General features: G+C 38.7%; 1 protein-coding gene across 1 annotated transcript; it reads right to left on the reverse strand.

Moving 5' to 3' along the window:
• Positions 1-12,562: 12,562 nt before the first annotated feature.
• Positions 12,563-46,172, reverse strand: aadac (arylacetamide deacetylase). Its single transcript, XM_028792057.2, has 5 exons — positions 45,799-46,172; positions 35,787-36,012; positions 30,694-30,763; positions 15,245-15,416; positions 12,563-13,772 (listed from the first exon to the last, which is right to left on the reverse strand). The coding sequence occupies exons 1-5, from the start codon at positions 45,934-45,936 to the stop codon at positions 13,173-13,175; spliced, it is 1,206 nt and encodes a 401-aa protein (XP_028647890.1). The 5' UTR covers positions 45,937-46,172; the 3' UTR covers positions 12,563-13,172.
• Between the last annotated feature and the right edge of the window lie 25,917 nt (positions 46,173-72,089).

The following is a 72,089-nucleotide window of genomic DNA, read 5'->3' on the forward strand; positions in this document are numbered from 1 at the left end:
ACAGCCTGTTTAATTACATTTTATTTTCCCTTGTACTTTCTTTTCTTTTTTTAAACACTGGGTTAAAAGCTTCGCTTGTCAACCCCCCCCCACTTCGCTCGCATTGTGAAGAGGGGGGCTGAATGCACCCCAAGAAGACACGGTCACTCCACCAAAACCCCCTCTTAAACGGTGATACAATGGGAAAGAAATCATTTTTTTTTACCTCCTCTTTGTATGATCAGCTGCTGGCTTGCTGCTGCTGCCGTACCACGTGATCTGCATTTCGTGCAGCACACTTCTGTCATATCACCTATGTCCATATATTCAATCTCTTTTTGCTTTTACCTTTTCATCAATATCGCAATGAATTTTGGTTCCGTGTTTGGAATTACATCGTGACAACACAACGTATAACTGCCTGTGAGTGAATATCATTTCTTTCTCTCTACAAGAAATGTGTTTGACAATAGCATTCACATAAATGAGAAATGCTTACGGCCACACCAGTGTGAATGCGCCCGATTTCGTCTGATCGCGGAATCTAAATACACTTGGGTTGATCAGTATTTGAGGGTGGCACGGTGGCGCAGTGGGTAGCGCTGCTGCCTCGCAGTTGGGAGATCTGGGGACCTGGGTTCGATTCCTGGGTCCTCCCTGCGTGGAGTTTGCATGTTCTCCCCGTGTCTGCGTGGGTTTCCTCTGGGCGCTCCGGTTTCCTCCCACAGTCCAAAGACATGCAGGTTAGGTGGATTGGCGATTCTAAATTGGCCCTAGTGTGTGCTTGGTGTGTGGGTGTGTTTGTGTGTGTCCTGTGGTGGGTTGGCACCCTGCCCGGGATTGTTTCCTGCCTTGTGCCCTGTGTTGGCTGGGATTGGCTCCAGCGGACCCCCATGACCCTGTGTTCGGATTCAGTGGGTTGGAAAATGGATGGATGGATGGATAAATGAGAAATTATTTCTCTCGTGGGATTTCACTTTCACCAAACAACAAATCTTTTAATTCTCGCAGATACGCCTCTTCATTGGGAAGAAACACTACTTTTTTTTTCCCTGATGGCAACACGAATTATACGATCTACAAGACTCTGACTTAAAGTTTAAATCCGAACAATATATTTGATCTCTTTTTGCTGTTCTGTTATAATAATTTCCATTTGTTTGCACTAATGCGTTCTTTATTATCCTTTTTTTGAGACATTCGAATTTTCATACTTCCATTATCTGTAACCTGCTCTGCATGTGTACCGCGCCAACGTTTTTCAATTCTTTACAACATTCTACTTTGTCATCTACTCTGTTTTATTTCTGACCCCGGGTGTAGTTAAATCACATGGCACAAAGACTCGTCTCGTAGGATGTAAAAATGTCGCCCAACCTTCCAAGATTTTTTTTATAACAGAGAGATGTATTTACTTTTTTTCTTTTCCATTTCTTGCTTCAGGTTTCCTCTGTTTTTTTTTTCTTGTAAGGATTCAGGAACTGATCTTCTGTTTTTTTTTATTAAAGACTATGAAGATGGATATTTTGAAACATTCTTGTTCATCGTGGTGCCTTGAGAGTGGCAATGTGTTGATTGTTGGTCAGACATGCAAGTAATAATTTGACTGAACCCAGTATACTTAAAAGTACTACTACTAGTGCTGCAAATAGTACTACAGCTCATCCAAATATCAAAATATTATTTGCAACTCCATCCATTTTGTTATCTCAGTTATACCATTACAATGTGTCCTGGTCTGGGACCCATTATGACAATGGCTTGGCTGAAGGTAGGAAAATATTCTCAATAAGACACCAGTTTGTCATGGTGTCACATTCTTCTTAGGACAATTTAGAGGTGCCAATTAACCTAGCATGCATATCTTTAATGTGTGTAGTGCAGTCAATAATGTCACCACCAGGAAGACAAGTGACATCACTTTCTCTGAAGCACCAGGCAACAGAGCAGAAGTCACTGTTCATTAGTGAAACTGTAGCTTAGAGTGAAGGAGCTCCTTTTCAGAAGCCTTGACCCCAGTTGTTATCAGTCTTTTCCACATTTAATGATATAGACCATTCTTTACTTTGTTTTTTGGCATCCTTATTAAATGGCGTTCTGTTGTTGAGGTACCCAAACACCTTGTCTTGTCTTGTCCTTTTTATTACAGATCTATCTATCTATCTATCTATCTATCTATCTATCTATCTATCTATCTATCTATCTATCTATCTATCTATCTATCTATCTATCTATCTATCTATCTATCTATCTATCTATCTATCTATCTACACTACCCCAGGATTTATGGAGGGTATATTTGGTCCTGAACCTGTCCCTAACTGGGAGTTAAATGTTTCTTTTGGCCAGAACAGAGGTAAACTTGGAGTCAGGAGGTGAGACAAGCTAAGGGCTCAAATGCCAGGAGAATGTAGAGCCAAATAATTGAAGAACATTTTGGGATACAAGTTTGAAAGACAAGGGGGGGGGGGGTGTGGGGGGGGGGGTGTTTGTTTGGCACAGAGGTTGAAAATGAAATAGCAACTCCTTCTAACAGACCTATTTAGAAATAATAATACAGTTGTATACTTTGAACAAATGTGAACAAACTGAAATTGTAAAATATTATATGATTGAGAATTATTTTGTTTCCAGATTTCCACAGCTATGCCATAAACAATAGCATATACAATGTTTTTTTTGCACTCAGCTGGTGAAGTATTGCAAACATCAAGTGAATTAACAGAGTGAAGCAATCATGACACTTCTAGGAAGTTGATGCTTAGTTTTGCAATACATTACACGGGCAACAGTTTTATGTGTTGTATGTATGAGAAAATGTGAAAGACAATTTATTGTAGTCAAATTTTCTTGGAGTAAACACAGGAACTGTACAACTATCAGGTTGTTCAAAAATGAACAGAGCAGTGTTTATAGGTCTTCAAATGTGCCATATTTATTCAGTGAAGCAGAGAAAAATAAACATTTACTCACTATTGTCTTATTAACAGTGGAGCTTTTGCTCACAATTTACAAACAGCATTATTTGATTCACTGTTTGATACATGGCCAATTTTATTTTATTAGCACCATATGTCAGTTTTTCCATTCTGCTGTAAGGTGAGGATATGTGAATAATACAGCACAGCACTCTTTCCATGATCCTCCACTCAGAATTACAAGTCAATTGTGCCATTATATAAATTAAACTCAGTAGTGTGAAGGACAGCTGGCGGTTCAGTCCAGTCGGGATGTCCTAGAACGGGAAGAAGGGAGAAGAGCAGCCTTTTCAGGGCACTGCCTCCCCTAGGGACGATAGGTGGCAGCTCCACTGGACGGCAACGGTTCCCCGGATTCCCTCAGGGCATCCTGGGAAATGGAGTTTGTTTCCTCAACCCTGTTGGGTGCCGTGGGTGCCGCCATGGGGCTCACAAAGAACCTGGGGACTCCTACGGTTACTAAAACCCGGAAGTACTTCGGAGTCACAAGGATGGAAGCCCGCAGTACTTCCGGGCCACTTGAGGAAGGATGATGTGGCATTTGACCCGGAAGAAGAGAAGGAACACTTCCGGGTCATGGATTATTTAAAGGACTGGTGAAGACCCAGCAAACTGAGCCGGAGTTGGGTGGTAGTGTGATGGAGCTGCTGGGAGTGGAGGATTGATTTATTGTATTATTGATTATTGAGTATTGGAGAATTGTGGAGTGTGTGGTGCTTTGTGCACTGTATTAGAAGAAAAATATTAAAGAATTCTTCTTGGTGCTTTTATAAGTGTGTCCTGGACGTCTGTCTGGTGGGCTTCACGGGGCAACAGCGACCCCTAGCGTCCACAGTAGAGAGAAAGAGTAATTGCAATTGTGTTTTTTACATACATTTTTATTTCGGATCACACTATGACAATCTCTTCATTACTATCTGTTGTTGCATCCTGGACTGCATTTGAACTTTTTTTGGATACCTAGATAACTCATTTATATTTATAGAAAAAAAAATAACACAGAAAAAAACATTTTTTAAACTTTATTCCTTAAAGTAGAATCCTTCTGAATTTAAGAAACAGGGTGAGACAGATAAGCTGACACAATGCAGGAAGGCACATACTGTATGTAGATTGTGTATTCATGTATTGTTCTTAGCAAATCTTAATCTGAGATAAATAATATGGGACACAAAAAAAACAGAAATCAGCCCTTTGTCATCATTATATATCATTATCATTTACTATATGTACTATACTGTGTGCTTCAGTGAACAGCCTTGCTGCCTCAAAGCCAATATACACAGTTATTGTGGAGTTTACAAGTTCCCCCCAACATCTGCATAAGCTTATCTCCAGGTATTTGAGTTTTGTCTAAGATTTGATCATTAGATTCACTGGCAGCTTTAAATTGACCGGGTATGTATCGATAGTCACATATGAATGTGTCAGTGTCCTGTGATGGTTCCCACATTCTGTGTGGTGTGGCTCCATATAGGCATCAGCTCCCAGTCACCCTGAATAAGGTGATTAGGTTAGTAAATGGGTAGATGGACCATTCTTTATATAATGCTGTAAAGATTATTCAGAAAATGAACCAAACTGGACAATTAGGACATGCAACACTACAACTCGTTATATATGAACCGGAAGGAAATAACAAAACATTGTTAAACTTAATCACATTCCATAGTACTGGACATAAAACAGAAAACAGCCCCAGATGGGGTGCAAGTTCACTGCATTGCCCACTCACACTCAGCCATTCCTCACGTTCTAATATTAGAGTCATCAACACGCATGTGTTTGGTGATGGGGGAGAACCCCCCAGGCAAATCAATGTTGAGGCGGGTTGCAATAATCCAACCAAGGTAATGAATAAACATCTCTGTTTAGATGCACGTTGCAGTGATGCACAATAAAGTACTTTGTTATTTGAAATCAGATGATAAGTTCAAATACAATATTGATGTTAAAATTACAGTACATTTTAGCTGTTAATAATACACTCAACTTGGAAGCTATAGGGAACTAAATTCACTGCAACAGAAAACGTACTGAACGTAGCCGGAGAGAAAGAAACATATCTAGCAGGCATAATAAATACATTATAACACTTACAGTAAATCTGTAAAACTGGTTATTCTCTACACACCTTTTTTTAAAACTTACTAACGCACTGACCTTGTTTTGCAAGGGTTTATGATTATGCAAAATATACTTTGATGTAGTTGCCTTATTTTAAAATTACATTAAATTCTTGGAAATCACATGTTTTACAATGAAGGGTTTGGGTGTTTTATTCTTGCATAAATCATTAACCACTAATACTCTCAAACAGCAAACAGTGTGCTAAGGAATCACAATTTAGACTGAAACTGAATTGTCCACTGTGAATATTTAATCATTTTATCATCTCTCCTGCTGCCCAGGGAGAGGAACCACACAGCATTGTAGAAAATTATTTCCCTATAGCCAAACAAATGTTTCTTATATTCTCCATCTAAGTTTTTTCCAGCTTTATTATCACCTCTATAATAATAAAATTTTATTGATATTTTTAGCAACAATTTAAATTTTGCTTCCAGGTGATAGTAGCTGCCTACACGAGATATTTACATTTCCTTTCATTTCAAATGATAGTGTCATGGTGGCACAGTGTATAGTTCTGCTACCTCACAGCTGTAGAGTTCTGAATTCGAATTTTGTCTCATTTACTATGACTTTTCTGGTTACTTCTAAATGTCCTCCCAAATCACAAGATGAATATAGTTTAACTGGTGACTTTAAATTGTACCAGAGTAAGTTGAGTGTGAGTATATGTACATTAGATGTGCTCTATAATTAAGTAGTGTACTGTTTATGGATGCTCCTTCTCCTGCAACCAATGATCTCAGGGTACTCTAGCTCTCAGTGACCCTTTATTGGCATAAATGAATGAGAAAATGAATGAACTTTAAAAACATGTAACCCTAAAATCAAACTAGAAAACTAATGAATGGAAGAATATGTACACATTATCTGTTTTAATCTGTTGCTTATATGTTGATATGGATGCCCTACTGTATCCACCTTAATAAAAGGAAAAGTGTCAGTGTGTCTGTCTGTGTGTCCATCTGGTTGCTATGTCTCTGTAAGTCCAAAAGTTGGCACATCACATTTTTAGTAATAAAATGCATTGCATTTATCATTCCAGTACGTGGTGCATCACAAATTTATTACTACATGCACTACAAAATACTTTCCAATAAATGGTGAACTGCAAACTTTAACATTGAGGTCTACTTTGATTATTTAGATTTCATCCAATTTTAGATTGTTTGCTGTCACACACGTGCGCATGGGAGGCAGCAACAGGGTCTAGTTATTGCTGAAATGCCTAAGTCTGGGGCTAATCATGTGCAATAATACCGTCTCTCCTTCTTTGAAGGAACAACCAACATGTAACCTACTTTCTTCCGGCTACAGACCACACCCTCGGATGACATAATTTCCCCCCTCCTCCTCTGAGGATAAGCCTCTTCGTCCTCTTCAGCTTTAAGAAGCCACCAGCTCTTCCCTACGGCAGTCTTATATTGGACTCAATCTTATGAGGTTACTCCTCACTAACAATCACTCTTTCTTTTCAGCGAATCTACAATATATGGGGCAGATCCCCCCCAAATCTTTATCTCTTGTCCTTTGTGTTTTCTACACTGCATAGCTAGTGGGACAATAAAAAATTGGTTAGTTTGTACCAGTGATATTTTCATAACGAAAATGAGAACTACAACTAAAAATATTGTTTTTCGTTTTACAAGAACAAGAACTGAAATTAACAGAGAAACTAAATAAATATAAAAATTAATGATTTGTGAATGAACTAAATCGAGAACAAAAATTGAGTAAAAATGAAAAAACAGCAATAGCATTTTCGTTCAATCCAGTTCAGTCGTGCAGAGGGGTTGTAGGTCACCCTGTGTGTTCAGTTACATTGATCTTGTAACTTGGGCTTACTATAGTCACGTGGCGCAACTTCCGTAAAGGATCGTTGTTTGTTTGTTGAGCACTTTAAGCTCGTTGGGTCGAAGTAGTAAGAGCTTATGGTTGACGATAGCAAGTTTTGCACAGATGTTTGCGGGTAGAAATCGAGAAAGTAACGTGTGCAAATACTTTAAATACAGCACAGATGATAATAAAAGCAAATGTAGCGTGCGAGAAGAAGAAAAGAGTCTCGGAGGTTCAGTGCAGGGCTAGCAGGATCAGTGCTTAGTGGAAGTCCAGCACTTCTCTGGCACCATGACTGCACTTCATACAGGAACATGTGGTCGCACCTGTCATCATGAAAAGTAAAAAAAATAATTATAACATAAAATAAATTTGTCAACTGCTTTGTGTTATAAATTTGATTTTTCTGTGATTCCAATAATTTTTATAGTCAAAATCGCAGAATTTGCACATTTCCTGTTCAAATAGAGGGGAGAAACGTGAGGTGCGACGAGATGAGCCCCCACCTCAAACTGCGCTGTTCCTCACATACAGGGTTGATGCATGCAATTAGCACGTGCTGTTGCTGTCTCTCTGTATGTTGCCAATAAAATGTTTGCACACACGTTTATTATACACCCTGACTTTACACACTCTGGCTAATATCTTTAATAAATGTGTGTGACATATTTAGTCTTGCTGATCGGACTTATAAAACCGCAGTGAAAAGGTACAAGTTTGGGAACCCAACATGTGTTTGTTGCTGCTGTTCTTCTATGCAGAGGCTCAAGGCACCAATAAGTTAGCGATATCAGAAAGTCAGGTGCACTGCAGCGGACTGTTTATTTTTATTTTTTGTTCCGACTGACTGCCAAAAATGGAAGATTAAGAGTTTTTAAATTAAAGGAAAATAAAGAGGACTTTTACAATAAAGTGACGAAGATTTTCATGGAGAAGGATAGGCACATGGACATTCATTTACAAATAAAGGGAAGACCATAAACGATTTTCAATTTTATGAAAATGGGATCAGACTAAGAAAAAAAATCCAATATTTATAAACTAAATTTTGACCTTAAATAAAGTATCCTTTTGTTGAGTGGTCTGTATTAACATTGATTAAAGCATCAAAATTAAAAGCTTTTAAAAACAACTAAATATTTCAATTAAGGTAAAAATTGAAATCCATTTATTTTGTACACCACTCTATACTTTCATTTGTATTGAATGAGTATGATTTGTGAAATTGCAACGGCATATTTAGAACACATGGAGGGTGCAGAGCAAATGCGCTCTCTCCGCTCTCTCTTGCCGCTATAAATGTAACATTCTTTCTTAGCCAAATATGTACCTTACCCATCTGTGTGTAAAGAATGCTGATGACTTATGAAACATAACCAGTAGTCAATGTGCATGCTGCCAGTTGAATAGTGAATAAGCTACTCTTTTGGGTTCATATATTTGTAAATCTGACTCTGAAGGAGGCAGTGCCTCATAAGCTATAAACATCACCTCATGTCACAGCTACAGTACTGGCAGCAGAAATCGTCAATGTAGAGCGCCGAAGACCCTGTCTGTGCACCTGCATTACAGGCACTTGTCAAGCGAATATTTTCAATGTGTGGTTATCTGTGCATTGGACATCGTTGCAACATTAACAAATCTCTCGAAATGTGTGCTTGTTTAAAGCTTAACAGCAACGTGCTTGGACAGACTGGTTTCTTGGGTTGAAACATTTGATCTTGCTGACTGTACTCACTAGGCCACTTGATCTGTTTGATCATGGATAGTCAAGCTGTGTTTAATGGCATTATGAACTGTGAGCGTATTTTGTTGACTGAAACATAACTTGCATTGAAATATGTGTAGGCCAGCATTTGTGGTCTTGCAACAGAGAAAAACTAAAATTTTACTAATATTATGTAAAAATGCCAGAACTAAATAAAATAAAAACTCAAATTTTAAACACAGAACTAAATAAAAATAAAAACTGTTGACTCCACTGAAAACTAGAACAAAATAAAAATAAAAACTAATTTTATAAAATAAAATAAAAACAAAAACTACAATTAATAATAGAACTGAAATATCACTGGTTTGTACTTCTGACCTACCAGGATGACTCAAACATCTGTCAAAAGTGTCACTTCTACTCTAGAGAAACTTGTTTTCCGATGATGTAGATATTTGTGCAGTTACAAAAAGAAGAAACCCAATACATTATGTGCAGTGAGTAAATTGAAATCTACTGCCATAAAAGAATTATCAAACAAAGGAGCAATATTTGAACTTAGGAACTGTATATTAAAGTATATCAGTAAATTAAAACAACAGAGAGAAAACTATATACAGTTTATAACATAGCCAAGCATACTGAAACTTAGTTACAATGATATCAAAGTCAAACATATAAAAAAGTACAGAGCATTATCTGTCATGAGCATGAAGTGAGAGGTTATTTACAAGCCAAACACCTAACTAATATTAGTCACTTCTGTTCTTTGATATGTATCATCCTATTCAAGGTTCAGTAATGAAAACTGCATAAAATAGCATTAGGTTCCATTTGTTTGGGTAATGGAACTATCTATAATGAATTAATAATCAAGATTTCCATTCTGCAACCTTTGTTTCTGCGATAAGTCCCAGTTTTTCTGTGATTTTATTTAAATTGAATTTGATACCTATTGAACAAGTAAACAGTTGTTTATTTCAGTTGTTCAAGTTCAACAATTGTAACAAAGGGTAATTTAATGCCTAGCCATAAAAATGGAATGACAAGAATTATTTAAATAATTAAGATGCAGCACTTCCTAGACTATCATTTCCTAACTGATCAAACAGTTTCCATCTCTTTAAGGCAGAAGGCAAAATAAAGTTAGTAATGTTGTGGAAAAAAAACTTTCCCCTATCTTTAAAGAGGGCAGTCATGAAGCCCAAGTGAGAGTGCAGAAGATTTCTTTATTTGCATAAGGTATGTACAAAGTCTCAGTCCAGTGTAGTGAGCAATCAATTAAACAATTCATCGTCTTTTATACCTTTTTATCACCATTTCCTCATTGACTAAATCACATAATCAGACTCTTAATATGCAGAACTTTATCATCTCCTCCAATCAACTAATGCCACCAGTAATTTCTGATTCATGTTGAATCATCTATTATTCTGAACACCTCTTACTGAGGGAGGGGTGTTTGCGGATCATTCTATTGATTTTAGCACCGCTTCATAGGAGGGGTGTTTGGGCTTTCCCATTAGTTTATCCTCACTTTCTGGAGGGGTGCTTGTTACTCATTTACCTCATTCTAACCTTGGAAAATCAAGTTGGTGGTTTCTCTAAGATGAGGAAGTGCTCACAAGCTTAAATTTTAAGTACCTTTGGTTAACCCTTGAGTTACCTTCAGTCCTTTTCCTTATGTTTAATAATTATTTCTGTTATGGTTTTCTTATATATATACTTGTAATAAGTTCTGACAGATTATTAAATATTAACTAAAATCTATCTCTTCCATTCAACAAACTTACTGAAGTATTTTAAAGGTGAACATTACAACATATAAAATATTTCTAAGAACTTAGGAAGTGAAGCATGAGCACCATGACATACACTACACCTTGGGTTTTGCATGCATTTTTCTTTCTAATTTTCTGCCACATTTCTATTACCCTTTTGAGGACTATTGGTAAAAATGAAGTAAACTGATCAGGACACCAATAAATAAATCCAAAAATATTTGCATTATCTTTATAAACCTCATTTTGAGATTTGTCTTTCATTCTTTTTTGCTATAGCATGAATCTGTTACTCTAGGTAAATTTTGGGGTAGCAATCAGATACTTACTCTTTCATAACTCACTGTATTTTATTTATCCACTATTTGACCCAGCTTAATTTAACTCAGAGTGGGGGTGTGAGATAATGAAAACTAATGAAGCAATCCAAGTCAGTGTACCAGTCTATTACCGGGCATATTCAACCACACACCCACATACAATCCATTTAGAATTACCAAAGAACCTGCATGACACATCTTTGGCTAATATCACATGAGAACCCACACTGACATTGGGAGAAGGTGCAAATATTTTAAAGACTGATGGCTTTGTAGCTACTCTTATTTAACAGTAGTACTATCTGTGTCTCTGAAATGGAATAAATAGGTTTGGAAAACTAATGAATAATTCATGTTTTTATAGGGTGTTACACATGCATGCCTAAGGATCACCATCCAAGCTCTTCTCAGGTATATGATACCACCCCGGGTTGAGAGGGGTGCTGCCTCTAACTGCCTTATCATTTTTTACCTCTACAGTATTGAGAAACTGCCCAGTGAGGGCAATTGACTCTGCCCCTTCTGGTCCCTGGGCTTTAAAAAGGCGACCGCCGAGAAAGGACTAATCATTTGACAGAGAGATGACCTGATCAAAGGAACTTCACATTTATCAACCTTACGATAGAGCCTGATTAACAGTGGCCACACTGTTTTGTTTTCATTTTCACACCATCATGTGTCTGTTTTATCTATAGGAACTGAGGGTAAGTGCTGAGGGCCGAGTTTGAACCCCAACAGTCTCCCATTATTTGACCCATTTTTACCTTGGATGACTACAAGGGAAGTGCATTGAGATCTTTGTCTGATTTACAATGGAAGTCTAAGAACAACTTTTATTTTGATCACACATCTGAAGTCTTTCACAGTTACAGTGATCCAGTGCAAATGCCAATGAAGCACAGCAAGTATACCCTTGGGGTATAACATTATGCTGCCACAGATTCTAAATCTTGGCCTGCCAACATGCACAAGTTTAATTCAAATAAAAAGTCAAAACATTGCAAAAACTATATTCACTGACTTCAGTCCAATAATTTTTTAACTGAGCTTAATGGTGCTAATTATTGTAACATTGATGGTTGTAATTGATTCTAAATAATAAAAGCATTAAAGGGAAGTACTTTCCATTTAAATTCAATAGAAAAAAATGACATGTTCAGCTCATTGTGATCTTCTTATTGAGTGTAATTAAATGTAAATTTAATTATTAAAAATGTTCTAGAGTGCAGTGTCAACTTTTGTACAATGGGATTGTAGATGAGTATGAGTACATGGTATAGTGTTCTCACTGTCAAGGATGACCAGTGCAGTTTTCTGTACAAATCACAATAGCACACATGAAAAGAGAGACCAGTCATAAACCTAACAGAGATAATGAAGTGCTGTCAGATTAAAGGCAATAACATCTGTTCATTTAATATCACGATACTCAATGAGCAATAAAAAGAATGGATGATAAATCTTTTTTTCTGCAGTCTTGTATGAAATATTCTTTATGCCAGAAGAATGATTTGAAAATATTTGCTTAATTCTTTTAAAATACCGCCTATCATCATTTCATTTGCCAGATATCTGCTAGAGGATTCCCACAAAGATGAATCTCCATTTATGAAGCACAGGCTGAAGCAGTCTTAATAGTATAATTATAAGATCTCTTAAATAAAAGAAACATTTAACAGCAGCCTAAAACTAAAGAATGGCTTTCAGAAACTAGTAACATTGAGGAGATTTAGAACATGCAGTAAGTTTACTTAATGGTTCAAATCTAGAAAATGGTTTCACATCGAGAGCAAAACATAACTGAATATACTGTAAATGTAAAAAAAGAGCAGCAAAGTCTGGATTGTCATGTATTTGGCCTAATTTTATTTAAATCATGATTACCAAGCCAACCATCTGACTACACATACGAGCTGCCATACATAAACAGCATCCTTTACCTTTCACTAACAGGTAGGTGCCCTTTTCACCCAGTTAATGAAAGAGGAAGTACACTTTGAAGGGCACTGAACTAGCAAAACAGCTTGCTCTAAAAATTACCTCAATGCCACTTAAGTTGTGGGAAAATTGTTAATCCACTGGGAGAGCTGAATTCAAAAATATATTACATAATACATTACAGTAGTTGGTGGGAAAGCACTTGATAAAATTTAACTCAATGTTTTGATCACAGACAAAGCAGATGGAACAAGTCAACACCTTCTCCATTTTGTTCTAATAACATATCAGTTTTAGTCTAATACTTTCTGAATGCCTTGAGTAGACAATAAATGAAATGGTAGTACCATTTGAAATTTCACACTTAACTAATCAACCATCCCTTCAAAATAAACAAGATAAATAATTGCTCCGAAGATTACATTTCATTGCACCTACAGTAAATGGTTTCTCAGCCCTGCCTTACTGAATAACCTGCAAACTCAGGAATGGTCCAACTTTACAAGTTTTTATTCAGCCAATTAATATAGTTTTCTGTCATTTCATGTGCAATTTTAAAGCTGAATGGCAACATTGTGAACATCATAGCCCCATGAAACCCCTTACCATAATGATCATGGTGAACCTGCACTCCAGCCCTCCTCAGCCTTGTTACATACATGACTCCGTCATCTCGCAATACATCATATTCACATGTCACGATGTACGTTTTTGGTAAAACTCGAAGTTTATCATCATCGACCAGGAGGGGTGAGGCTCTGGGGTCTGAGATGCTTTCAGATAGGTCCTTACTGTCAAAGTAGGGATCTGAGTATGTGTATTTTTGGCGATAATTCTCTGGTAGATAAATGCTCCAATTTGCAAACTTCATGAGCTGAATGGATTTTAAACTGTTATGTCGATTTTCCAACATGGCATAGTAGAGAGTTTTGTCACTGGTGAAGTACTCACTCCAGAATCTAATCATCATCACCTTTGGTAGAATAGGCATGTATTCATTCTGCTGATATGAAGGTGTCTGCATGTCAAGTGCTTGAAGAACAGGGTAGAGAAGAGCTTGAGCCTTTAGATCCAGTTTGATGTCACGGTCTTCTTGAATCTATAAAATAGTTTTTTTTGTATTTTTAAAAATAGTACTTAAAAATTTTTCATGCACACATGAAGACACTCATTGAAATAGTTGGTATTATTACTTGAAAGGGAAATATGCAAGTAAATCAAAAAAGGAAAATTAGAGTAGCCTGTCTTAAGCAGCGGGTACTGGAATTCTGTGTGGGTCTCATTTTCAAGGACTATACCTGCAACAATAAAATCACACCCATACCACCCCATCACATTACTCAATTTTTACAGCAAGTTTTAGTAGCCGACTTCATCTACATAATCTTAGCAATTTGTGAGAAGTTGTGGTACACCCATATGACCAACTGCCCTGACTAAAGCAAGCAGGTGTGATTGTGTCTTAAGTGACAGAGGTGGGTTGAGGTGGAATGTGTGCACAGTAAAAGAGCTGATAACCAATGAGGACAATGAATATAATGCAGCTGCAAGGATTAATAAATGTGGGTGTCATAGACTTTGCAAGCAGAAGAGAGAATCATTTGTCTGATATCTCATGTTTTATGTACCACAACAGAATGGAAAAAAGTAAAAATGAGCCAAGATTGAGGCTGAAGTCAACATAGCTTGAAAGCGCCATCTCTGTCAGGCAGCACATTATTGCTGTCAGAAAACGGAGCAAGCTCATGATATTTTGGAAATATGATACTGTGCTGGAAAGTTGGCATGTAATTTGTTATGCCCTGCAATTTCTAGACATGTAATCTGACATCCTCTGGCAACAAGATCAGCAACTGTAGTTGTTAAGTTTTACATCTCCTCTAAGCAGAAGCTGTGTAATGAGATTCCCATCTTAAGATAGAGAGTGGCTGCCCACAACCCACAGTAGGAAAAGAGGCATGAAAAAATGAAACGGTGTCCAGTCACTAAACTGAGCCCACCTGCACATTTTGCAGTAATTTTACATTTTTCAGTTCTCTCAATCCACAGGTTTCTTATACTCATTTTGATTGATCTGAAGATCCTTTGAGTCAGTTCTACCACATCATGAGCAATGGGTTTGAATTTCAAGCCCCTTTGCTACCTGTGTAAATTTTGCACAATTACAATGCCTGTGTAGATTTTCCACCAAAGACAGGCCATTTAGCCTAATTGGTTATTTAAAATCGCTCCTTATGAAGGTTTGGCACAGTAGGCCCTACGATGGACTGAGACCCCTGACCAAAACTGGTTCTTGCCTTATTGCAGGGAGAGATTCCACCCATTCCCAGTGCAATCCTGATAAAAACAGATTTGACAATATTATGTTATATTATGTTATGTTACGAAGTTGTTGTTTGGAATAAAGAACAAAAAAATTAACAGACATTTAGCTTCACATAATAACACTGGCTTCAACAGTATATTATTTTCATTAATGAATCTGATTTAAAACATTTGCCTGTTCATACAGTTGCCAGAACCAAATTACCTAACTGATACACACACACACATTAATCTGAATGAACATACCTGCTGAGCAACTGCAGCTGCCATATTTCCTCCCGCACTATCTCCAGAAAGAGCAATTCGAGTGGCATCCACAGAATACTGGGCGAGGACCTGTTCTTGCAGAAAGTGTTTCACTGCATGGTAAGCATCATTAAATGGAGTGGGAAAATGGTGCTCTGGGGCCAATCTGTACCTGCAAGGCAAGAAGAAGAGATACATTTTCAGTAGTGTTTCTGGACCTGTGGTTTATTAAAATACCTGCTTCAAGTGTCCTACACTTATGCTGTGCAGTATTAGTTCAAGTACTGTAAGTTAATGTTTCTATGTGTTCAAAAGAATTCTGTACAGCTGCCTTGAACACTTCTGTCTGTTTATCTATCCTTCATTTGATCTCTTCATTCATTTATGACCCATTCATTTCAGCAAAGATTCACTGGGAGGCCACACCTATCTCACCATTATTAAATGTAAGGGAAAAACATGTGTGGATGAATTTTTTGTGCTATAGTTGCATGAAGAATTCATCCATAAGTTGATCGGTATTGTACTAATATTTGAGGATTACTAGCAATAAATGAATACATTTAATGAACAGGTAGGGTTAAGGGTGCTTGAATCCTTCACAAAATCCATCCTGCTTTTATATGACTGTAACACCTTTAGTAGAACAGGCCTCTCCTACTGGTCTGCACAACCTACATTTCATTAGAGTGACTAGTATTAAAAATGCTAACTGCATTGTGAATAAAAGAGCGCTTAAAGATGTTGCTTTTGAGTCTTGGGTATGTAAACCTGGAATCTGATGGCAAAGACCGAAAGAATGAAAGCAGAGGATGGTTGTTATGTGATAGAGTTAAGCTGGCCTTCTTTCAAGGCTTTTCCTTCTAAATGGCAGCTCTCAAACATTAATGAATGGTAGTCACACTCAAGTATAAATTTGCTTGCTTCAGTCATGGGCCTGTCCCCATCATGTTCTACCACCACAGTTTTAGACCAGGTTTCTTATGTGAATATAGAACTCATCCCATACTCATCCTTGAACACCATTGCCTTCAGCAATAAATTAACATGCCTATGGGTTTGAAAGCTGTAAAACAGGGGTCCTCAGGTTGTTCCTGGAGAATGATAGAAAGTACATCTTTGTGTTCCGAAACAAATTTATTTATTGGAAGTCAGTTACTGTTGCTTACATTTTGGTAACTCAAGTGTTACGATTCTAAATGCTTTTTTTTTTTGTCTTAAACAGCTGAATTCTGTTTTGAATTGGTTCTTGATTTCTTAGCCAGCTGTCAATTTACAATTAGATGCAAATAACAAAAGAGACAAAAGTTCTAATCTAACTTGGTCCAATTTACACCTTTGTCTGTTTGTCATGAAAATAACTGACAAACCATTTGGAGGAAATATTTGTTAAGGCAAAATCATATAAGAATGACCAGGGGCCTCATGTATAATGCTGTGCATAGAATTCACACTAAAACATGGCGTATGGACAAAAGTGGAAATGTGCGTATGCACAAAAAAATCCAGATGCATAAATCTGTGTGTACACCAAGTTCTACACACTTCTTTTTACAAATCCCAACGAACAAGAAATTTAATACATATACACGGGCCTACAGCCCCACCCCAAATCCTCCCAGAATTTTGCATATTTTAATATGCAAATCAACAAAAATATCACCATCAATTCAGTGTTTGGTTAAAAAACAATGGAAAAGGCACATGAAAAAAGAAGAATTTCAGAGAATACTAAGTGGAGGCAAGGACAAATGTACTATTTGTTGGCTTACGCAGTGGTATAAGCAACAAAAGCGTTGTGGAGACACTTGAAGGTTTAAGTTCAGAAAGTCGCACAGTACCCAAAAGAAAAAAGAAGTGGTCAGATGTCACAGTCAACATGAAAAGGCGAGTCATAGCCCACCGTCTGTTTATTCTGTTTCAGACAATATTACAAAAGCTGACCCCTGTGCAATGTTCAGGCGGTGATGGTGCTGCTATGCTGAGCATGTCTTCAGGCACTGGCTGCCCACACACCTCTGCCTTGGAAACTGCTGGGAAGTCATCTGGCTGTGTGGTGACGGATGCTGTTCTAGAGTCACAAAAATGTAATAGTGGATGTTGTCAGATATGTGGCCAATGAACTAAGGAATATAAGGGCTGTACTATGTTATACCACAAGTTAAATGAACTGGTTAAAAAATAAATGCTGCATCTGATTACCTGTTTTTACATTCAGATAATCACATTCAAACAAATGTTGTAATGCTGTCTGACCTAGTTGATCATTTGGTGGGTCAGCGTCAGGTTCATCATAATGCATCTCTTCAGGTACATACTTGCACATTGCAACACATTTTCTGTGCACTATATAGCAGCACATTAATAGAGTGGAAATGCTTTCTATTTACATAAGCAAATACATTCTCTGAAGGTGCCTTTATAGTGTAGTGATGGCACCGAGTGCCACAACAGATTGATTCTCTGCTCTTTACTTTGAAGTGACTCGATATCCTTAAAAGAACTGCTTGCCTTTTGCGGCACTAGTTGGAAAAAGAACCTTAGACTGTGTGGATCTGCCATTTCTATAGGTTCTCCAGCTATATATGATGTAATGCCAGCTCATTCTTTTAGTGATTCGTCTTTGGTTGATGTAACTTGTCCAGTGCCATCGCAATAGCAATGTACATGCAGTTGACCACTCTGATTACATAATACCATCCTATACAGCTTGGCATGGTGTACCTGATCGGTCAGCAAGTTCACATTGAAAAGCTCCTGTGGCTAAAAACCTGAAAGTGGATAGAACTTTCAAATGAGCAGGTAGAGCGCAATTCCTCAAATTCTGCCTTTGTAAAGCCGGTGCCAGTTCAGCACAGAGCTCCAAAAGGACTGCTCTTGGAAATCGCAATCGACTTAGAAGCCAGTCATTGTCATCTGTAAATACGCGCTCTCTCCTAATTCTACCATTTGCAATGTCTTCTAACAATGATAAAGCAGCCATGCAAGTTGGAATAGTTTGGCCATTCCATCCACCATTATATTGTTGTTATAGAATGATTACAATCAAATGAATTAAATTTGTAAACGATATGCAATTAATTTCGTACATTTGATAAAACCTGCATCACAGATGTGAATCTAAAAAAGAAAAGCAGACCACAGAAACTGTAGCATTGGTTCAATGAAGGGTGCCACCAGTTTGCAAAACCAAGCAGAAACTTATGTACGCATGGGAGGACCCTGCCATGAAAATGTGCGTAGCTTTACGCCAAGTTTAGTTTTTATACAACCCAATGTGAGCATGGAGACGGGTGTACACAACATTTTTGTGCTTACGCACCATTTATACATGAGGCTCCAGATGTGGTAGAATGAAAAGCATCAGCAAACTCAAATAAGTTTTGTAATTGTCAAGAACTGGCTTCTGAATAAGCAACTGGGTTTGAACAAAAACCTGTAGATATTATAGCACTCAGGGACTGAACATGACTCCTTCTACAAAATGTAAAACTTGGAATTCTTTCTTGAGCATACTTTTCAGTAAGTGCCTTGTGGCTTTGAAAGTGATTGCTTTGTCTTTACTTTTCTCCACAAGTGTTCTTACAATATATATGTGTATATTCCACCAAGAAATTGGAGTAAGTAACAGAATAATAATACAATATCCACTGACCATGTAAATAGTTTATTCATTTAATTAAGGTAAAGGGCAGAGTGTACGCCATTTTGAATATTTAATTGTATTCTAAATGTATACTGTTTGCGGGTAAAACAGAAAATATATAGTATGTCTCTCCTTGTGTGCTGCTTGAAGGAAGAAAGCAGATTTTTGCATTTAATTTTTTTTTTTTTTTTTCAAACACTCAAACACTCACAGTAAGGAGACCTGGGTTCACTTCCCGGGTCCTCCCTGCGTGGAGTTTGCATGTTCTCCCTGTGTCTGCGTGGGTTTCCTCCAGATGCTCCGGTTTCCTCCCACAGTCCAAAGACATGCAGGTTAGGTGCATTGGCAATCCTAAATTGTCCCTAGTGTGTGCTTGGTGTGTGTATGTGTGTGTGTGTGCCCTGCGTTGGACAGGCGCCCTGCCCAGGGTTTGTTCCTGCCTTGTGCCCTGTGTTGGCTAGGATTGGCTCCAGCAGACCCCCGTGACCCTGTGTTAGGATATAGCGGGTTGGAAAATGACTGACTGACCGACTTCTTTAATGCTTAGTTTTAGATTCAAGAGACATAGTTCCAAAGTAAAAAGCTGGCAGCAAGTCTAACTATCTGTTTATCTAGCATTTTTGTGCATCAGACTCAAGTCTCAGTGAACTTTCTGTATCACTAGAGGGCAGTAATTTTCTCTTCAGTCTTGGAACACTAATACTATCAACTTTAACAGATTCAATCTGCTTATATTATCAAACCAGCTTCATCCAATTTAATGTCACATGGAGCCAGAGCCTCTTACTGGAGCACAGGGCAGGTCACAAACATGGACGTGGCCTTATATAAAACATAGGTAATGGGGGCATAGAAACAGGACTACAGAGTGCCTGAACATTCCCTGATTGGTGTGTCTATTAACTAATGCATTCTTGTTTTACATTGTGCTAAATATTAATTGAACATGAAAGTAAGAATTTCACTCTAATCCATACATGTGATAATGCTACTTCTAAAATGTACAGTTTGTTTCATTAAAATAAATAGGTAGGTCAATTACAGCATGAAATGTGGGAGCAACACTATCAAAAATTGCAGAAATCCAGATATATATCTTTATATATACAAGCTGCCTTCATTAGTTTAATTTTTGTCTATATGCAACATGGGTTCCTATCCACTGCTGGTGCAAAGGAGAAACGTGCAACCAGAGTGATCACTTAATCTCACTAATCAAGAAATTGTCTGTCTCCAAGGGAAACAGATCATTCCTTATTCTGTCATTGGCAGTTCTTTTTCATTAATCAATGAATGTATAAATTGACCAATTAATTAGAATTATGTGATTGTGTAAGGTTTAGTATGTAACAGAGCAGACTAGTTATTTATGTTATTTGATTTTAATTTTTCAGTGATGATACTTTTCATGCTACAGTCACTCTTAGTAAATAATCAGTTGTTTACATGAGGGCTGGTTGAAAACCAATGAGACTGTCCCTGTTTCTCTTTCAGTGAGGTAGACATGGGAATGCTCTGCAGGTGTTTGTGAATGGCATACATCGATGTGTGTGAACCTGCAATTGGACCACCACAGTCTTCAGCGTTCTGTCACAGCAAGTGGAAGCAGCTCATATGTGTTGTCATGGTGGATGGAAATAACATTCTTGTGAGAGAATGGCAGAGGTATAGGATTGAATTTTGTGTTGAGCTTGGGAAGAGCAGTAATGAAACTCTTAAATTGTTGCAGCAAGCTGAATATCGATGGTGGAAGCAGGTTAAGGTCAGCAACACATTGTAGATGAAGCCAGTTCAGGGATTCTATCCTCTGTAATTACAGATGTGAAGATTGCCAAGGCTAACTAACTGTTATAAAACTAAACATAATAAGTGCCAATTTGACTGTAACTTGGCCCTGTATAAGTCAGAATGGGTGTGTGAGTGAAGATTGGCTACTGCCTAGTAACTCATTCTGGTCGAGACAGTATTCTTCATCTGTGAAATGAAAACAAGTGTAACAGATGATAGGTGGATGGATACATGAATTAACTGTTTTTAAATATAACTGGTAATACACACAGGTATTTCAGTGCTTAGAATTTACTGTATGTACTATGTTAGAAGTAATACTGTAAATGTTTTGGCCTGTATCATTTAATTGTAATATCCATTTGGTTTTATTCGACTTATCCAGTTCTTCTGTATGTTGTGGCAAGCTACTTCCTGTCCTGGGATCAAACTCCCTTTGATGAGTTGGCAGTCCATCAGAAGATTCACAAAATCAAAGTGTTAGTAGTTGAAATAACCATGTATTTGACACAGACTCATACAATCACAGAGAAAGAGGAGAACGTAAAAAATCCATAAAAGGACTGTTCTGGCCCAGAATCAATCCACAGTCGCAGTATGGTTGCTACACACAGCCTGTCACAATTAGTCACAATTTTATCTTGGAGTGACTATTTATTGTGAAAGAAACAACAGCAACAACTTTTATTTATATAGCACATTTTCATGCAAACAATGTAGCTCAAAGTGATTTACAAGATGAAATAAAAAAGAAGTTAATATAAAACATAAAAAATCAGATTTGGCAATAATATTATACAGTATGTAACAAAGAATAAGAAAAGAAAGAAAAGAAACGATTCTGAACAATGGCACTGTAATGAAAATGATGCAAGTCTCAGCAAATGAGTTAAAAATAATAACAGTAATAAACATTGTTTTTATGTTGTACTGTATATTCTACCTATTTTCATTGCGCAGACTCCTGGTTAGCAAATCCTATTCCTCTTTGGGAAGATTTGACATTACTTATTTTTTTCATATGATTCTGCTAGCTCTGATGCTTTATTTACATCACTGTATAACAATATGTTATCCCATATGCTGTCTACAGGCTTACTTCTGGTCAGCATAAAATGGGTTTTGCTGTGAGTCAGCCACGTTTACTTTCCTAGCCAAAACCTAAGCTGTTAAAACAATCAAAAAGGTAATGAAGTAGAAGGAAATGATCTTCCTTTGTTCCTTTGTATTTTTCCTTTTTAATTACAGACCTGTTATCTATGTAAGCCTTTACCTGTACAACTTTAATTTCTATTCTTAAAGTCTCCAAGTTCAGAAAATAATAATTACTTTTGACGGAATAGCTTAATTCTTTTTTCCAATTCTCAATTTTCTCATAATAGTTGACATAAACCTAGCCACAGGGTACAGATTCCTCCGAGTCTAATGGTTTATGAGTTTTTATTGCTGCTCTTGAAATAAATTTTAATTTCCTACAGCTACAAATGTATCACATAAATCAGGCACTTCAACAATTTGTTTCAACCGGAGGATTTAAAAGCAAGGGAAAGGAGCAGCATGCTAATGCATTGGTTAGCACTGCTGTTTCTCTGCTCCAGACTCCTAGGACTGAATCCTAGTCACTGTAAGGAGTTTTCACTTTCTCCCCATTTCTGTGTACATTTCCCCCCATACGCCAAACACTTACAGGTTGGGTTTCCTGGCCAGTCTGAATTGGCCCTGAATGTATGTTTGTGTGTGAGCAGGAGTGTATCCTATAAAAGATTGATACTTTTTCCAGGATTAGTTTCTAGCATGTGCCCAAGTCCCCACTGGCACTGAACTAGGTAAAGTGTTAGGAAATGTGTAACTGAAAAGACTGCATACCATGACCATTCACTTAAGACAGCCATTGAAAGGTAACCCCTCTGCCAGTAAGGTACTTTATGCACCGTAAGTGTAATTACAGCCAACATTATTTCCTATACACCGCTACCTAAATAAGCATTAATTATCACTTGAACTGGCTATTGCAGTTTCTTATTTATCTCACGGATATCTTTGGAAAATTTAAGGCTATTTTAAAACAGTTGAATTCAGAGCTGCATAAACTAACAGATTAATAAATTTAAAATAAGGTGGCAAAAATGTTCATAAGTTAACACAGTGGTTCTCAAAGATGGGTGGCAAATGACCCAGTGATGGTGTACGAATGCCCTCAGCAGCACCTATCCTGTCTTTGTGAATGTTAATGAAAACTTTAAGATCTTTAAAGAGACTTTAAGGTTCGTTATTTTGAAAGATGAAAACATTATAGTGCCATTAAAATGACAATAAAACAAATGATGGAGTAGCCTAAAAGGAAGAAACCCCTCAAGCCTTCTCAGAAGCAGCTGCCTCACAAGTGATGGGTGCCTCACAATGCTTTGCTCATATTTCCATCACAAGGCTATCTATACTTAATTAAATGTACAATGTAGTATGCGTCAGTTTTTCCATCTGTTTTATACCACTATATCTAATCATCTTTCAAGGCGTACAGGTGCTTTGAAAGTGGAATCATTTGAAAGTGTCAGGTAAAGCAGAACAAAATCAAATGCCGCCAGCTGGCAATGTTTATTTCCAAATCACTGGCTCAAAATGGCTCCATTTTACAATGAATTACGCAATGGTTCCAAATCAGTTGATACTGGAATCAGCATGTAAATATACACATAGAAAGGATAGGTGGTGTTGTAGCTTTACTTGAGCATAGAAAACTAAAAGACAGAACATATTCACCCAGAAAAGATGAAGACAAGTATCTGGGAGAGGAAGAGAAAGGGCAAGAATCCAGATGCAAGCTGAAAGAGCTGTTAGGAGACAACTATGAGGAACAGAGATCTCTAATGACATATGAGCAATTATTGTGAGGCTGGACTGTAGGTGCAGTCTTATGTGCCATGTACACTATGTGTGTAGCTTCAATTCTTTAGATATTCATGAATGAGAATCGGTACAGCACCCCACTGCAATACCTGTATGTTATATAAAGTAACGGAGTTTGACTAAATTGAATAAAACAGTACAGTTCACCTTGTCCAAATAGTGCACTACTTTAAATCTGTTCAGCAGAAATACAGTAGACCTGTGTTTCCAAAGAACTGAAAGAAAAACTATAGTTGGTGGGTCATCCAAAGTGTTCAGTGCTGGATAATAGGCAACAATTGTTCAGATGTTGCAACCAAACAGTGCCATATGTTTGAATGAAATACTGGCACTTGTAATTGCAGACCATTATTTTTCAAATAATCATATTACTAGTGTAAGGGCAATTTGATTTGGTGTTGAAATGCCACCACATGAAACAGATCTAAACAATAGCCTTGGATAGAAAGAGTGACAGCGTTAAGTAAGTGAGGTATCTGTGTGCACAGGTAAGCTGTCAATATTTTGCATATATCTCAGGATTACAAAGAAGCACTATATTCCTTTGCCTGCACTCCTCCATGCTTCACACTGTCTTCTCTGTTATGATTTTTGTGATTACAGGGAATAATAGAACTGGTATCGAATGCAATACCAAATAAATTTATCTGTGTTGAATAAATTGGCTTCAATATGTCTAAGACAAGGGGATGTGAGAGGAATGTTATAAGGCAAGTGTATAGGTACCAGTTTTGAAAAGCGGAAGCATTATCATGTGCAATTTAACATCACATGCACAAGTGTTAAGATGTATTTCTAATATGACTCTTTTGCTCTTGATCTTTTCAGACAATTTGTCATGTCCAAGGAGGAATGAAATGCGATGATCAATGGTCCATACTACGGTGTCATATGGGACAATGTATCCTATTGTCCTTGTCCTGTGATGACAGACTTATTTCAGGAGCATCCATGCATGACAATGGAATTACTTGCACCATACTGTCAGTCAGTCAGTCATTGTCCAACCCGCTATATCCTAACACAGGGTCACGGGGGTCTGCTGGAGCCAATCCCAGCCAACACAGGTCGCAAGGCAGGGACAAATCCTGGCAGGGCACAAGCCCACTGCAGGGCACACACACACACACACACACTAAGCACACACTAGGGACAATTTAGGGTCAACAATGCACCTAACCTGCATGTCTTTGGACTGTGGGAGGAAACCGGAGCACATGGAGGAAACCCACGCAGACACAGGGAGAACATGCAAGCTTCACGCAGAGAGGACCCGGGAAACGAACCCGGGTTTCCTAACTGCGAGGCAGTAGCGCTACCACTGCGCCACCGTGCCGCCCTCCACCATACTGTGCTTTTCTTAATTCTATCAAAGATCATTTTTCCTCCTGAAATACAAGGTATATAACAAGCATCTTTATAATAAAATGATTCTAACAGATGCTTTGACTGAGTAAAGTAAACACTGTGTCAGGCTGTCATTTAATAAGGTATTTCCTTCATTGTATCACTATGGAGCACATTCAATGTGATGCTGATGAAACCATGGGGCCCAACACTAAGCCGAAAACAGATTAAAGATGGCCATTATTGTTTTGTATTGTATGCTTTTTTACTAGTACTAAAAATGAGTGAGCAGTTTTGTCTTTGACAGACTGTGTGCAGGTTTTCATTCTTGCATCTTATTATGTTAGTCCATTGTTGTTCGCACTCATGTTTGGAAATGCAATCATTACATTTACAATAATGGAGTAAATGGCATGATTTATAGCATTGCATGCATTAAGCAAAAAGCATCACATCATATTACTAACTACAATGTTAATGTTATGCCCCAGTGAGAAGGCTGGATGGCGTCTGGTCAGTGCTTAGCTGTTGAGTGCTTGAATGTGTTAGTGAAATAATGTTCTGTGCTGCTGTCTTGATTGGATATTTCACTTTTGCTTTAAGTATTTCTTGTTTTGATTGGCTGAATCAGTTTTTCTAAGCATATTAGTGTTTTGTGGGCCATGTCGACTGCTTTGAGAATCTGGCTACTGTTGTGACCAGTGTGGTTTAGCAACTGAGAACATTTTTAATTTAACATTACTTAGATCCTGCAGAGGAAGAAGGAGAGATTATGCTTACCATTTTAATGTCAAAGAGCCCTTTTCATTTACAGCTTTATGTTTTTCATTGCACAGATTAATATTCATAAGCTTCATTTGAAGTGTCTCAGACTTCAATAGTATTGTGGGATTTGTGTTTTTTTGGAAATTTTCTTTTTTGAAATGGTAGTGCACTTTTAGACATCTGTGAACTCTTGTCTTAACACAAAATTTCAAAGCTTTGGCAACAGATTCATCATAGAGTCCTGATACACTGGAAATAACAATTCAAATAATTTGTCTGAATTAGGGATGTAAACAGTTAGCCATTTTGGGGTAACTTGCATTAAGAGTTTAAATTAAATAATCTTATTGATAATTTGACTTATTTAAATAGGCGTTGGAAAAATTTAATTGGCTGATACAGATCTCCTATTAGCCATATTGTTTATTAAAATAGACACATGAAAGCAGTATTTAAGCTACACGTCAGATTGTTTTACATCTAATCTGGAGCAGAATGGACAACTAGAGCAAAAAATGTGCTGAACATAGCTCAGTGTGGGAGCATTTAGACTGAAAGTGTGAGGAAATTCACAGCAAATTATGCTAAAACACAAAAGCATGCAAACTACAAAACATACAAAACTAGCAAGGTGTTTGCAAAGTTGTATAGCAGCAATGTACCATAATGGCAGAATGGGTAAAGAAATACTTTAATGAGTGGTATTCACAGAAAATCGCACAGATAGTGTGTACAATGAAAGAACAACATATGTTAGGGAGTAATGTGGTTGACAACAAGTACATTCAGCAGCCAGTCAATGTACAGGCTCTGCCACCATCCATGTAGGAAATATTTTATTGAGAAGATACACGAACTAGAATCCCAGCTAGCCATAGTCAATAAGCTCACACTTACAATTGATTTTCTGGATGTACTTAGAGCTTATATAATAATAGCACTCCAGTACAAGACTGGCAGATTAATTCAGTCGTAGGCCTACTACAACCACAAACGTTATAACCAAACATACAGTACGTCTGACAGCCTTACACAAAAACAAACTGCTGTCATGAAGCAATGTGGTATCACAGAGAAGATGGTTGTGTGTGTTCATGATTACACTTGATAAATTATGGTCACTCATTTATCCACCTCAATGAATTAGGCCTTGATAGCATGTTTCACATGTACATGGTAAGTGCAGTCAATGAGGAACATAAAAAAGGCTATCTGAGCACAGGGGCGGTTTGGCCATTAGGGCATTTGGGCAATGCCCGGTTGGCCGCGGACTCTGGTCTGGTCATGGGCTGGCCATTTCATGAAATAAATTTTATGTACTGGTTACTGTTTGAGATTAAAATTAATTTTCTACACTACTAAACATTATCTGTCCGGTATTGTGATTTATATAGTCCTATATAATATACCGTATTACGTCATCAAGTTGTTTTAGTTGTCAGTACACAATGTTGCAGCGAAAAATTTGGTCAGAACTGCCTTTTGCCGATTTCTGTTTTGATACCGCTACATTTTAGTTAGCATATACAGTACATTATTGGAATTTATTTTATCTCAAATCTAGGATATAAATTCTTCAGTACTAATAATTAGTTTAGTTTATGTATTATGCATTTTGTTGTTCTCTGGTCATCGGCATGAGTGATAATTAGTGGTTTTCAGCTGCGATTATTAGTATGATGAAATAAAGTTATAAAGCAAAGGATAGGAATTTTTCATATTAGGACAGAACATTTATAGTTTATCGTTAAGTTAATGGAACATTTCAATCATGTGAGGTTTTCATTATAACCTCGGTTATAATTTATTCCATTGTAAATGAGCAGCTACTAGCCTACTAGTGTACTGGCACTTGGACATGGCATTGGACATGTACTCTAATAATGTGTAAGCCATGTTACTAAATTTTTATTTTTCATTACATTTTATTTCTAAGTATGTCATCAAATTTTAAGTTGTGTCTAAACAACAGTGTACAGATTAAGTTTGGCAACAGTTTAGATAGAGTTCATTCATAGGCTCATAACAAGTAGCGAGCCGCATACTCATCACAAATTATAAGAAAATTACAATGACTAATGGGCCGAGTGGGTTGACCTCGTCACCTCACTCATTGAAGGATACCCGGGCCGGTTTTGAGACCCAGTCTGCTCCTGCCTGAGCATATCTAGAACACTGTTGCAATCAGAGCGGCTGCTCTTGGATGTCAACCTGCCAGTTACTGGGTTGCACATGCAGCTGACTCTTAATTATATATATATATATATATATGCTCTTATTTGTAAACAAAAAAGTATATAAAACTACTAATGTTAATGTTCATAACATGACATTATTATTTTCTATGTTATTAAAGCAGGATGTTTCTTTTTTTCAAATTATCAGCCAAGCAAAGGGAGTCAACTATCAAATATAAAATGTGATTAAAATGTGGACCCCTAGTCAGAAAAATTAAAAACTTTAAGTTGTGTAAAATAAGATTTTGTTTATGGCAGCTTATTCATGCCTTTCAAAAGAAAAAATATAGTGTAATATTTTGCAGTAATGTTAAAGTATTTTGTTTTTTCACAAAGATATTACCAGCTGCTGTCAGAATCATTGTGCACACACATGCTCTGGTCATCTGATGACAGCCAGTGAGGGTGAGTGATTAGAACTGAACAGATATTGTTAGTATATAGGTAATCCTGCATGTGCTGACAGTTACATTAAATCTGCCCAGTTTAGAGCTGCATCAAGCCAGTGATTATTATTGGTGTAAGGCAAGAATCAACTGAGGTGGAGTGTGCACCAGTTCTTTGCTGGGCTCAGTTGCAGAGTGAAACAGAAAAAAAAAATGGTTTGCTAAGTGCAATCCAGTTACAGCAATCTAAACATAAAATATCAGTTTAGTTTTAGCCCAGTTAGTTGCTATATACATTTTGAAACATTGTGATCTGATGGTGCAGTGGCCAGTGTTCCTATCACAAATCTTTGGGGGCTCGAGTTGTGGATGGAAAAAGGGGATGGATGTAATTTACTTCACAAAACATAAAAGCAACACATGAATTGCAAAGCTATACTGACACATGTCCAGTATTCAGTGTACCAATCAATCAGTAAATACATAGGGAGAATGTGCAAACTCCATGCAGACTCTGGTGCTATGAGGCAGGAGTGCTAGCTTTGCACTACCATTTCACCTATATTAAAACATATGTACCAAGCTTGCTAAACTTTAATCTGATTAAAAATTAAATGTGCAGTATTCCTATTATGTCTTTTCAGTTTGTCACTTGATTGCACTCTTTGTGCATGCTTAATCTTTCCCTCAGCAGCAGTCACTAAATAACCAAAGCACATACTTGCATGATATTACCCACAGCAGCAAACAGTATCTTTGCTAAATAATGCAATTCTTTTGTGAAATAACAATACTTTTAAGAAATAACTCAATAAAAATATTTTTGAGCTATAGGAATAATGTTCCACACCCCATTTAAAGGAGATAAATGTAGAAAAATCAGGAAAAAAAATTGCCTACCCATTAATTGCCTGTTTCCTCACCATGAGATAATCAGTAACAAATGTTGCAGTTAGTCTTTGCAAATCTGACAGGGGTGGAGCGTCAAAGATGTTGTTAATCAAAGTCTGGGCTACTGTACAGGCTTAAGTAAACAATTTCCAAGGCAGAAGCAAAGCATTAGAGGGAAAATACTCTTGACAATTAATAAGTAGCATTGAAGCCTTAGGAGAAAGTGAACCAAATGGTATTTCTGCAATGATTCATCAAGAAAAAATAGAATGAAAGTGTTTATTGGCCCAGGGAGTGCAGAGAATTCCATGGAATTCCACCAAACTGTCTTAAAAGTTTAATTTGGAAATTTGAATTGTGAAAAATCTATCAAGATCCTGATACTGGGTGGTAGATATTCATTTTGGCACAGGTGAATAGTTTATTAGACATTTTAAAGTTCATATAGGGTTATACATTTTGAAGATGCATATCTTCCAAATCATGGTATTTTGAGGGAATTTTGAAATATTGCTAAGTTGTCAAAATTTTCCTGGATAGTTACCAGAGACAATCATTCTGTGATCTCACTCCTTTAGCACATTTATGGTTATAAATCATCTACATATTATTCCTGGAATCAGTTCCCTTTTCAGGGACCTTAAGAGGTTTTAAGCAAAATCTGCAAACATTTACACAAGGCCTACAATACCTTGTAGGAATTGCAAATCGTAAGCATTATTTCTGTTTCTTTTTTTAATTGGACAGATTGGTTTATTGGTAAAGAATTTGATAATTTGTGTTATTCCACAATAAAATTAGCAAAACATTGTGTACGTTTCTTGACATTTATTGGCTATAGGTCAGAGGCTATTATCTTGCCCTCTTGAAAGCTCATAGTCCCATAAAACACTCTGGATGCTCAATTAGGATCTGCGTGGCCTCGTACTCTATAGTCTTCTCATTAGCACTTTCTTAGAAACATGAAGAATGCACTTTCTAAACACAGTTATGTGATTCTGATTCTTTATTTCATTGACAGCCAGTTCTTCTATGGGGTTTCCAATAGATCCAATACCTTATTCACATCATTACATTATAATGCATATTCCCATATTGTCCCTGCCAATTCACCTCCAGTCCTTGAGTGGGTATAAAAGTAGCAGTGGCACTAATGAGCAATGCTTAGCATTCAGTTAAACCAAAAATGCAGTCACATTCAGAATAGAAATAAAATGGTTCTTTTGTTTACGGAATTCACATTTGTTTTACGCTTTTAAAGTCATGTTTTACTTTATCCCAAAAGAATTTATTGTCTCCTACCTGGGAGCTGACTGTCTATCCAGTGTAATTTCATTTTTACCTCTTAAAAATCTCAGAAAATCTGCAGAAAATAACCATTATTTAATTCATATTTTCCACCTACAATTTGACAGGGAAAAATTAAACATTCTTTAAAAATGTATCTGCAAACATCTAGAGGACAAATAATTCAGTACTTACTCGACTGATACTACAACAGCATTCAGCTCTGCAGCTGTCCGTCGAGACAGGAGATCATAGGGAGCCATCTCTTAAAAAAGAATGAAAAACAAAATGGCAGCTTTAGCAGGTCTGCTCTCTATGTGGAGTTTACACTTTACTCTTGTTACCTTAAGTGGTAACTCTAGGTTGTCTTGGGACTGAACATAGTTAGTGTTTGAAAATAACCTGTTAAGTGGATGGTTGGCCAGACACACACTGCTTCCAATTTTGCTTCCAATGCTACTAGGATAGATTCTTCCTCCATTTCATTCAGAAATTAAAAGGCAGGTTCAAAAAAATGGATGAAAATGTGCTGCTGAGGCTTGGAAAGTATCCTGTATGAGGAACTGAATATTGCACCTTTAATTTGCTAATAATATTGTTCTCAGTCTATGAGTGTGATCTCTAGCATATACTGGAATAGTTAATAGCCATGTATAATGTAGTCGGGATGAGAACCACATCTGAGGTCACATTCCTCTCCATCTACCTTGGGGTTTTGTTCATGACTAACGGTAAAGGAGATGTGGTGAGGAGAATGATCATGTAGGAAGACCTTAGACTAGAGCCATTATTCCACTGAATTTTTAGGAATATGTCTTAGTAGTTTGGCCTCATGGTATCTCTCCTACAAAGTACAGGTGTAGATCAAAGATATGCATGAAGATGTAATCTCTTAACTAATATGGCAGCACAGGGAAATTCCAGGAGCCATAGAAATATGGTCTGATTTGTCATGGTCAACCTTAATTCTAAGCCTCACCAGGTGAAGCTGATGGAAAGTGAGTGAGTGAGTGAACAATTCATAGAAAAGCAACAAAAGCAGTCATAGACAGACAGCACAGTAATACCAGTGGAACAGGGACATAAAAAGAAAGGGCAAATGTTGATAGTGACTATGTAAAGCATGATATTTTAGGTGTAAATTAAGGAATGTAAATTTTCAATGGAATATAGAAGAGGTGTATCTTCATCTTATAATTGAACACAGACCTTGAAAGATCTTCATAAACAGTTCTGTGTTCTAAACTGACCAATCTTAATTTTATAGAGATAAATACTAGGCTAGATTGTATAGAGTTAGATACTAGGGGCCACAGTGGTGATGCTAGTACTACAACTTCACAGATTTAGCATCCTTAGTTAGATGATGTCATGTTGTTGTCTTTGTATAGATGGCATGTTCTCAATGTGACTGCATTTTTTTCTCCAGGCAATCTGATTTTACTGATACATCCTAAGAAACTTGTACGTCAGTGTCTTGGTTAGTGTGAGTGTTCCCTGAGTGGGCCCTGTGATAGGCAAATGGGCACATGCCCTTTCCAGAGCTGTTTTGTGATTTAGTATATGTCCAGTGAGAATGTTATTTTGCTTTTCAGGTTGCTTCTCAGAACAACAGACTTTAGTATATATAGTGCCTATTAAAAGTGTTCACCTCCTTGGAAGTGTTAACATTTTATTGTTACACAACATTGTGTAAATTAGCTTTTTTGACACATTAAAACAGAAGCAAAAACAGAACTCTTCAAAGAGATCTAACTTAAGTACAAATATAAAACATTAAATAAATGATTGGGGTAAATAATTGATTGAATTACTATAATATACTATAATACACCTAACATCATTGGTGCAGGCAGTTGGTTTTTAATGGACATTACATGTCTATAGTCAAGGTATTTCAATTGATTGTAGTATAAATGCAGCTTATATGGAAGGTCCAATTTGTGGTGAGTCAGTATCATGGCCTATTCTACACAACGAAGACAAAAAGAACACTGCAAGCATCTTTGGGAAAAGGTGATTTGGAAAGCACAAGTCACAAGATGGCTACAAGAAAATATCCAGTCATAAAGAAATGAAAAAATGTGGCACAGCTGTAAATCTGTCTAAAGCAGGCTATCGACAAAAACACAATGTTCGTGCAAGAAGAAGACTAGTGAAGGATGCCACCAAAGGACCTCTTATAACTCCGTTATAAACTATAGAGGATGACACCGCACTTTATCAAAAACCTACCATCCCATTCTTGAAGCATGGGGGTGGCAGCATCAGGCTGTGAGTATGCTACTCTGCAGAAAGCCCCTGGAAGGCCTGTGAGGGTAAAGGGTAAAATGAATGCAGCACAATACAGGGAAATCCTGGAGGAGAACCTGATATAGTCCAAAAATGCCTTGGTAGAAGATTTTATGTCCTGCAAGACAATGATCTAAAACATAAAGCCAAAGCTACACAGAAACAGAGGTGTGACCAGAACATCATGTGTGGGTGGGCATTTGGCTTGTCTGGGGGGGCAAAAAATATGCATCCATCCATCCCCATTTTTGTAGGGGGGTCAAATAATAATAACAACATAGTTTTATACAGTATAACATATAAAAACAAAAATTGTGGCATAAATCATAACCTATTGTTCAACAGAAATTAACAGAGGCAATGGAACTTGTATTATTATTTTTTGTGAACAAATATAGAACTACATCTACAAGGTAAATATCAATAAAGTCAAATGTATACAACGTATGAGAGCAAGAACAGAAACGTGGCTTATTGTAGTCATGGGAGGCTATAGGACATCAGTTTCCAGTGTTTAACCTGGATATTATCTACAGGACCAGTCTGCGGTTACTCTTGGCAAATTCTGAAAATAAATTCATTCATGTCTAGATTTTCTGTGATGTTTTTCTAAGTGCCAGAATGACCAAATTTCTCTTCCTTGAATGCAGCATTGTTCAGCGGAGTGGAGTGAGAATGCGGTTCAAAGTAGAGAAAGAGCTTCCGCATGCAGCTGAAGACACACCAATGATGAGTGCTTGTGGAAGCCGCCACCGTCTTTTTGTAGAGCTTTTTTCCAATTAGTGTAGCCGTGTTTGGTGAATATGTTCTCGCGGTCCGAATTGGAAACGCTAAATTTATGGCAGGCAAAGCAAAAGCTGCCATCACGGACAACAGAATATTCAAGCCATGGTCGAGACTGATACCAGCTTGCACTAAAACATCTGAGTGTCTTTCCGAATGTGCGCTTGGGATAATTAATTAAAATGGGCTGGGATGGGCTATCCATATTTAAGTCAGGCAGACCAGACTGTATATTTTGTTGAAGGCAGAGGTTTGGAGTACCCGACACGGGTGCAGAGCTGGAGGATTGTGTAGGCTTATCTACATCTTATGGAGTTTCAGTTCCCGACATGGGTGCGCTGTGCTCCGTGTTGGTAGCAGCAGTGCTGGCTCAACCATGGAGCCAGCAGCTTGCGGAAGGACAGAGGTTGAAGATGTCTGCTTTTTAATAAGCCACCTATGCATAGCCTTTGGTGTTACCAACCAGAAAATAAAAGAAGAATGGAACGTATACCCTGTTTTAATTAAAGAATGTGGTCAACAGGTTCAAAACGTGCTGCAAAATGTGCGGCGAAGTGAACTGTGAGCAGTACGGTGCCTGTCTAGAAGAGGAGACACTGACGGATACACCCCAAATTCAAACGGGCTGATTGGAAAGCAACTCAGTTTTGAAAATCAAATGTTATTCTTCTCCAGAGTTTTCATTGGGCAGACAGAGCATTTTGCAGGGGGGGGCACGGCTTGTCTCTGGGGGGGCAGTGCCCACCCCAGCTCCCCCGTGGTCACGCCTCTGCACAGAAATGGCTTAAAAACAACAATGTTAACATCCTATAATAGCCAAGTAAGAGTCCAGGCTTCAGTCCAATTCAGAATTTGTAGCTGGACTTGAAAAGTGCTGTTTATGCACATTTCCCATGCAAACTGACACAACCTGAGTATTTCTGCAAAGAAGAATGCGGAAAATATAGTATCCAGATGTGCAAAGCTGATAGAGACATGTCCACACAGACTTAAGGCTGTAATGGCTGCCAAAGGTGCACTTACTTAGAACTTACTTGAAGAGACTGAATACTTATGTTATCAATTACCTTGTATTTTATATTTGTAATTAATTTACACCATTTTCCAGAGATCTGTTTTATTTGGAACTAAAGAGTATTTTTCTGTTGTTCAGTGTGTCAAAAAAGCCAAATTAAATCCATTGTGATTTATATGTTTTATATCAGTAAAATATGAAAACTTCCAAGATAGAGAATATTTTTTATAGGCACTATAAAACCTCATACTGACGAAGATCAGTTCCTTTAGCCTAGCGAACTAAAGGAATGATACTATAGTGCTGGACTCTCCTGACACTCCTTTTCTGAGATTGACTGTCATGCCATTCCTCAGCTCAATGTTCACTTCTTAACCATGTTACTCTTTATTTTTCCTTCTTACCTCCTTTGGAGGCAACAGACATAAGACCATATAAGGATCTAATCCAATCTAATCTAGGAAAGAGAATCAAAATGACAATGATAATAGGACTACGCATGCCAGCATGGCAAGACAGCTACCTGTGATAAGCCATCTAACTGCAGTGGGTGCCTTGCCTCCATAGCAATTTATCTCAGGACAGTAGAGAAAGAGTGTGAGGCCCAAAGGGGACTGATAAAATGCCAACACATCCAGTGGTTAATACAAAATAGAACCTAGTTTCCAGATGAAGAGAGTTGGGGCCATATTGCCTTTTCATTGTTGAGGGCCGGTTATCGTGTCCTTTATAAAAGAAAGACAGCAGGAGAGATGTGTTTGAAGACTCAGGAGTGCTGCTAAACTGGGTTATACTACTGCTTAAGCTAGATGTCCCTGTAATGAAACTGGACCACCTTTCATTGCAGAAGTGACTGCAATGCTTCTGAAAATGTTTAAAGCTGGACAAACTTTAAAGAGGCTTTGAGCCAGAAATTAATAAAGAACTTTTCAGGGTGTGAAAAGATGTCATGCTGGTGCCTCCATCTTTAAAGATACAATATATATAGTGTTTTTAGCAAAGAAGTTACAGGGGCATGAAGTAATAAAAGTGAATTTGACAGGGGGGATGATTTGCCAGGAAATGAAAAAACTTTCCTCAGGAGTACAGTCTGACATTCTAAGTGGCCTTGACCTGCACACGTTGTAAACAACTGTGCCAACTGTGACTTTAACAAAGTATTAGATACTGTAATAAAGAGAAATTTTAGAATACTCACTTGCACTGCCCAAACACCAACCACCACCATGAATGTAAATTATTGCCCTTCTGAGCTCCTCATTTTTTTTCTGCATGGGTTCATACACAATAACTGGGACCTCATGAAACATTGATTCTGTAACTTTCACCTTGTCATCAGAAATTACAGCTGCCTGTTCAGCAAAAGTGAAAAACCACATAATATCCATGTAGTGCTTCAGCCCCAATAGTTCAGCAACATTCCCCTAAAAAACAAAAGAAAGGCAAATTGATCCAGCAACTCTTACCAGGAATTCCCTTTTACATAAAACACATTAATCTGATGATATGTATAATCCAAATGTACTGTTTTGTAATTAAAGTTTAGGATTTTATTTTTTCTAACCTTATTAGTTGACAATTTCAAGTAATCACTGTGTTTTTTTTCTTAGTTGACAAACTACTGTAACATCATGACAGTACATGCCAGCTTCTGCTCACTTTGGCTCTTACAACCAAATCTTTCTGTAGCACACTTGACGAGCTCTATGGACATTTCTTTGCACCGTGACGATCTATGAGCCGGTGATGGTCTCTCTTTTTAAACTCTGTCTTCTTGATTATAATTTATACACTGGATTGCTCTCGATTCCTTCTATACATGCTTAATGACTAAGAAATTATCTGGAGTTTTTCACCCAGCTGGATGCGGCTCTGGGCGATCCCCGTCTGTAATACCTAGCATTATACGTATGTGGCTGTATGTTGGAACCTCCAAATTTTGGTATCTTCATGTGCATTTTGTAATATCTCCTACTATACTTTTTCTGCTGCTTGCTGCTCATCTGCGCCACCCATCCTCCCGTCTCACCTTCTCTGCTGTGCTGTGCTGCTTCTCTGCTACTGTCAGATAAGTATTGCTCTCCAATATGCTAAAATACTCTTGTGACAAACTCCTTCATATTAAACAGCAAATGGTCAGACTGGAATGTCCTAAAAGACAATGGTATTGTGCAGTGCCCGAAATATTTACATTGCGGGTCAGGTCGCCGCCACAGCCGGACTGCGGATGGAAAGTTCACCAGCAGCATTTGCTCAGGAATATGCCATCCTACTCATGGCTTTGGAAATAGGAGTGTCAGTGTGCCAAATCTGCAATATGTTAAAATAAACTCTGGTCATGGATCTGTGCACAATGAACCCATATCGGCTAATATTGCATTGTTTAACTCAAGATCTCTTAATGGCAAAGCACTGGTGCTATCAGAATTCATTACAGACTCAAACATTGACTTGCTATGCTTAACAGAAAGTTGGCAAAAACCAAATGATTTTACATCTGTCATGGAAGTGACCCCACCTGGATGCATTCACTTCACGGAGCCTCGCAGCTCAAGACAAGGTGGAGGAGTCGCAGTAATTGCTAGATCGAAGTTAAACATCAAAAGAATTTCCATTGACGGTCCATTGTCTTTCGAGTGTCTGGCTCTTAAGCTAATAACAAAATCTGGTCCTATGTCACTTATTGCTGTCTATTGTCCCCTGAAATACAATGAGTTTTTTTATCTGATCTGACTGAATTATTAACCCACTTAAGTTCACTTTCCCAGAGAGTCATTCTTCTTGGCGATTTTAACATCCATATTGACATTACTATATGTAAACTGAGAAATTAATTCCTATCCTTACTGGACTGTTTTGACTTAGCGCAGTATGTTGATTTTCCCACCCACTCTGGGGGTCATATACTGGACCTGATCTGCATATCTGGATTATCTGTCGGCAACACTTATAGCAGTGATTTGGGACTCTCTGACTATAAAGCAGTGCTTTTCACTGTCTCATTACCTCTCCCTCCTCTTACCCGTAAATGTCAAATTTCTTTCCGAAACCTTAACAATATCTGTCCCTCTGTTCTTGCTGGATCCATTTCTGATCTTTTTCTGTCTTCACCTATTCCATCAACACTAGATAGTCTTGTTGACCACGATAACTCAGCCCTTCATTCAGCACTCGATAAAACAGCTCCTTTAAAACATAAGGAGGTTTCCTTTAAGCGTTCAGCTCCATGGTATAATTCAGAGCTACGATCTATGAAAGCAACTGGCCTATGTCTTGAGAGAATGTCATGTAAGACTGGCCTCACCGTTCACATCCAGGCTTTCTCTGACCATCAAAGGGTGTACAGGGATGCAGTAACTACAGCTAAGAACACACATTATGGCAGAATAATAGAAAGTGGCCATGATAACCTGAGGGTTTTATTCTCTGTAGTTAATAAATTACTTCAACCTGCATCTGGCCCAATTACCTCCTCTACTGAAGTCTGTGAAAAATTTCTCCACTTTTTCTGCAATAAAATTAAAGATCTAAATAATTCAACTAACATAAATCCATTATCCATTTATATCCTTCCCTGTCTTCCCACTCCACCCAGCTCCTTTTCTAAATTTTCACCAGTCACATCGGCATTTGTTAATGACCTGCTTTGTAAGAGGAGGCCAACTACTTGTGTACTGGACCCCATCCCCACCACACTTCTTATATCCTGCCTTCATGCCATAATCCCAACTATTACGACAATAATCAATACATCCCTTGACACTGGGTTTGTGCCAGCCACTTTTAAAATCGCTTCTGTAACCCCCATGTTAAAAAAGTCTGGTCTTGATGGTGACGATCTTAACAATTTTTGGCCAATTTCCCACTTACCTTTTCTGTCAAAAGTTCTTGAGCGTGTTGTAGCCTCCCAGCCCACCAATTACTTAACCTCTAATAATTTGATGGAGCCCTTTCAGTCTGGTGTCAGTGCGCAGCAAAGCTGTAAAACTGCTCTTCTTTGGGTAACGAATGATTTGCTTATGACAGCAGACTCTGGACAAACCAGCATATTAATTATGTTAGACCTCAGTGCAGCATTTGACACGGTCAGACATGACATTCTACTGTCCAGAATGGAGAACATGCTGGGTATCTCTGGCACTGCCCTCCAGTGGTTCAAGTCCTACCTGACTGACAGGCAAGAGTTTGTTAGTCTTGGCAATAGCAGATCCAGCTCAGCCGCAGTCACACCAGGAGTTCCTCAGGTCTCTGTTCTCTGCCCTTTTCTCTTCTGTATTTATATGCTTCCCCTTGGTCATATTATTCATAGCTATGGACTGGGCTATCATTTTTATGCAGATGACACTCAACTCTATTTCAATGTCAAAAGTGCAACTTCATCAGAGTTTTCTTAGCTCACAATTTGCCTCAGTGAAATTAAAACCTGAATGAGGCAGAACTCTTTGCAATTAAATTGCAACAAAACTGAACTACTGCAAATTGGCACTAAAGTGCTACTTAAGAAAATGAGCTCCTTTTCAGTCACTCTTGATGGTGATCTCATCAGACCTTCTTCTGTTGCAAGGAATCTTGGTGTCATTTTTGATTCCTCCCTTTCTTATTCCACCCACATAAACCACATTAGGAAACTTTCTTACTTTAACCTCCGCAACATATTGTGAGCTGCGAAGCTAATCGTACCCCCAAAAAGACACAGATGCCCCTGGGAAAAACCCTAGGAAACCCCTAGGAAACATAGACAGACTACCTTCACATTTCTCCTTTCCATTCTGGCCGGCTCTGTCGCGTAATCTGCCTCCCGCGCGGTACTCCGCCTTGTCAAAAAGCCTGTACGGGCTTCTCTCAGTTGCTTAAAACTTTTTTCTTGCTTCTCCTTACCCCTCTCCCAGACATTCTCTCCTCCTGGGGAAACTGTCATCTCTGAATTGTCATGGAGGAGCATGTTTAAACTTTTGAAAAGAGACAAATGTTTGTTTGCAGTGTTTTGAATAAAGTTCCTTTCTTTTCTACAACCTCCTGTGTCTCTGTGCAAATCTGTGACCCAAGCGTGACCCGTGTTTGCTCATTCCTCTCCTTTTCTAATGCTGAGAAACTTGTCCATGCTTTTATCACATCCTGCATCGATTATTGTAACTCGCTGTTGGCAGGTGCCCCTTCTTATATCACAGCTCCAGTTGATTCAAAACTCTGCTGCAAGAGTCCTTACATGAACCAGCAGCAGCGAGCACATCACAACCATCTTGCTTCACCTTCACTGGCTCCCTATGTCTTACAGGATTGAATATAAAATTCTATTAATAACCTACAAAGCTTTAAATGGCCTTGCACCGGACTAGATCAGTGACCTTCTAAATCACTATGCTCCTGTTCGCCTACTAAGGTCCTCTGATTCTGGTAATCTTGTTGTGCCTCACACTAACCTGCACTCTATGGGTGACAGGGCCTTCAGCTCCATAGCACCCAGACTTTGGAATGACATCCCGAAATTAATTCGATCAGCTGACTCCATCCATTTTCTTAAAAAACAACTTAAAACTCATCTATTTAGGAAGGCTTTCAGCTTAACATTCTGCCCTTTCTTTCAGTTTACCTCTCTGTCTAGGTGTTCAAGATAATTTGTGCGTCTGTTATATCACAAATTAGGTGATTTGTTAGGTTTTTCTTTTAGTATTGAATTCAGAATTTTACTCTGGTTTATTGTCCTTTATTCTATTTAATGCTTTGTTATCTGTTTTATTGTTCTATTCAGGAAAACATTTGTATCCAATGTTACAAGACTCTGTGAAGCACCATGAGCATGGGAAAGGTGCTATATAAATAAAATGTATTATTATTATTATTATTACAAAGTTGCTTGTCAGTTCCTGTGTGTATGCACTCGATATCATGTTACCACTAGACTTTCTGCATTTAAAGAATTTGTTTAACCACTAGACTTTCTGCATTTAAAGAATTTGTTTAACCACTAGACTTTCTGCATTTAAATAATTTGGTTACAGGAGACACTTTGTGAGCTTTTCAGGTCATTTAATGATAGTTTGGTGATGTTTCTCATTTTGCTGGGAAAGTTTAGATTTAGCTTCTTTGTGTGTTTCATTACCTGTGGTTGTTTATTGATGGTTCCATCCCCTGTTTCTAGTTTGTCTTTTGCGCCTTTTTGATGAGTTATTTAAATTTCAGATTACACTATCTTTAGTCTTGTAGGACAAAGGAAACACAGTCACAATTTGCAAGCTGCTTTGCTGGAAGCAGTCCAGTAGGTTCTGAGTTAGGGCTAGTAGGGCACTGGTCACATCAGTGGCTACTCCATCACAAAATAACTTTGGGATTTCTTTGTCGTGTTCATTTTAATGGTGACACAGAACATGTTGGCTGTACTTGACAAAATCATTTTGTTACAGAAACACACTTTCCTGATGTGTCTATTTTATATGTATATCATCATTATCGCCATTTTACCTGATATTTATTGGGTTTGCACAGATTCTTTCTTGTCACTCTCTGTGGTCTTGGATGTCCTTTGTGGGTGACATGAGAAACACTCAAACTTCTAATGTAGTCTGGCATAAACTCCAACCACTAACTCTCTCCATTACAGGGCACATTTTCATCCAGTCAGCCTTCACCATTTGTTCCACATTTCTGAATCATCTCAGTCTTTTTCTCTTCACTAAAACACCAATGCACCTAACCTGCATGTCATTGGACTGTGGGAGGAAACCAGAGTACCCAGAGGAAACCCATGCAGACACGGGGAGAACATGCAAACTCCATGCAAGGAGGACCCAGGAAGCGAACCCAGGTCTCCTTACTGTGAGGCAGCAGCATTACCACTGCGCCGCTGTGCCGCCTATAGTATACTAGCTGTGTGAAAATGTATTTCCTTGTCCCTTGTCCAAATTTGCTTGCGTCGTCACACTGGCATCCCATCCTATATATATATGTGTGTGTACACTGATGATAATGGCATCATTCCTCTCAATTTTGAATCCAACTAGCCCTGCCAGAAGATGGACATTACAAGCACAGACCAGGGTTTACTCTTAGGATATAGCCTGAAATCATTTTTGGCACCATGGACAGTCTTTTAAACTTACAGTGCCACCAGATGGCATCCAGAGGTAGGCTTACCTAGCAATAAACTGGCCCTGTATGGTGAGTGAGTGTGAGTGTGTGTAAGTGTAGCCTGTGATAGACTTGCACTCCTTGTATGGTTGTTTTCTGCCTTGTACTTCATGATACTGGCAATCTGAACTAAATATGTAGGTTAGAAAGTAGATGGATGAATAGATGAATGATAGGACATTTTATTTAAGTGAGTGCAGGTAAGTAAAATAGACAGATTGAAAGGAAGACTAAAAGATCCTACATGTTTTGACTTGTGCAAAATATAGGTCGAACCATTATTCCTAATAATCCATGTCCATCTACTCATTTTCTGTACTCAGTTTTGCTATGGGTACCTATGGGTCTGTAGGCTTCCCTCAGTGGGCTCATGTCATGGTACATGTTATATATTGTATGTATATATATATATATTTCTTTTTCCTATTTCAAAGCACCATGTCCCTTGAGAAGTGATTCATATGAATAAGACCAGAACCAGGGAGTCTTCTCATTATTTTGGGACACAGCATACATTACAATATTGTATGCAGTGTAGAAGTGCAAAAAAATAGAATCTTACTGCTGAAAACTCAAGTTTATGTTTCCAGTAGTTTTCACACAGCCTTTTAGCACAAGAGTTTTACAGCTATTCAGTATACACAGTGGATTTAATTCACTGTACTATTAATAGCCAGAGAAAAATAAAAACTACATGTATTCTTTGCACATTTTTAAGTAATATTTTTATTTATTCAAAGAAAGTTATTTTAATACCTGAGTGAGGTAATGAGCAGGCAGCAGGTAATTCAGTCCCAGTCAAAGGTGTTTCACGGACACAGCATAAATTAATCCCAGGAGGCAAATGCCTGTGAATCTGCTAATCATGTGAGTGAAATTGAATATTATGATATTTTTAGAGTAAACAGGAAACAGTACAAGGTCAGCAGCCAAAAAGCATATGTCACATGGTGCAAGTGAACTCTTACACATCAAGTGCCAGTATATAGCTGTTCTCACAGCATAAATCAGTTCAATGTGATGCCAGGTCAGCCATTGGTGTCTTTAACTATTTGTTTAATGCATTTATTATTTTTTCTGAGTCTAAATGCAATAGGGCATAATTAAAAGTTTATAAATCACAAATGCTCATTATAATTTCTACCAGCTCTTTCACAGAAAATTCTGTATAGATTACTAAAATAAGCAATTACTATTTTCTTAAAAACACACCTAGAATACATAGCGCATGATGAAAAACGTCTCTTTGAATAGCAGCCTGTACCTTTAAGTAATCGGACATTGATACAGATATTTAATTAAAAAAACTGACAAGCTCTATTTAACACTGTGCCTTCCAGAGTTTTCCCTGCCACTACTATACATTACATTGTGATGGTCATTTATTATTTAAATTGAATTCAATTTTGCTCCTATAATACATTTTGTTCACTGGACTAATATGACATAAGCTCACAAAAATAGATTTTAAAATTGGAACAAGAGTTCATCAAAAACTCTAACAGGAGAAACTGTGCAACAAGACATAACTGTAACCAGCTGTAACATGACAAATGCACATTTTTCTGAATCCTTTTAAAAGAAAACTGAAAACCAGTGCATCCATTATCTGTCACTTGGGGGGTCAGTGCCGTCAAGAAGCACTCATTGATAATTCATTTTGCTTCTGTAATCCATTCCTTTTATCGTTTGCTTAACTGCAAAGTACATTCTTTTGGAATATTACATCTGGCTTCCTCAAACTTATGAACTGTGTCCAATACTGTACAGAATTCCGGCTGATGTATGTAGTATTGTGTATTAAACAGAGAGCAAGAATTCAGTACAATGTTTATGCTATGTGAACCTTCTTGTTGGTTAAAAAATTCCTACTTCCATGCAAAATAAAAATATTAATTCAATATTTGTATTGTAAAGCACAGCATCCAATATGAAAAATTAATATGTGTTGGCAACCTCACTTATCATAGTTTGCTTATGTCATTCCTCAAGTGAAATGCTGGATCATGGCTAATTAAGGCACCAACGTTGAATTTACTATCATAACATCCCTTGACTTCTGCTGAAAATTCTGTTTTTAAATGGCTACACTGTTGCTGTGAAATTGCTACAAGACATCACATGACAAGATATCTTGTGGCATTGCTCTACTCATATCATGATAAAGAAACAATCAATGCAGAAACACCATCATTGGCATGCCTGTATTATTTTAAGCCCTGCCAGATTGATTCAGGAATTTAAGCCCTTTAAAGGTAACCAGATAAGCACTGATCCTCATGGACATTGTTGGCTAAAAGTACACCTAACAAGCTTTTGTGTGTTTGGCAAATTGCAATGCTTCATGGTTGCTCAGAAGGCTAAAGTACAGACATTATTAATATGGTGATTTCATTGTAGAAAATTTTGGCTTTTATTCATTAGTACATAATTATCCATTTGGCTGGTATTTTTATCCAAAGCAGCATACTGCATGTAAACCATGTAAAGGAAAAGGATTATCAGTCATGTTATACAGTTTTGTATGCACAGTGTAAGAGGGTGTGGGTGTACATATACTGTATAATTCCATCATCCAGAAACAGAAAGATTTGATAACTTCTGGTGGAAAGGCGCCATCTAACTTTTGAAGAAGACAATGAACTAGAAAATAAATTTCAATAGAAAATAGGAATTTGGCATTTGTACATGTTCCTTCATTAACTATGATACATGATTTTATTAGACATAAATTAGTAAGAATCCATATTAAGATTAGAAATAAACATTTCTGAAATCTTAATCTCGTGTCTGTTATTGCAATATATTAAATAACATAACACAACATTCTCAGACCTGCTTAACCCATTTCAGATCTTCAGGGAGCACAGTCTGTCCTTGCAGATCAGGGCACAAGGCAGGAGCCAGCAAGTTCACTCATGTAAATATTAAATAGTTAATGATTTTTTTCTTTTTTATTTACTGTTGTATTGATGAGAGTTTCCTAGTCTAGCTCCTGAGTGGGGGATATGCTCCTGGATTTTGACTAACTACATTTTAATAAGATATTAATTCCTGGCTTTAACTGAACTCTGATGTCTCACTCTTGATGCTAGTTTCAACAGTCATTATTGCAATAACGTTACTTTGAATTAAATGCATTAATTTAATTCTTCATGTAATACTTAAAGGTAATTTGTATCCTGTAATAAATACATTCATTTTTAGGAACCGTCATAGTTCTATTGCTGAGTCTTTTATCACAGCAGCATCAAGCGGAAAACAAGAACTAACGGTCCGCCTGCGCGTCACTCACTCACACACACTCGCTTCTAACAGGCACAAACGAGCATAACGTGTTTGTCTATATGAAAGGAGATTGTAGTAGTTGTAGAGAACCTGAATCAAACCTGACACAAACTTTGGAAGTGCTCGCGCACAGCGTCTTGGCTGTGACTTAAACACAAGTCTCTGGAGCTAAGAGGCAGTTTTTAGCAGAATTAGCGAATCTATGCTGCGCCAAAGGTGAGTGAGCGTGGATAGGCGCGCACACGCGAGATCTGGCGTGACGTCCAGGGTCAGTTCCTCCTCGTAACCTTCCACTCGTCTCTCATAGTGTACCTAAACATAAGTAGCTGTGAAAGGTACTCTGATGTTCCAGTGACAGGTATTTTTTAACAGCATTGGTGCATGTTCTTAGTGTTATCACAGATTTTACATTAAGTGTATTTAACAGTTGATAGTTATTAATCAGTAGTTAAAGCTGTCAGTTTCCACAACGCAAGGCGGCTTCGCACAGTTCTAAAGTTATACCTAGACGGTTGTCTTATTTTAAATACATAAAGCTTGATTTTAAATTATATAATCGCGTGTTATTATTAACATGTTAATGCTACTTCCCTCAAGCATTTACCAGTCCGATAGCTCCGACACAAAGCTTGTTTTATTACTGCATAAACAAGTGCAAAAGTGTTACCGAACTTATTACTGCATAAACAAGTGCAATACCGAATCGCGCACCACATCTGGAGAATAAAATCCTTTAGGGTATAATCCCGATGAGTCCAGGTTTTTCCCCATAGGTGCAACTTTGAAAGGCAACCTACCAGGTGATTGAGACTTCGAAGTAAAGAATCCGCAACCATCAGCTTCCACGGCTCGTCGATGTCGTCCGGAATTGGCATGTAAACAAAATAGCCCAGTAATGCGAGCGCTATAGTTAAACACAGTAGTTGTGACCTCATTTTTAAAAGAAAAAGGAAATCAAAATAAAGTACAGCCTAAAAAACTGAAATGAGCAAAGGCCAAATGAAATTGTTATCTTCACTGATTTACTAGTCGACCGTACCGGGGCAAAATGTGATCTGTACACTCACTGGAAGGAAGCCAATCAGATACCACAGCACGTGTTAATGTCATCTGATCTTTAAGATGCTGGACGGGCCACGAGCTCGCACTACAAGATTACCGAGTCGTGGGCTGAGAGAGTGGACTAATCAGCTCCCGGTGCGCTCCTTTTTTCCCAGTTGCACTTTGACCGAAAGTCCTGTAGACTTTTGATTTACTGGATCTGAATGTACTGCAGGGAATGCTAAACGACAAAAGGTGGTAAACTGGGTGCAGCTGAACATTCACGCCTACCTGTAGATAAGAATGGAACTTCTATACAAGAGCGATATAGCGCGCCCACCCCAGTGCCATTTACTCTGCCACTAAATAAACATTTCGTCGTGCTTTTGACTAATAGTATCAACGTATGCAGAGTCCTAATGCGATTTCAGCGACATCATTGAAAAATTAAATGAAACAATACTGTCTTGAATATGTATTTTCTTACTAGTAGTCAGCAAAGCCTAATTGTTCCCTGCAGTATTTCAGAAATACATTGCTAGAATCTCCATAGCAGCAATGATTTCCTTAAAAACAGGGGACAAATACTGGGAAGCGTATAATGATTGTTCACACTTCTATCAATTCATTTATGTATAAAAATATATGAACTTGGATTAAATTCAGTAGCAGTGGTCCAGATTTCATACAAAGAAGTATGTGTTTGCATGCAGATGATTAACCTTTCATGTCCACCTCATGCAGTATGGAGGCAACTATCAGACTCAACCAAAAAATAAACTAGCCCCCAAGGAAATAACTGATGGAGATCAAGCACAATGATCTTAAAAAGCTTCTTCAGCTGCAGCACTCGATAAAGAACCTCCTATCATATGAATAATTATGTTATTGCATAGCCTGATTCTGTAGATATGGCAGTGGGATTATGTTGGTAATAGTAGTACTGTCATAGCTATTAATGTTCAGGAGAACAACATAATGGGGGAGCTGACAAACTGCAAAGGCTATCACAGCACATATGGCAAAACTTTCCACAAGTTGCAGCAACATTTTTGTCACCATATTCTTGCTAATTCTTTAGTTTATCCGCGGAGAAGTATGGAATTTTTAGATAATATATATTCATCTATTAGTATTTATTAGAACTATACTGTTTATAAATATGCGGTCATCACAGAATGAATTATTTAACACAAGGAAAAGGACTGAGTGTAACTCAAGGGATAACTAATTGCAACTTAAAGCTGAAAGCGTTAAAGGTCTGTGCCCCGTCTTAATGAAGATTCCAGCATAGTTCTCCAAAGTTAGAATGAGGTAAATGAGTAATGAACACCCCTCCAGAAAGTGGGGATAAATTGATGTGAAAGCCAAAACACCCCTCCTATGAAGTGATAAAATCAACAGAACTATCCACAAACACCCCTCCTAAGGAAGCAGTATTCAGCTTAATGGGAGAATCAACATGAGTCAGAAATCACTTACCGCTTTCGTTGATGACATGATGTATTAGATGAGGCAATGGTATTAAGATTATGAATTGTTCTCACTCCATGGATGGAAACATTTGTACATAACTGTGCAAATAAAGAAATGTTTTGCATTCTCATCTGGGCTCTGTGACAACCTTCTTTGAAGATGGTGGAACGTTTTTTCCATGACAGACGCTGCAGATCTGGAGCTTCTTTCTCATCTGCCACTCACCGCTCACCATTGCTAATTGTACAGGGACTCAAGTGATGGGTCCGACATGTCCACATGATGAGTACTGTATTCAGATACAAAAATGACACGGAGAACTGTTCAGTCCAAATAACATTTGAAAAATCATAGTGTAACTAGGAGTCATGGTGTATTGCTCCACAGTGTACCATGATTGTTAGCCTCTATTACTTGTAGGAGGCAGCTTCAACTTGTGACAATACATTTAGGACATCTGATATTCCATTGACTCCTCATAGGTGCTCTATTTGGTGTTTTCTGGTCACACCTATGTAGCATCAACATCACTACCTTGTCCAAATGTGTCCATGGACCTGATTCAGTAGCGTGTTTGGGATGTGAGCTGCAGTCTGCTCCAGTTGTTGGCCCTTGCCTACATCAAGAAGACATTACTTAAGACTTAGTTGGACATCTGTCTATACAAACACAGTATGACTCCATGACATGAGGTGCATCATCATTCATCCATCCATCCATTTTCCAACCCGCTGAATCTGAACACAGGGTCACGTGGGTCTGCTGGAGCCAATCCCAGCCAAGACAGGGCACAAGGCAGGAGCCAATCCCAGGCAGGGTGCCAACCCACCGCAGGTGCATCATCATCAATATGGGTTTTACTTGGCCCTAGCATGCCCACTTTATGTTAATAAATTGTTCCTTTGCTCTGAATTTGCAGTAGTCTTTAATGTAAATTGACACAATGTTTCCTGCCACAAATGTTTGCCTCAGAATTTATTTAATCGATGACTCAAAATTGGCTATCATTGGGCATATGTGACTTACCGTTACCAAGCTCAAGTCTCAACACACAGTTCCACAAGCATGACGTGCTTCAGAATAGTCATGAAAATACAAAGGGTACTTTTGCTGCAATAAATATGCAAAAATGAATATTTAACATAATAGTTTTTTCTATTTTTTGCTGTTGATAGCTAAAGAAAAAGCATTAAATGTGAAAGATAAATGGTCAAGCCACTTATTAACTTAAACTATTGAGTGAAATAATATTCTCAGGATTATTGGAGCATGTGTAAAACCAGAAGATAATCTGACAGGCCAAATGGTCTTCATTATCAATCAGTCAGTCCTAATTTTATATCATGCCATTCATCGCTTCTACTGTAAAAATAACAAGATCGTATAAAATTTATCAATAGAAAAGTACAATAATAACAATTAAATAAACATAGCTAATACAAGAAAAGCACCACTAGGAAGAGTCACAGAGAAGTTTTAAAGATGTGCCATAAAATCTCACAACTAAATCTGTAAGAATTATGATAGAAAAAGAAATGAGACAACCTCAAGAGAACAAACACAGTAAAAGAAAGTTGGATACAAAGTAGAATAATGTGGCAGACTGAAAGATTTTGAGTAGACCATCCATCCATTTTCCAACCCGCTGAATCCGAACACAGGGTCACGGGGGTCTGCTGGAGCCAAACCCAGCCAACACAGGGCACAAGGCAGGAACCAATCCCGGGCAGGGTGCCAACCCACTGCAGTGAGTAGACCATGATAATATTAAATCAATGAAGTAACAGTACGATCACCTTGAACAGCTGTGACAATGGGACTTGAAGATAAAGAGACAGCATATGTATACAGGTGCAGAGACAACAGGCAGAGCCTCACAAAGAGACAAAGAAAGAGACTTCTTGGACTGTAGGAGCCACAGAGCTGAATGAGCATTGTTCAGATTTTGAGAAACAGTTGCCATAATTAAAAAGATTTGAGTGTCTTTGGTTACAGTCTGAACACAGAGTTGTAAGTAAATCCAAGCTTCATAAGACGATGTACCTTCTAGTGCATTATTCCCATACAATAAAACAAAAAGCATTCATGAGGCCTATTATGACATAGCAGAGAAAGCATCTTCAAAACCCTTCACTGGCCTAAATGAAATAAAAAGAATAGTGGGCAGCATGGGATACAATGACAACGCTGCTTCTTCTCAGATAGAAGGCCTGATTGGGCCTCTTTGCTGACCTGATTTCTAGTAGACAGACCCCACTTGGAGTCTTCAGAGGCTTTGAACTTTGTTGAACTACTTACCTGAAATGTCACATGGATTTATAAAAACTGACGATCTTGGACCACAAGTTATATTGTATCTTAAAAGTCTCCATTAAATTGGCTCCCCTTGTCAGGGATTGTGAATTTCTAAATTAAGGGATGTATAATGAACTGTGTTCAGTTCTGGTCTCCACAATATAAAATACATAAAAACACTAGAAGCTGTGCAGAGAAGAGCAGCCAAATGCATCTTAGGACTAAATGGCATGTTCTACTCTGTTAGGGTCGGAAAATCAAATGCAAATAGTCTTAACAGAAGGATGAACAGGAACTTAACATAGGTCTATGAAATTCTCAAAGGTATCAATAACATTGAACCAGCAGAATTTTTTCAGTAAAATAATGAATTACATACTCAGAGACCAGTACCAGTGAACATTCAGTAGTGCATTTAAGATAGAATCCAAGAAGCACTTCTTCATGCACCGGAGCTTTGACCAGGCCAGGAATCATGTAACATGTTACGTAGCTGAAGAAGAAACCTTGACATTTTTTTTAATGTATCTGGATGAGATATTAGATCAGCATAGCTGTTAGATAGTAAGCAGGGTTGATAGACTGAATGATCACCTCCTATTTGTCAGATTTATGCTCATAAATAAATGGTAAGAGAAAAGGAATAATTTGTATCATTAAAGGATTAGAACAATAGAACACATTTTGGGGGGTGGAGATGATTGACTTTCCTTTTTATTAAAGTGGGATACTAATGAGTTCTTAAAAAGACTAGCTGCAGGGCTTTGTTTTCTTCAAGATATTTCTGCACATTCCCTTTTGTTTGATGGCTTAACTTAAGGTAGAAAGAGCAATTCAGTTTTAAAATGTGACAGTGAAAACCATACCTGGTGGGTTTCATGACTGGGCATATGAAGTCATTTTAAGTGTTTCTGGGTCCTGATGAATTCAGTTAATCTAGCAGTATTGAGTAGCAGGTAAGATATGAAAACGGAGTTACTTTGTGTCCAGAAAACATAAACAGATTTGACTGAATATACACCTCAAAAACAGGACAGGAAAAAGAATTTAGGTGGAAGATCCTTACTTCTCTCCCTTGCTTATATGCCTGCATGTTGGATGGACTGGCTCTAAATGAAAAATAATGCAAGTGAAACTCAGCTGGGTGGCAGCATGGTGAGTGCAGCTGTGCCAAGAATTCTGAGGTTGAATCCAGTGCCTGGTCATTGTAAATGTGCTGTTTGCAAGTTATTTGCAGGATTTCGTCAAGATATTCTAGTTTGTTTTACCACATGCCCAAAGACTAGTGTGCTAGGTTAATCAGTGAGTTCAATTTGTCCCTGTGTGTAAGTGTACGTGTTAGTGGGTACTGCGGTGGACTGGCACTCTCTCAAGGGTTGCTTCCAGCCTTGTGACCAGTGCTGGCATAATAGGCTGTGTTCCTCTGCCAACATGAAATGTATTAAATTGGTTTGACAATATTATGTTAGACTGAAACTCATGTACATTGCTGGGTATGTGGGAAACACGCACAAAATCTAAAAACTGTAAAAAGCAGGTAAACACCTCTGGAAAATAATAAGCCATAAACAAGGTAAAGCAGATGAAGTTAATCAAAGTCCTCACAGTTGAAACCCACTTGTTATTCATTGTTCCAACTGAGACCTGCACAACAAATAACTTGATTAACATGTTGCTTGTCAAAAAAACTTCTTTAAGGCTATCATTTTTCAGAATGGCAAAATGGAATGAAAAAATCTATGAAAAGTCTTTATTTCAGTCTTCCTGTTAATTTACTACTCGGGTCAATAAAACTGCTTGGCACACCTATGGCCATTAAACACAGTCTCTGATAACAGCCATTGAGCAATGATGGGAGCAGCAGAACTGGGAGTGGAAGTGTATATTTATTTTTCAGACATGATAATCTAAAAACAAGTACATGTCTATTCCAAGGGTTCATTTCATACATAATGCAAACAGCAACTCAAAAGCAAACATACTGTATATGAATATATTATACTCTTAACCTGAAAATTGATCCAGGGGCTACGTACAGTAGCTGACCCTGTGCTCTGACCTCCAAGGGTTATGCGAAAAGACAATTTCCCCTCAGGGATTAATAAAATATATCAAATAAAAAAGTAAATAAAATAAATATTCTAGCAGTGCACTACAAAAACATTGCATAATAGCTGTTTAAACAGATAAACAAAATTCTATACTATAAAGAAACATCAGTAGAAGTATATAGTTTATTCTATACCTTTTATATATTGTAGCAGTAGAGGCGTTTAGCGTCCTCTTGAACCCTCAGGTACCACTCCAAACATCAGGTAAAAGTACTATTTTTATTTATTAAATAATAATCACGTGCACAAAGCACCCTCCACTCCACACTATTCATACAATAAACAAACCAATCACAAATACCAATCCTCCTCTCCCAGACACTTAGCCACCCTACTTCCCAGCTCAGCTCAATGTCTGGCTTTCCCAGAGTCCTTTTATATTCCCTGACCCGGAAGTGTTTCCCATCCCACAGTCCATGTGATTTCTTATCACTTCCGGGTCAGATAAAAAGTCCTTCTCTTCAACCCGGAAACACATCGTTCCTTCTGGTCATATGATCATGATGTGCTTCCAGGTTATAGGGCATGTATAAGTCCTTGAGCCTCCCTGCAGCGTCCTCTGGTGGGCCCCATGGTGTCCAGCAGGGTTGGGAATAAAAACTCCATTGTCCATAATTCCCTGCTGGTCTTAGGGACACTTCCATGCTACAGGGAGGTCTCCATCTAGCGGCCTGGGTGTATTGGCCGGGAGGAACATCCGGGCATCTCCTACAATATATATACCTACAGTATATAAAAGTATATCACTCTGAATTGGATTACGCAGGTTTGAGAATGGATGGAAAAGGATAGGGTCTCAAATGCCATAGCCCATCCTGTCAGTACTGGGTGATGGCACAAACTAGCCTTGGACAATGTATTGTAAACATTCTATTAAGGAAATAATAAAGAAATGGAAAAGAAACAAGTTATGTGGAGGAGCAATAGAATGATACACCAACTGAGAATGTCAACTCCCAGGGACTATTATACAATTGACTCTTGTTTTGTTGCACAGCGTGGGTACATTTCAAGAAAACAGACTACTTTGAGTGTGTCATCCTGTATAATAGCTGCAGCCACCTTCCAAGCATAATGAAAATTATGGTAATTGACATAGAATAATCTGTTTACCAGTATGCCAGCTCAGAATTTTTCCTTTATGATAGATTTACTCTTATCCGTAATGCATAATATAAAGTTCATATATATGCTAACAAGGTTTTTAGTTGTGATGTGAAAATGCAGGCCTATACTAAGGCATATATACAGTATATTCTGATAGGCTGCCTAAATGGCAAAGTGGTGCTATTACAATCGCACGCTTTACATAAGCAATGGATATTTTAGGACAAAGTGGCATTTCCTTATTTTTTTTGGCATGGCACATCAGCTTTAGATCTGAGCTGAAACCTTTGAATGAGTCCTAGCATCAAACTTCCCATCTCTGCCAAGATAAGCTTAAGGATGAGTTACTGTGTAGTGGGTCTCTCTTTGGTATGCAGTATTTACATCTCTTCATATACTGTTTTAAATTAGTAACAGTATGTGTATGTAGTGTGCAGCAAATTCTTTTAAGGTGGTATCAAGCCTTATCAGAGTACACTCTTATAAGTATATCCCAGACTGTCAGGTGTCAGTGGTCAGTGTAGAAAGTGACCATAACTCACCTTTGCCAACCATGATGGACAAAACTTTAAACTAGTTATCCACCAAAAGGCAAGAAATGAATGCAAAATGTCGAGTCCTTCCCTTGTAATCCACTGTCAGCACATGTTCCCTGCTCTTTCTGCATCCCTTAAGTCAGAATCCAGCTTCTGCTCACTGTAGCAAACTCCATACTGCCTAGGGTGTGGCTTGCAACAAAGGCTTGAATTCCCTTGCACTCCACGGAATATCCTAATGCTTGTAACGGAGTTGGGGAGGGGTGTCTATACATAAAAAAATGTGTTTTGCTGAAAAACAGATTTATCTAATCACACACTCTGAGTAGACATATTTTATGTCAGCAGGTTAAGATCACCATGTAAAACCTTAAAACTGCCTGTAACTGTAGCTAGTTTAAAGCCAGCACGTTAATTAGCATATGTATTTCTGGATTTTGCTGTTAACTTATGGTGAAAGTAATAACATGCATGTCAGGTGTGGACACTTTTGTGACTGAAGACAGAGAAGAAAATTAAAATTAGTCAAAACCTTTTTATTGATACATACCAAACAAGGGTAAAATGACAGAGAAACACAGTCCTAGGACACCGCACTTCATCTGCCTCGAGCACAGATGTCCTTGCTCTTTTATACCTTTCTAATCTCCTGATCGTTGACCACGTAAGAAATAAAAATAGCGTCCTGACTCATTGTATTTTTCCAATTTTGTAAAGTCATTACCCTAAAGGTATATTTTCTTGTCACACACATCATCAAAAGAAAACTTCCAGAAAGTATACATGCTTTTTGTCACGTACGCAAAATACAAACAAGTTTCATCATTCTGTCCTATTTTCTGTACACACATACATTTTGTTCAATTACATCATTTTATGTTTTTACACTCCTCCCTTTTTGAACAAAATGATGTGGGCAATATAACTCTATCTTGAAATGGTTGATGAAGGGGAAGGGGGGGAGAAAGGGGATGGGGAGGAGAAAATGGAAGAAGCTATACGAGACATGCGCTCCTCATGTAGCATATATGCCCTTTCCATAGAGGCGGTAAAGTACTTAGATATTATATAGCGAAACAAAGGGATAATACAACAACCAACCAGGAGGAGGAGGCAAAATGTCACAACCAAAGAAATGAAAACAGATCTTATCCATTGTCCCCAGGATCCGAAGGAGGATGCAAACCACTGATCCCAGGGATTTGTAATGCCAGAATTAGTGGAAAGTTCTTTAGAGAGAGCAGTGAGGCCTGCCAATGCACGAGTTAAATAATTTGGACCTACAGCACATCCACCAAATATCTGATCTAGGAGTGGTTTGGGAGAGAAGAAAGGAAGACAGAACGGTGTTCAGAGAAAAGTTGACCTGAAAAGTTTGAGAACAGAAAGAAAATGGTAATTCTCCTACCCATGTCGTTCCATTAGATTTGAAACATGTATAATTTCCTTCGTGAGTTTGAAACATAGGGGTAGCCATGTGACGGGTGGGGGGAAAAAGAATAGATAGATTAGAACACTTTGAACCAGAGAGGGGTTTCTTGGAAGTAGTGAATAAGTACAGAAGGCAGGGCAACCCCACGGGGTCAGAAATGTTAGATAATGGGAAAGGGACTGTAGCTAAATGGGGACGGGCTGCAGCGCACGCATAACAATGAGAACGATTAACTTGCTTAGCTGAATAGAGAACCCACTGCAACCATCTATTCTGATCCCCATAACCAGTTTCTACTGAAAAAGTGGATGAAAGGGTGGAAATATTCATAATCTTAACAGGAGAAAAGTCTGAACCAAAAGTTGGGGAGATGGGTGTGTGTGCAAGAGAATGAGGGGTGTTAGTAACAGGATTGTCAATCTTAATTAGAAATCTCCCTAAAGGGTCTGTTCCAGATACATATGCCCCTAATACATATATTCCTGAGTCATGTAAAGAGGGGTTCTTCAAAGTAATGATCAAGGGGTTACAATGGTTGTCAGCACATTCATGAGAGGCATGTCCTTTTATGATAGAAAACCGATTTTTCAAACCGTATTTTTGGGCCTCAAAAGGTTGATAACCCCAGTCCTCAGTTCCAGTGTTAGCAAAAACCCATTGCCAGTTGTCGCAGTTACTTCCCCTCATACACACGTATTTGTCAGACCCGGTCCACTGGGCTTGTCGACCAGTCCCACAGTTGATAATAGAGCAGAAATCAAACTGCACTGATGTGGTAATTCCTAACGGGAAAGTCAAGGTGACCAGGGCAGCAGACAAGGGAAAAGAAAAGCATAGTAGCACAGCAATCAAGGGTGCCATCTCTTGCAATGTGAGGCGTGAATCCAGGCAGGCAGTCCTTCAACTTTCACGGCGTGTGGTGTGGACAGAAGAATTTGGAATGGTCCTCTTCACCTAGGCTGATGCCAGTGTTTCCTCCGAGTATCTCGAACCAGGATCCAGGTGCCCAAGGGAATTGGTAAATCCTTGGAAAGGGGGCTGGTCCTCCAGGCTTGATTAACCTGCTGGTGGATTTCCTTCAACGAGGTTCGTAATCCTGCAAGACTAGAGAGAAGATCATTGTCCACAGTATGCAAATTCACATTTCCTACAACCATGCCAACGGGCATGGGACGTCCGGTCAGAATCTCAAACGGCGATAGTCCCAGTTGTCGGTGTGTCCGTCCCCTTAGTCCCATTAAAGCTAAGGGTAGTGCATCCGGCCATGATAAATTAGTTTGTTCACAAATTTTTGCGAGTTTAGCTTTTAAAGTGCCATTGCATCGTTCTACGATGCCTCTGCTTTGGGGATGGTATTTACAATAGCCAGGTGGTTAATTCATTTATAATGGAGTTCACAAAATGAGTGCCATTATCTGTAACTTTTGAGGGATACCCCATCTTGGAATAATCTCTTTAATTAGTGCTTTAGCTACTGTTTTGGCATCGTTGTGTTTTGAAAGGAAAACCTCTACCCATCGGGAGAACACATCGACAATCACAAGACAATATCGGTACCCTTTAGACGGGGTTAGTTCAATGAAATCCATTTGGAGGTGTTCAAACGGACCCATTGGATTAGGGGTAACGGCGGGACTTACCTGGGTACCTTTTCCCACATTAAACTTTTGACATATTGCACAGCATCTGCAAAATTGCTCTGCATATGTAGAGAAACCTACAGCTTCCCAATGTTTTTCAACATCTCGAACCATGGCATCTCTTCCTGCGTGATCGAGGCCATGGGCGATTTTTGCCATTCCTGGGAAAGAGGCTTTTGGGAGAAAAGGTTTGTTAGTGTGTTTATGAGTCCAGACTCCATCAGAGAGGGACCCTTCTTTGGACCATTTTCTCCTTTCGATATCCGTGGCTGCACTCTGTAAAGAAATAATTTGATTATCAGGGTCCTGGTCATTTCTCTGTTGGTGTGTTATTATATGCAGCCTCTTTAGCAAAGTGGTCAGCTAATTCATTTTCTTTGCTAACAGGATCCTGTTTTCCTGTGTGAGCTTGACATTTAACAATCGCTAGCTTCGATGGTTTGGTTATAGCTTCTAAAGGGGATTCGATCAATTTCTGATGTTGGATGGGTTTGCCAGTACTGGTCTTAAATCCCCTTAGTTTCCATAGTGCTCCATGATCATGGCAGACTCCAAAAGCATACCTGGAATCTGTATAAATTGTTACGATCTTCCCTTCGGACAGCTGACATGCTCGAGTGAGTGCTACGAGTTCAGCTGCTTGTGCACTTAAGCTTGATGAAATTCGATTTGCTTCCAGCAGGCGGTCCCCTTGGACCACTGCGTAACTAGTTGAGATGTGAAGTTTTGGCTTGTACTAGGATAGAATGTACAGCGTGAGGCACTTTAACTGTTAGGGGGCTCATGAGAACTACATCCGTGCTTGCTAATACAGCTTCTGTTGTTGCAGCCACAGCACGAAGACACGGAGGAAGTGCTGCGGCCACTGGATCCAGTTTTTTTAGAAAAAATAAGCCACCGGTCTTTGTTTATCTCCATGTTGTTGCGTCAGTACTGCATTCATAAATCCCTGCTTTTCGTCCACGAACAAAGTGAATGGACGAGAATGATCAGGCAAACCTAGCGCGGGCGCAGATAGAAGAGCAGTTTTGAGGTTACAGAGAGCCTTCTCAGCCTGTTCATTCCATAGGACCTGGCCAGAAAGGAGGATGCCAGGAGTATTAGCCAATTGTTGCAACGGCTGTGCTCTTTCAGTAAAATTTAGAACCCACTGTCTGTAGTGGCTGTAATGCGATCGCTAGAGAGAGCTCTTGTTCCATACGTAATGTCATGACCTAGATATTTTACAGTTGTTTTGATTAGCTGCAGCTTAACCTTAGAAACTTTATGGCCATTTTCCCCCAGAAACAGCAACAATTTCTGAGTATCTATTGTACAATTTTCTTCCGTAGCGCTACATATCATTTCCATCTACATACTGTATCAATGTCCTATTTCCGGCCAAAAGCCTTCTAAATTTTGGGCAAGAGCTTATCCATAAACACAAGGGGCTTCAGTGTATCCCTGAGGCATGACGGTCCATGTCCAACGGCGGTACCGCGTTTGACGAGATCGGGATGTACGGCAGAGATGCCAGCCTCTGCTTCGGGAGACAGAGGATATTGGGCACGGTGCGGGCGGAAGGAGGATTTCGGGTGGATCACCAGAGGCTCACAATGGGCTATCCTTAAACGGTCAGGAGTATCAAAAATACCTGGAGTAACTTGTAACCAGTCTGTTCTTTCAAGGCATTTTTCTACCCATGGTCCTATTTCCCCCCATTTAACAGTGCGTGATTTAGCTAAGGGAATATGAGGCACTGTGCCGCCAAGATAAAATATGTGCTGTGAGCATGTAAGATGAACAGAAGCAGCTGCCTTTGTGGGTTTCGGGGCAAATACCAGAAGTAAGGAAAGATTCTAGCCAGGGGGTGTCTACTTCTATAGGGAAGTATTGGGCAGTACAGTGTAAAATGTCAGGGGCCTGTAAATTGGGAAAAAGACAAGGGGAAAAAAAATGTAAGAGAGGGTTTGGGGTAAGGGGTAATTTGACACAACAACTTGGGGGTTGAACAGAAAAGAAAACGATGCAGTAAGGTATGTCCGCCAGGACGTGACTGGACTTGAAGAGGTTTTGATACTTGAAGAAGGTGAGGTTGTCCAGAAGCAGTAAGCACAGTAACAGTTTCGTTCGAGGCAGGGACCTTTGCCAGCGAGAGGGTAGATCGAGTGGCACCAGTGTCGATTAAGAAAACAGTCTCAGTGCCATCAACGAACAATGTCAGTAAAGGATCAGTCTCTGAATTATGGGTGAGCAAAGGTAGTTGAAAAAAAAAATGGCTGGAGGTCCCAGCGTTTTCCTATGGCCAGTATGGTTGGTCAGGGGTGTCAGAAAAAACAGGTGGAATAAGGGGAGGTGGGGGCTGTTGCTGTCTGTGAGGGCACTCCCGACGAAAATGTCCAGTTTCACCACAGGCGTAGCAAGAGAAGGAATTAGCATTGGAATTTAAGGGAGAGGGAATAAAAGGATTCTTATTGTGGTCAACAGGAGGAGCTCTAAAACCACCTCGTCCTCGTCCCCTTCCTCTAAAGCCATATCCTCGACCTTGGTCAGGAGCATTCCTGGTATAATAGTTCATCTGTGCTATCAATAATTTGGCATGAGAGTCCGATTCCTTCTGCTTAGTTTGTTTTTCGGCATGTTCAGCATGTCGTTTGACTTCATCAAACGTGGCACTTTCCCACTCAATACAGGAAGTGCGGACCTTGTTTTGTATATCAAGGCGCAAACCGGAAACAAAAGGTGGAACTGCAGCTCGGGTGCGGTCATCAGCATTTCCCAAGCCCGAGTGATTAGCCATAAGGTCTTGAATCCTATGTGCCCATTCATCAACCGTTTCGTCTCTCTTTTGTTTTGCAGCAGAAATAAGGGACCAGTCCGTTCCTTTTTTATATTTTTCTGCAATATTTTGTCTCAACGCCTCCCATTGTGGGTTAAATTCGCCTTCTCCACCTATCCCCTGTCCTCGAGTTAAAGCTGGGTTCCATACCCATGGAACGTCATTGCGGACACCCCTGCTAACAGTGGCCCATGTGGTCCCAAGCTTTCGACGAAGTACCTGGGTCCATTCAGCAGCATTAGGCTTATACATGCTATCTAACTGATCAAGTTGTTCAACAAATTTTAGTCCTCCTACTTCCTTTGGATCTGGAAGTGCATTCACGACATCTTTTAGTTCTTGGATGTCCCAGTTCCGATTTATCATAACTGTTGTGGGATTTTGGGGTCCGGCTGGATGGGCAGGGTTATAATGGGGATTGGGAACTTCTATTAAAGGGCAAGTAAGTAAAGGTGAAGGATCAGAAGAGAAAAAAGTTGGAGCTGGTTTGTGACTTCGAGTGCATTTGGAGACGGGGGTTTGTCTAGTACAGGGTGGGTCATCACGATGGGTAGAGGGGTCATAGTGATCTGTGCCTGGGGAATCATCAGGGGAAACTTCTGCTAGTTGTAGTGCAGGGGGGGGCAGTCGGAATGGGGATAGAGGAGGGGATAATGGAGGTGCCTGAGGTTGGTACTGAGGAGGGGAAAAAATAGGATAAAGGGGGTTTTTATTTGAATTATTCTTCCTTTTCCTCCCATCTGCCTGTGGTTCAGTGCCTATCTGAACTTTCTGTAATGTAATTAGTAATTCCTCTTTCTCCTTTTTAGCCTTTCCCTCATTTGCCCGCAACAATTCATTCTGTTTCTGTACTGCTTCTAAATTTCTGTCTTTTATTACTAATTCCCATCTATCGAACATATCCATTCGATACGGTCCACTATTATAACAACCCTGCTTATTCCTACACAGGATCTTCCTAGTTTCCTGTATTTCACTTACATCTCCTGTCCCCTCTATCGGCCAACGCCCACCACTCTGTCTATTCCATTTCTTACATGCCTTCTTGAAATCTAAACCTGTCTTCTTTTCTATTAATTTTCTAGGAGACCCATTTTTACGGGGCGTCTGTTGATCCTCCGAAAATAATTCTTCCAGCATTAATGATTTCGGTCCCCCTGTGCGGCGATTAACAGGCTTACTGTTATAAGTTCCCCTTGCTCTCCCGGGTTCTGTATTTAATTTTCCAACTATTTTTCCATAGCGCTACATATCTTCCATAGCGCTACATATACTGATTCGCCTAATCCCTTGTCCGTATGAATCAGCGAGGTATTAAGTGTGCCACTCACTATTCCCTTACTGTTCCCTTCTTTTTCCCAAGGGGAGACACCTAACTATCGGTCCTTTCCCAGTTCCCAGGAGAACACGGTATTGTTGCTTATTCCGTATGTAGATTTATTTATTTTTCCATAGCGCTACATATCTTCCATAGCGCTACATATCATTCCGTTCCTAACAGCAATCCTGCAATCTGTGCTCTTTTCGGTTTATATTTCCATACCACCCCGTTACTCGTCCCGTTAGCCTGTCCGCTCACATCCCCGGATTCCAGCTCAGGTGACTTCGTGTCCGATTCGGTTCAGCAGAATACTACATCAATACGTCCAGCCGAGTCTAGGATATGGGTGAGGCCAGTATCCTTTCATCAGACCTTTCGTATGCGTCAAACTGCTTGGGTCAAGTCTCCATCACCTTAAGCAACCCGTTGAGATATGAGTATGACTAGACGGTCAACAGGAAACTCGCCCTCCCGTTATTTAGAAAATAAAAAAATGTTCGGAAATCCCCCGGTGCTTACCCCAGCCTGGAAGTGTGCAAGCTCTGTCTGGAAATCCGTTCAGTCACTGTGGATGTAGCAAAGAGGAGACCAGGGACTCCTCACGCAAGAACTGTTTCAGGACAGGGCAGTCCTAACTTTTGCCGGAGCTGCATGCTCTGCTGCCGGAGCGCTCAAGTTGACGGCAGTCCGCTGGTAAGACGGATCACTGAAATGGTCTCGCTGGAGGAGTCGACCGGCCGTCTCCTGCCCCACGTCCGGGCGCCAAAACAGGTAACTCTCTTGCTTCTGTAAATTTCTTAATTAAACAGAAAAGCAAAACTTGTAAGAGCATAAGGTGCTTCTATTACAACATCTTTGAGTCAGGTTGCTCTGGCTTTGTGTTTAGAATCAGCAAAAGTACTCTACAGTCAATGGTTCAGTGACATTACTATATTTCCTCCAATTAATGAACAGAACAAAAATGTAAATATCTCATAATTTGTACTGCTGTAAAAATTTTTTTACTTTGCTATGTCTATAGGATCAGTTACGACAAACCAACAACATTAATGGATTTTCCACTATATTTAGTGTAGTTTGTTCACAACCCATAAAATCATCCTAAATTGCTCTTCACTGCTCAGAAATATGAGGACTTTTAGCAACATGCTTTAACTTACAAAAAAACTTTCTAAATGTTACATCGTTACATATCGTTTTGGTCAGTTTTGACCCACCATTTGATTAAGTAGAGTTTTAACTCTCCATTTAGGGTACTTCGTTTATTTATGATGCATAGAAATAAACAACATGTCATCTGTTCTAAAGCTTAGGATCATTGGTACTAGACGTTAAGATGGTAATCTGCTATAAAATAAGCTTGGGAGGGAAAAATCTGATGTGCAGAGCACCTTAAAAAGGATTGTTTGAATCAAGTCATAAAAGACCCATAAGGCACAGAATTGAGTAAGCATCTAAAGACATTTTAAGAATCATTGGCAAAACTGTGGTACTCAAGCTGTTTGGGGAGGCATCTTCATAGAGATATCAGCTTAATAATTCAATAATTTGCTTGCCATTTTCCATTTGCCCACTCATCAATAAACTGGGGTCGGTACACTATATACATTCATAATGAAAGAGGGATCCAAAAGGATACAATAAACTCCTTTTAATTTATGTAAATAAGATGAATAAAAAAAACTCCTTCATGCATGTCAGCGGATACCACCAAATCAAAATCATACCACATTTTGAATTTCTGTTATATGCCAGGATATAGTAGTTTTAATTCTCACAATGTGTTTTTCTTTAATGAAGGTGCACAAATTCCAATTATGAAAATCAAAATTGATCTACAACTTTAGTGCATGATGGAATCAAAATTGATTGAACCACAGTTCTTTTTTTCAATAATTAGTCTTGCATTTCACCAACACTGATATTTTTGTCATTGTTAACTACATCAACAGGCTCGTTGATAGTAGTGCTGCTAGGAGAGGCGCTCACTTTCTGAGACTGCTGAAACTGTATATTACCAATATGTGTTTCGGCTCACTTTGATTTTGAAGTGGTGCTTTTTTTTCTTCCTCTTTCTATTCTCTTATTGGCCTTTTGTAACCAGGATAATATTATCAGTCAATATTACACTACTTGCCACTAGCAGGAAAGGAGAGTAGTAGAAAAAATGACAATGGTGAAATGCAAAATGACTTACGTAACTTGGGCAACTGAATAAAGACGGTTAACAAGGAGTATACTTCCAGCATACAGTCCCTAGAGGCAATGGCTGCTCTGCACATCTAAATAATAGTACCGGGTAGTTGTGAGAAGTATTGGTATGAAAGAAAAATGGGACGGTATTCTGAAGCAGAGAAGAGCAATTGGCGATCCCCTTTATATGGCTCTTGAGCCAAGTACCCACATTGAGACCCTACAAGGTGCGCTCCTTTAAAAGTGACACCATTGTGAGAGAAATAAGAGAAAAGCAGACCTTGAAAACCACATCTTCCAGCCAAAATGGCAAAGAGATTATCCTTTTATGGAATACAGAGGTAGGCCTATGTGTTTATTATGCTTGGAAACAAAATCATGCATGAAGGATTTCAACTTGAGCTGCCACCACAACACCACACACAAAAACCAAAACAAAAAATACAACAAATACGTGGGGGCTGCCACAGATGCTATTGTCACTGACCTAAAAGGAAGGTCTTGTTTCCATTGTTTCCACTGAGATAGATAGATAGATAGATAGATAGATAGATAGATAGATAGATAGATAGATAGATAGATAGATAGATAGATAGATAGATAGATAGATAGATAGATAGATAGATAGATAGATAGATACTTTATTAATCCCAAGGGGAAATTCACATACTCCAGCAGCAGCATACTGATAAAGAACAATATTAAATTAAAGAGTGATAACAATCCCGATAACAATGCAGGTATACAGACAGACAATAACTTTGTATAATTTTAACGTTTACCCCCCCGGGTGGAATTGAAGAGTCGCATAGTGTGGGGGAGGAACGATCTCCTCAGTCTGTCAGTGGAGCAGGACATTGACAGCAGTCTGTCGCTGAAGCTGCTCCTCTGTCTGGAGATGATACTGTTTAGTGGATGCAGTGGATTCTCCATTATTGACAGGAGCCTGCTCAGTGCCCGTCTCTCTGCCACGGATGTCAAACTGTCCAGCTCCGTGCCTACAATAGAGCCTGCCTTCTTCACCAGTTTGTCCAGGCGTGAGGTGTCCCTCTTCTTTATGTTGCTTCCCCAGCAGATGTTAAAGGACGCCAGCCTTCTAAGGAAGTATAGTCGAAGCTTGACTGAGCTTGCCTAGAGAGCCTCTACACTGTTATAAATGCAAGGAGCTATGGCACACCACTCCCTACTGTCCCCACTTTGGTGAGCTAATGAATCGCAGTTGGGCGAAAGGAGAGAGGTATTGTTGTTTTGTAAACCCTCTGTCTCTACTGCAGGATGAGGTGCTAGTAGTCAATGGGCATAAGTTCACAGCACTAATTGATTTCGGCAACAACATTTCTATTGTTGCTTACTGTTATATATTTTCATGACAGTGGGAGCCTGGGATATCTAGTCTAAACTGTATTCATGGGGAAACCCACTGGTACAGGTTCACCTGATGTATTATCACATATAAAGGACTGACCCAAAACATCAGGGTGGCTTTCACGCAGTAATACTTGGGTGGGACTGGCTTGGAGAGTAAAAGCAGGTGTATTATTTCCCCCTCTAGTAAAACACTGGGCCTAGTTATTGATGGTAAACACCCATCACAAGCTGTTCCCAAGTGCACATGTGTGACAGTAACCCCCTCTTCGTCCAGATCTGTCGGATTGGGCAACGCAAGCCTTGAGGTCATGTACACAGGACAGCGCATTGGCGTTGGCATGGAGAGTACCTTGGTAATGAAGGACGTTGAACCAAAAGGGCTGTAGGTCAAGAAACCATCTCGCCACACTGGGAATTGACTCCTTGTGTAAGGCTGTCCACCAACAGATCTGGGCTAAAGAGGGGATACTGTCAAACACGTGTGCTTAGAGAACAGCTTAAGAGCCTATGTACTGTAATTGTAATTCTCCACCAAAACATGAGTTGGCCTTAGTGTATGTTTGTGGGTGTCTGTCCTGCAATGGACTGGCACTCTGTCCAAGATTTTTTTTGGTTCTTTATTTCGCATTATACAATTTCTTGCATTAGGAATTTGTTAGTTTTTGCACACCCCTTGGGGTCAGAGCACAGGGTCAGCCATTGTACAGCGCCCCTGGAGCAACTGAAGGTTAAGGGCCTTGCTCAAGGGCCCAGCAGAGTAGGATCTCTTTTGGCAGTGACGGGGATTCGAACCGGCAACTTTCAGGATACCAGCGCAGATCCTTAGCCTCAGAGCCACCACTCTGCCCTTGGGCCCTGTGCTAGCTGGGATAAGCTCTAGCTTCCCTATGACCCTGCTCTAGAATAAATAGGTTAGAATTTTCAGAAAACATTACCAAAGTATATGAAAGCTACTTCATAATTAATATTACTTCCTTAGGTAATTCTTTGAGGGAAAGTATAATTCATAACTTTGTTAGTGGAAGAAACCAAGTTAACATGGTTTTGTGTTCATTATTGTCCTGAATCTGTTTATCCGCATATATTCATCTCCTGTAATTCTTGTAATATGAATAAACTGTCTTATTGTGATCATTAAAGTGTGCGTGTTTGGGTTATTTATTGAACTTATGACTCTTGCCTGCATGAAGTAGAAAACAGAGAATGTAAAACTGTTAATGTGCTGCTTTACAAATATATGAGTTTACTTCATGAAATGAAATTAATCTCTTTCCCCACATTATGAAACACTAAGGATAAAGGAACACATTTGGCAGCCATTGGGGTTAACAAGGTGTATCCATACAGACAATGCTTCATGGTGCAATAGAAGCAGAAGCCTCAAGAGGGCGCTCTGTTCATTGGGTTCCTAACCTTTATACATCAGTTTTCCCTGGAAATGTACCCCAATGAGGCACAAAGATAGCTGCTGTCTGTTGGATTTGGGGGGTGAAATGCTATAGTTTGGCCCAAAGGGGAGGCGAAATTTTGTTTAACTTTATGAATAGTTTGTACTTCATGTTGTTTATCTTTTGTCAGTAAAAATAATATTATTTTGTTTATACTGAGCTTCTTTTGGCCACTTCAGTTTGGGGTAGGGTTTCATCTTGGAGGTACTGTCTATCTATCTATCTATCTATCTATCTATCTATCTATCTATCTATCTATCTATCTATCTATCTATCTATCTATCTATCTATCTATCTATCTATCTATCTATCTATCTATCTATCTATCTGTGCCTGCTTGCATGTGTGTGTGTGTGTGTGTGTATGTGTGTGTGTGTGTAAATATGTTTTTTATGTGATTAATTGCTCTTAGGGCACAAATCACTGACTTCTGAGTGCTATAAAATGAGACTGGGATAAGCGCCAGTGCACTCCAACCTTGACCTGGCCAGGGAGTCAAGAGGCTTGTTAAGAAGCAATGATTCATGAAGGCTTCAGTCAAGAGGATTTATTCATTTGACTTCTTGTTGTTATAAATGGAAGTTTAAGATGGTGATATTTATAAAAGAAAAGTACAAACATTTCCAAGGAAAGTGCTCACCTGGATGTTTACGATTATGTCTGAAACAAAAAGTTCATTTTTGAAAAAGACATCAATGCTCTTAAAGCACAATATGCTAAAATCCCAGATGTATACCTGCTAAGTAAATAAATAAAATAAAATAAAAACTGAAGCTGATTCAGTAAGTGGTATGGCTGAATGGGAGCACCCTTGAACTCTCCCTGAATGCTAAATAGGACCAAAGACTCCAAAAGGCTGAATAGAAGAGTTTTTTCATTATTATAAAACAAAACATACAGGAGAGGGTCAGCACTGCGAGTACAGAAGAAAAGAACAATGTGATTAATTGTTTCCCAAGTTTCTCCAGTAGTCGCCATCTAGAAAGTGGGTGTTTATTGCCATTATGCACAATATATCAATTTTCCAAACTTACACCCCTTACACCACCCACACCTCTTTCAACACTTCTGGCATTTCTTCTTCCACTTGCCAGCTTAGCTCTTGCCAGTACGCTCATATCCAACTCTATGCTCTCTAGCCTCATGGCCCACAGACTGTTTTAAGCAGCACACAGCCAGATGGTCACCCTCGAGGCAGAGTTCTGTGAGCAGACAGAACCCAAAGATATGCTTGGTACAGCAGCACCATCACCATGTGCATTCGTGCTCTAGACATGGGGGTCAGCTTTTGCAATATTATCTGAAACAGAATAAACAGACGGTGGTCTTCGACTCGCCTTTTCACGTCGACTTTGATATCGGACCACTTTTATTTTGGGGACTGTGTGACTATTTGAACTTGAACTTTCAAGTGTCTCCACCACTCTGTATCACTCAGTCAACTTTTTTTTGTTGCTTATATGACTGCTTAAGTCAACAAATAGTATGTTTTGCCTCCACTTCGTATTCACTGAAATTCTTCTTTTTTCCATATCATTTTGCAATTATCTTTTAACAAAGCACTGAACAGAAAGTGCTATTTATTTTGATTTGCATATTCAAATATGCAAAATTCTGGGAGATGTCAGGGGTGGGGCTGTAGGACTTGCATGTGTATTAAATTTCATGTTCATTGGGATTTATAAAAGTGAAGTGTGTGGAACTTGATGCACAGTTTTATGCATCTGGATTATTTTGTGTGTACGCACATTTCCAGTTTTGTCTGTATGCCATGTTTTTGTTTGAATTCTATGCACGGTGTTATACATTTACAAAAACTGCATGTTGGTAAGTTTTCAAATGGTCTGCCCATGCCATTCCATTCTACATTGCATAGGTTAACTGGTAGCTTTAAATGGACTGGTCATAGGTGAGAGTGCATGTCCGTGTGATTGTATGCCAAGATGGACAATCATCCTGTTCTACTCTTGCATCTGATGCTTCTCATATTGGCCTTGAACTCTTAAAACCCTGAACAGGAAAAATCTGATCCAGTAGATTAATTAATGAATGACTGAAAGATTTTATAGAGGGTGGGTATCTCTAGGTAAGCCTCAGGGCAAAGTGCCTTATTGTTGAGTGTGTTTATCTTGCTGTGCTCACAGGGAAGGGATTAACAAAAGGAGATAGCAGTCAAATAAACAAACAAAATGCACTAAAGGTTCTGTTACATTATGTGGTTTTCCAGTGATTGTCAGTTGCAGACTTCATTTACATAAACTAAGTGAGTCAAAGGCAGTCACTGCTTGCTCCATTTGTAGTCTGAAATCTCCATCAATTCAGCCCAAACAGTCTGCAGCTCCAACAAAATCAAACCGTTTTTGACTTAAGTCATAGGGGAGGGTTTGTGAGTATGCAACTGCTGACAACTAATGAGTGCTGACCCAAAAGTACAATGCCTGCACTGCAGGCACAAAGAAACAGGGGGAGAGCGTGTTTTGGACCCCACAAGCATAAGAGAGGCCCATCTGTCTGATGTCTCATGTTTTAGGTTCCACGACAGAATGAAAAAATGGAAAAAAAGAAAGGTCTGAGATTGCAGCTGTACTTGCCATACCTGGAAAGCATTCGTACAGCACTGGCTCTGTCAGGCTGTCAGTTGCTTACAATACTTTGAAAATGTGAAACTGTGCTGGAAAGTCAGCATGGAGTTAGGGATAGGGTTAGGTCACAGGTTGCCATTCCCTGTGTTTCCTTGTCATGTAATTACAGACAGCGAGATCAGCAACTTCAATTGTAAATTTGACATCCCCTCTGATTAGAAGTTATGTAACATGATGCTGGCTTAACCCCACTTGTGCCCCTGAGGGATAAGAACAATATTTGTTCTGTTTTATTGGAGGAGAGCTCAGGAAACTTGCTTTCAAGCCCATTCATTGCCTTCTGTCAATGATTTGTGACTATCATTAACCTCCTGGTTAAAATGTAATAAACAGATTAGATGTGCAGAAGTCATTTTTGGTTTCCCTCTGGGGAGGTCATATGAACAGTCATGCAAATGTCACTTGACAAATAAAAAGCTAGCCTAAAAGCTTGAGGCTGTCATGTAGCTGTGATGCCTGAGCCCCCAATTTGTTGTCTATCTTCCAATGCACTGTGATGAGGAAACGGAGTTTAAGCTCACTCTCTCAGGCACAATACACATATTCTTCTCTGAGAAAACGCAAACACATTTTTAATATATTTATATCTATTTATATGCTAATCACACATAAGCACATTCATGCACACACTTGGGTAATACAGATGGACAGATGCAGGGTTGACCACTTTGGGTGAAAAATGAGGAGAGGGCTCCTTTTCCATACAAGTCACCACAATTTGAAATTTAAGCTGGTGTCCAAGGAGAGTGGGGCTGCAAAACTGCAGAATGACCCTTTGTGTCACCACTATCGTGTGGTAAACAGTTTAAATTAATCTGTAATATCAATAATATTTTACATAATTATAGTAACAATATCAGTGTCCTTTTTTACCCTCTTGTACTGTTAAAGCCAGAGGCGATCATTAATGAATTGATGTTTCCAGTCTGTAGTTGTTGTTCAGGTCTTATGACATGAAACGTAGTCAGGAAGCCTTTTTGCGTCTTAAAGACGCTTGGCTTCCTTTGATTTTGGCCACATTCCATCACCTTCATATTTTTTTGCTCTTTTTTAATTTCTTAGCCCAGCATGTCTTTGAACTTGACATCAAATCACAGGTCTCTAGTTCCAAGCGACATACTCTTATTTCCTTATGTTTTCAGACACTGCAGCCCAATGGTGGTTTTATCGGCTTTGAAAATGTATGGTTGGATAGATGTTATTGACATTTCCATTTAATATTATTTACAAAATACAGTCTGAAAGCTGTTTCCATTTTCATATTTCTTTATTTGAAAAAAGTGACAGATAACAGACTTAACCCAAGATCATACTACACGCCTATAATGAACACCCCGCAAACATATTTTTGATGTTTAAATTCTTAGTCACTTAATTAATAACATTTGGACAATACTGAAAATTACTTTTGTAATGTCTAATTACCCCTTTGGACATTAATCCTAATATTTTCAAATTGGTTTAAACTTTCATCAGGTCAAAGAGAACTTTTATCCATCCATTCATCCATTTTCCAAACCTGCTTATCCAAAGGAGGGTCATGGGGAAGCTGGACCCTATTCTTTTTATTGCAAATAAAATCCAAAAGCAATAATGTTTATGGTTCATAATTTAAGTATGGTAGTGTTATTCATTACATTGTAATGTGTATTGGAATAGTGTGAAACATGGTATGTACGTAGCAATCAAAATTTACGCAAGAACTTCAGTCGCATGGAATGGGAGTTAGAGAGGCTTATACCAATAAAACATTAATAGGAACATATAACATATGCCAACAGACCTCAAACAACCAGTTTAACACAAAAAAACATTCAGACATTCATCAGATTAAGGTCCCCTTGTTAAATTCATGCAGTACTGCCATTTATGTGTACATGTCCTACATTAATGAAGCAAAAGGAAATTCAGTAGCAGTTGGCATATAGCCTGACTTGAAACATTAAAACATGAAAGCACATCTGCACACACAGTCACTGCTAAGGGAGGAATGAGTTAGGACCTCAAAGTGTGATGAATACAGATATTTGATTCTGCCAGTCTTTAAATCTGTGTATATTCTATGTCCATTCTTAAACCCACAAAATTCAGTGGCAGAGTTGTGTTTCTCAGCAATTTTGAAAGCAAAGCAGGAATCAACCATGTCTTAAACAGTAGGGATTTCATTCCATCAATTTAGTTATCTGTTTATTTATGTGTGAATGTCTATATGTATGATATGTATGTATACAATGCAGTATCTGCCTATTTTCAAGAGTAATAAAAAGGTTTTGAGCCTTAACCAGCGTGGGTATTCCATGGTGCTGCTTTTGTAAGAGGACAACGATTATCTCTGGTGTACTAAAAATATGAATTACAAGGTTTTTAGCATTTGAGGATTATATTACAGTTTTTGTTCTCATTTTTAATACTGAAGAAAAATACCTTTATGTCTTTAGAGTCACATTCTTAAAATGAAATATGTACCAGGAGCAGTCCCCTTCATATGCACCAGTTGATAACAGCACAATTAGTGTCCATGTTGATTTGGTCTGAAACCAGGAATGCCACAGAAGAACTTGTTGATCGAATGATTGATTCTCACAGCACCTTTCTTAGTATTCAGTGCCTCTATACCTACAGAGATGTGACACCTTCCAGGTTGAACATTTGCCGAGGTGGAATTCCATTCACAGTATCAAAATAATAAGCAAAATCATCTAAAATTCCCACGAAGGGCTAAAATATATTGTACTAACTGGATCATAACAATGGCAGATGATACCAGGTGTGTTTTGTGCAATACTGCAGTGGCAAAATGGAGTGACCACCCCACCTCATATGGTGATCAACCTGTTACTGGAAAGATCTAAGAGGCAGCAGGGTTTGTGTTTCCATTGGTTTACTTTTGTAGGATTGTTACACCAGCTGTTTATTTTATAGTTGTGCATCTCTTGTGCTTGTGTTTGATCTTAATGCCATCATACCAGATTGAGGACAGATGGAGGAAGGCCCTACGACACAGAAATGTGTAGTTTGTGTTTTTCAGCAGTATGTCCATACTGAAGTCCATCACAGGTAATATTAATGGAAACAGAGATGTGTTAGCAGGCAGTCATCACAAAGTGAAATGTGGAGATTGTGTTTTACTAATATGATGTCATTCATGAGAAAGCAATATAGGAGAATACACATTTTTACAGTACATTCAACACTGTATGGAATGCAAGTGAAGTGTGGTTATTTATAGGAAGTGAAAAACACCTGTGTGGCTGAGTTTCTCCATAATACAGGAAAGACATTATGCCACTAGATATAGTTCAGAGAAGCAGGGATTAGGCTGAGTCTAGGACTGAGAGTATACACTATTATACTATGTAGAAATTGGATTGTTTTATCTCAAGTGAACAGAGATTAAGAAATGTCACAACAGAAATCACTAAAATTAATATATTCATTATTAACCCAAAATGAGGGCATTGTAACCCAGGTGGTAAAGGGCAGTCTTGAAAAGAGCAAATTGAAATACTGGACTGGGGGATAAGAGGACAAGCAGGCAGAGCAAAAGGAGAGGCAAAAAAGAAGCAAATGTTCATTACTAAAGGCCAAAAGTAGTAAAATAACCAAAGCCAAAATGAGAAACAAAATTCAAAGTTAATAACCATTGCCAGAAGATCAAAA

The sequence above is a fragment of the Erpetoichthys calabaricus genome, chromosome 2 (assembly GCF_900747795.2).
Source record: "Erpetoichthys calabaricus chromosome 2, fErpCal1.3, whole genome shotgun sequence".
Lineage (NCBI taxonomy): Eukaryota > Metazoa > Chordata > Cladistia > Polypteriformes > Polypteridae > Erpetoichthys > Erpetoichthys calabaricus.

What these genes read in the sequence shown, in the direction of transcription:
- aadac (XM_028792057.2), bottom strand. Translation starts at nt 45,936, where the DNA reads ATGAGGTCACAACTACTGTGTTTAACTATAGCGCTCGCATTACTGGGC. An exon ending in TTCGAAGTCTCAATCACCTG is followed by an intron (nt 36,013 to 45,798) that starts GTAGGTTGCCTT and finishes TTTGTTTTTTAG; the next exon opens with GGGAATGTTGCTGAACTATT. An exon ending in TTGGTGTTTGGGCAGTGCAA is followed by an intron (nt 30,764 to 35,786) that starts GTGAGTATTCTA and finishes TTCTTTTTTAAG; the next exon opens with AGATGGCTCCCTATGATCTC.